Here is a 60,224-nt window from a genome sequence, read left to right as displayed (position 1 = left end):
CCACGGGCGGTGCCGCAGCCCGCCCCCGCCGGGCTCCAGCAAGCCTCGGGCTGTCTCCTGCACTCCTGGTCTCCCTCTCGGGCTTGGTGTTCTTCCCCTGCCTGCCCCCGCGCTGCTCTGTTGTGTGGCTTCGGTTCCGCGGGATGGACTCCTGTGGTCACTGTCTCCCTGTCTGACCCTTCCCACCTAGCCCGACCTCCACTAGCTCCATCTGGGCTGCTGCAAACGGCGAGATTTCTCGTTTCTGTTGTTGTTTTGAAGGCTGAGTAGTTTTCCTTTGTCTGTAGGGCATCACCTCTGTCCCCGTATCTGTGCCTGGCCGTCTGGGCTCTCTGTGTAGCTTCACTATCGTGGACGTTGCTGCTGTAAACCTTGGGCGCAGATGCCCCTTTGGATCACTCCATTTGTATCTTTTGGGTAAATAATAGTGCGACTGCTGGGTCATAGGGCAACTCTGTGCAGAACTCTTTGAGGAACCTCCATACGGTCCTTTAATTTCTGCAAAAAAATTTATTTACTCATTCACTTATTTCTTAAGATTTTGTTTATTTATCTGAGAGAGAGTGCACAGCACAGGAGGAGCAGGGGGAGAGGGAGAAGCAGGCTCCCCGCGGAGCAGGCAGTCCAGTGCGTGGGGCTCCATCCCAGGACCTCAGGAGCATGACCTGAGCTGACGGCTGCTGCTTCACTGACTGGGCCACCCAGGTCCCCTGATTGAGAGACAGACCAGAGCAGAGGGGGAAGGAATTCCAGCAGACTCTGCAAGCTCAGCCCAGAGCCCGCTGCAGGGCTTGATCTCAGGACCCTGAGATCCTGACCTGAGCCAGAACCCAGAGTCGGATGCTTCACCAACGGGGCCACCCAGGCGCCCCGGATTGTAGTTTTTGTAAAAAAGGGTCAGTGTGCCAGTGGGAGTTGTTCGTGGAATCCCCGACTTCAGTCCCTTCTTGGCATTTTCCTGCCTGGAGGGCGCTGGCAGTGGACACCTTCTTAGTCGTGCCCTCCGCCCGGGGCTGCCTGCTTCTGCCCACGCGTTTGCCGGGTGTGCAGAAGCACGTTGGTCCAGAGCAAGTTCAGAGCGAGGTCTGCCGCGTCCGACGGCTTGTCGTTTTCTCTGTGCTCGTGTGTGTTCGCCGTCCACGCTGGTGGCTCGCAGCTTCCTGGATGGGGGGAGTCCCTTTGTGCCATCTGGTCAAGTGTGTCCGGTGATGTTTGCAAGACCGCTCGGACGCGTTGAAAAGCTTGATCCAGAGAGCCTTTCTTTCTCTCCTTTTTATTGTGAGTTTCATTGGTTTTTGTGGCGAATATTGCACCATGTCCATCTACCACGTGTTTCTTGCATGTTCATCTGTCTGTGGAGCCTGGCTGCTTCTGTGTCGGGGCTGTTGGGAATGACCCACAGGGCTCCGTGGGTCTTCTCAGATGACCCAGAGGTTGAATTGCTGGGTCGTACGGTAGTTCTGTGTTTAGTCTGGTGAGGAACCTCCAGAGTGTTCCGCAGAGGAGCTGCCCTCATCCGAATGCCCACGACAGTGTGGGGGGGGGGGTCCCTCTTCTCCGCATCCTCCCCGACACCGCTGATGTCTCTGATCCAGCTGTTCTGACAGGTGTCAGGTGATACGTCACTGTGGCTTTGATTTGCATTTCCCTGACGATGACTGACGTCGAGCATCTTCTCACAGGTTTGACGACCATCCGTGTTCTTCGGGAAAGTGTCTGCTCGGGTCCTATGCCCGTGTTTTCACCGGCAGTTCGGTGTTTTGCTACGGCGCTGTGTGAGCTCTTTGTCTGTGCTTGTGTTAAGTCCTGGTTGGACGTACGGCTCGCAAGTGTCTGCTCCCTTCTAGTCGATGGCCGAGCCTTTGAGTCCGCGAGACGTCGTGCATCAGACTGTGTCGCTTGGCGCCTGTTCGGGTCGGTTCTTCCATCAGCCTCATGTCATACAGGCTGAAGCTTCCGGGCTGGGAGCACTAGCCCCCCGGTCTGCCTTAAAGGGTGCAGGGCAAATGCCTCCCTTCCCTTCTGTCACAGCCGCTGGGCTCAGGGTTCTCAGGACCCCCCTCCGGGGCCTTTTCAAAGCAGGCGGGATGGTTGGTGACCCCCATGGGGTCCCTCCCTGGAGGACCTTCCACTCCGTGGGGCCAGGGTTGCCGGGAGGGAAGTGCTCACTTGAGAGCGGGGGTGCGTTCTCGTTCCCTGACGGGTTTGGCTGCTTGCAGGCCCCTCAGGGCCTCCCCCCTCGAGTGCCGGGGGTCTGTGAGTGCTGGATGGCTATGGCTCCCAACAGCACAGCAATTCCTTAGGGATATCTTGGCCCACATGTGAGGGGGATGGAGGGGACTTGGCGCTTGGGGGGCTGCTGGCACGGGCCTGAGGAGAGGGCGGGGAACAGGGGGACCCGGGGCTGGGGTGAGCCCCATGGGCGTGGGGGCATTGCTGCTGGGAGGTGGGCCATGGTGGGACCACGGGGGACCCTTAGTCATCTGCAAGGGAGGTGCCTGCCGGAGGCGGTGAGCTGGGTGCTTGTGTCTGGTGGAAAATGATGGAGTCCCCACAAAACTCAGGTCGTGTGCTGAAGAAGAGTCCGATGTGGTCTTTTTGAGAAAAGAAAATCTGGGATGCGTGGGTGGCTCAGTGGGTTGAACTTCTGTCTTCGGCTCAGGTCATGATCTAAGGGTCCTGGGATCGAGCCCTGCATCGGGCTCTCTGCCCGGCAGGGAGCCTGCTCCCTCCTGCCGCCCCCCCCCCCCAGTCTACCTCTCTGTCTACTTGTGAGCTCTGTCAAACGGATAAATAAAATCTTTAAAATAATCCAAAAAAGGAAAATCCATGCGAAAGCAATCCACGCCAAAGTACAAACATTTCAGATAAAGAGAGAATGGGACTCTGTGCTTGGTCCCAGCCTGCCCACCCGCTTGCCGGGCTAGCGTCCCAGCTCTGGCTCCAGGAAAGCTGTATTCACAAAGGCTTGCAGCCGTCTGCTGATGCAATCTTTAGAAATACCGCGTCACGTAGCTTTACCTCGGTTGCTGAGTTTGGGGGTGGGCTTCCGTTTTTCCACATCCTTGTCGTGAGCCTGCGTGGTCAGGACACACAGGACATGCCCCCAGCATGCCACGGGGGTGCAGGTGAGACCGCCCATCCCCCCAGCCCGGCTCTCCTCCTGACTGGGGGTTGGGGCACCGTGTTCCAGCATCCCCAGAGCTGGACACTGGGCTGAACTGGACACTGGGCAGAGTTGGGGTGTCGGAGGGGTTGGGGTGTTGGAGGGGGCGGGGCGCGGTGGGGTGGGGCGGAGGCCGGTGGCCCTGAGCCAGGAGTGGGTAGGGGACAGGACACGACTTCTTTTACTGTTCTTTGCCACTTGGAGCGTCCCCTTGCTGACTGAGCTGGAGAGCCTCAGGCGGACAGAAGGAAATGGCCTCCATTATGTTCTTGACCAGGCTGAGTTCCAGAAAGGAAAGCCGCTTTCCTCTTGTCGTGAGAGTTTTTTTCCTTTTTTACTAGGGTTTTAATTTTTCAGGTTTCATTTTGAGATAGCGCTTGACTTTTGAAGTTACCAAAATAGTCCAGATGGTTGTGCAACCGCGTCGATGGGCCGGGTGCCACCGCACTGTACACTTCCAAGTGGTTCCTTGTGAGGGGCGGGCACATGAGCCCCCAACAAAGAAAAAGCGATCCTCCCCTGCCCCGCCAAAAACCAAGCCCAGGGAGCTAAAACAGCAGAGACTGGCGCTGGTAGATCCCAGGCAGAGCGCTCCAGCCGGCGCCGCGCGCTCAGAACCGGGGCGGACTTGGAAGCAGGGGCCTTCCTTGGGTCCCCGACGCCCTGCCAGTCACCTGCTGCCCCACCCCTGTCTCACTCGGGCCGCGTTGTTGTCAGTCTTTCTTCTCTTCCATGATCTCCACGTGCCTGTAGAGTACTGACCCGTGGTTTCATGGAATGTGGCTCCATTTGGGGCTCGTCGCTGGCTTTTTGTGAATAAGTTCGCATTTGGCATTTTCGCAAAAGTGCCGTGGAAGAGACTTTGTGTCCTTGCAGCTGCACCATCTCAAAAGACGCCCGGCATCGATTGGTTCCTTCAGTGACGACGATGGCCTTGGTGACAGTTCAGGGGGTGTCGGCCTCAGGAAAGTTTGTGTCTTCCCCGTCTGTGGTCAGCAGTGTCTTGAGGGCGTTGCCTTTGGAACTGCGCCAACACCGCGTGTTCTCAGGAGCTCCACGAGTGCCCTCCCCGCTCGATGCCGCCTGAAGCGTGCGTCGTCGTCGGGCCCGCGTGGGATTTCCTTCCTTAAGCCCATCCAGATACTCTCCTGTCATTTTTTGTTGTGTCTAAGTCAAGATGTAACGGAAACCAATAAAAACTAAAAACGGAATCTCGTCAGTTTTCCTGGGAGAAAAGGGAAGTGGAGATAAGGAATCAAGGAAGTAAAAGCCGGAAAAGAAAGAAAAAGGGACTGAACGAGAGAGTGGGACACTAAACACAGCGTCCCGCGGCAGGAGGAAAGCGGGCAGCGTCCGTCGTCCCGCACCTGCACACAGGTCGGACTCCTTCCCGGACGATCGGGCGGGCGAAGAAAGGAAAATGTGGCGAGGCGGGCTCAGCGGAGCCTGAAGGGAGGCGGCCGGCCCGGCGGGAGGGGCGGTGCAGGTGGGTGGCGGGCTCTTCCCGGCCGGACGCAGCCCGAGTGCCGTCGGCTCCAACGGGCAAGAGAGTCCTGCCGCTTAGCGGAGCCAGGAGCGGCCGCCACTAGCCGCCTCGGGTTAGAGGAGAATGTCGCCGAGCGGGCAGCCTGGCAAACTGGAATTCAGCAGGCGGCCCGGGTGCCCGGCGGCCCTGCAGCGCTCGTGAAGCCCCTCGCCCCCCCCCCCCGCCGTGGGGCCCAGCATGCAGACCACAGAGCCTGCCGTGTCGGTGACATCTACAGACGCACGCGCTTGGCGGGAGGCTGACTGCACCTCGCACGGCAGTAGCCCGAGCAGCGCGCGCAGTGAGGACGGCGGTCACGGGACCGCATCCGGGGGGCTTCGGTGTGTGCACGCGGGGGCAGGTACACGCTCTGCATGCCCTGTTCCAAGCGGAGGCCCATGTGCTCTCCTGACACGTACACACGTAGCTGCTGCACCCGTGAGCTCGAACAGAAGCGGAACCCTCGGGGCGCTGGGGCGGCTCCGTCCTTTGAGCGTCCGACTCCTGGGTTCTGCTCAGGTCACAGTCTCCGAGTCATGGGATCGAACCCCGTGTCGGGCTGTGCACTCCGCAGGCGGTCTGCTTGGGGTTCTCGCTCCCTTTCCTCCCCTCCCCTTCCCCCTGGTCCTGCACTGCCTCTGAAGTAAAGAAGTAAATCATTTAAAAAAAGAAAAAAAACCAAAAACAATACTTAGTCCCAAACGATTCAGTTCTGGCCAGACCAGGGGTTTAGACAGCAGCAGTAGGAGCAGTGGACCAGGCCACCTGTGTAGGGAAACGAAAGAGTGTTTTCCCCCAGAGTGACAGTGCTCCAGGTCCAAGTCCAAAAGTAGGGGCGTCCGTAGGAAGTTCCCACGAGGTGTCATCCCAGCAACGCTGACCCCCGCGAGAGGGCAGGGGCTGTCCCCTGTGTGCTTCCTCCTGTCCCACCGGAGGGTGTGTGTGGCTCCGTCTCCAGCAGCGGCTTCTCTGATGACCCCCATCTCCTTTTCTGCTCGAAGGTGCCCCTGCCGGGCGGTGAACCTGGCTGCGGCCTGGACGAGTACCAGCCGGACGGTCTCGAGCGCTGCTGCAAGAAGTGTCCTGCTGGTGAGTCCCAGGGCACCTTCTGGAGCCGTGTGCGGCGGCCTCCCAGGCTGGAGGAGGGAAGCTGTGGGCCCTCGGAGCAAAGCCGGAGGCTGGCACAGGAGATGGGTGGGGAGACCGGCAGTGGCTCAGGTGGGTGGGTCCCTCCTTGGCCATCGGCCACCCCATGTGAACAGGGTTGTGGGCTTGTTTTCTCGGGGACGTACCTTGAGGAGGAAGGAGGACAGCATGGGGGTGCGTGGCCAAGCCGGACGCTCTCCGCCGCCCTCCCATTGGGGTGACTGTGGACACCTGAGGGAGGGGGTCCTCTCAGGGCAGCAGGGAGTCCTGTTGTCAAGCATGGCTCGTCCACGGAGGCTCATCCACCTTCGTGAGGAGTCTCTGAATGAGTCCCATGGGTCAGGTGGGGGCCCCAGGCCCCCAGTGCCGCTGTGCCCAGCCCCCACGCCACGTCCTCCTCTCCACTCGCAGACAGATGTGCACACGTGATCCGTGAGAGTTCGTTCACGCATCCCCCTTCGGGGGGTGACCAGTTCCTCCACCCTTCACCACCTGTGTCCCCCACTCCCCCCGACACTCTCGGCCACTGCAGGGCTCCTGCTTCGGGTCCCGAAGATCCACACCTGGACCCTCACCCTACATGCTCCCAGCACACCTATGTATACACCATGCGTGTGTGTGTCCACACCTGTGCACACCTGCACCACTGCACACACGCACAGCCCGTGTGGGCACGAAGGAGACACAGGTGCTTCACCCGGAAACCTCGTGAACTCAGCCCGGGGGCCAAGCGCAGGTGTGACACACCTCTCCCAGCGAGGTGTGCTTGGCTCAACTACAGCCTTTGCCCGAGGCAGGCAGTAGAACAGGGCCTCCTCTGGGACCGGTCGGAGACCTCTGTCTCCAGACCTCGGGGTTCCCCGTATAGGAGTCGGACGCTGTGCAGCCCATCCTGGGGAGCCAGGGGTGGACCCTCACACGTGGGGCTCTCGGTCCTCTGGTGTGTGTGCTCAGAACCGTGTGCACCAGGTCCCCTGTTCCTGGGACACATGTGGCTAAGTATCAATAAAGAATGTTTCAAGGAGGGGGCGCCTGGGGGGCTTGGTGGGTTAAGCCTGTGCCTCGGCTCAGGTCATGATCCCGGGGTCCTGTGATCGAGCCCCGCATCGGGCTCTCTGCTGAGCGGGGAGCCCGCTTCCCTTCCTGTCTCTCTGCCTGCCTCTCTGCCTACTTGTGATGTCTCTCTCTCTATCTCTCTCTGTGTCAAATAAATAAATAAATAAAGTCTTTAAAAAAAAATTGTTTCAAGGAGATGGTTGGCAGGGGTTGGTCCTCGAGTAGAGGCCTCGGGGGTCGGGTCTGGCCCCCCCGGGGCTCCTGCCTCACCTCTCCTCCTCCCCCTTCCCAGGCTCTCACGTCAGCAGACACTGTGGTGTAAACCATGGTGTTCCGCTGTGTAGCCAGTGTGAACCCGGAACCTTCCTCGCCCACCGAAACGGGCAGCCCAGCTGCCAGCCGTGCACTGCATGTCGGGCAGGTAAGCGAGCCACCGTCCCGCCCAGAGGGATCTTTGGATGGGAAGACCTCACCGCCTCGCCTGGGCTCGTACGGCCCCAGACGGAATGAGGCTCGATGAGAGAGCTGCCGGGTACCCATCCCCGGTGTTCCTCCACACGGGATGGCGTGCGCTGCCGGGGTACCCGTCCCTGGTGTTCCTCCACACGGGATGGCGTGCGCGTGTGGTCAGAGAGGGAGCCCGCGAGTCAGGACTGTGGAGTCGCTCCGTGCAAGAAACCCACGCAGAAGTTTCTTTGCTGTGTGAGCAGCACGTTGTTGTAAAGGATGGGATTCCTTAAGACCCCGTCTGCGCTAGCCGAGGAAACCAGGCGCTCTGAGATAACTCAAGCAGAGGGTGTCTGAACCGCGTATGTGAACGTCGTACGGAAATCCATGAATCCAGGCGCGCTCCGGCCCATGTCGTGCCGTGGCCGGCGCGTCCAGTTTCGGGAAGCACGAAAGCGCGGGGGTGGGCTTTGGAGGGCTGATCCTGCCTGTGCGTGGGACGTGGGCCCCAGCGGGGTGTGGTTTGGTTCTGTCGTCATCTGGCTGCGGAATGCTGTTCTTGGGGTCAAGCACCGCGGAAGGGATCGAGGCGGGGGGTGGTCGTCAACACGTCCGCGGTGGGTATTGCCGGAGTTGGTGGGGGTCTCTCTGTGGACCGTTGTCCTCTGGGCTTTCTCTTCCACGGCGTCTCTGGCAGTGCGGTGCTCTTCTCTGTGGGGCAGACACGTGAACGGAACCACGGGGTGGTTTCAGAGCAGGCGGCCCCGGCCCCTCAGCCCGGATGGAGGGCTGAGGTCTGGCTGTCAGGTCCCTCCCTGCCACTGCTAGGAAGGGGGGCGGGAATCGGTTCCATGGCCTCCACCGTGGGACTGCGCGCAGCCCTGTGTGGGCCAGACGGTCCTGTCCCCCGGGCTGACCCTCAACCCTCCTCCTACAGACCAGGAGGTGGTGGCAGCCTGCACACAGACCAGCGACCGGCAGTGTCAGTGCAAGACGGGGAACTTCTACTGCGACTCACTGAACTGTGCGGAGAATTGCTTCCGGTGTAACAGGTGCTGGGGGCACGGGTGTGGGCCCCTCCTGTAGTTACGGTATGGTGGACCCTGACCCCCAGCAGGGGTGGGAACCTCCAAGAGGGGCAGAGGGAGGGGAGGGGAGAAGGGAGCCATCGAGGGTTCTGGGGGAAGAGCGGTCTGCGCGGATGGAATGGGCGCAGAGCAGCGTGACCACTCGTGCGCCATCAGTGGCCTGTGGCTGCCGTCTCTGGGCCACAGCCGGGCGCGTGGGAGAAAACCAGCAGAAGTGTGTTCACTCACAGTTTTGGAGACCAGAAGTCTGAACTCGGGTCAGCAGGGCCATGCTCCCGCCGCAGACTCTAGGGAAGGACCCTGCCTTGCCTCTTCCAGCCTCTGACGTTGCTGTCACTCCTCGGGGCTCCTTGGCTTACCTGCTGTGCCCACTTCCGTCTTTATGAGGTGGCTTTGCGTGTTTGTGTCTGTCTCTCTTCACATGGCCCTCTCTCTATCCCAGCACACGCTGATCTGCTGCAAGGACACCGGTCACGGATGAAGGCTCACCGTAGTCTGGTGTGACCTTATCCGTCATGTGAGCATCTCTGCAGACACCCTTCCGAGGTTCTGGGTGGGCACGCGTGTGGGAGGACCTTCTGGGGAACATTAATGGTGGCAGAGCCACTAAAAGAGGAGCTGGCATTGGTGAGGCACGTTATAAACTGACACGCCTCGGGCCGTGCTGAACGGTAGCTTCCTTGGACTGAGTGTCCAAGGTCAGTAGTGCTTTCAGGTGAGGTTCGATCAAGGCTCTGGCTGCTCTGTCTCCCCTCGCACATCCACCTTTCCAAGAGCTTCGGCTTTGGGCTAACTTCTTTCCTGAGGGAACTAGAGATACAGGTGAGGAGGCCAGGCTTCCCAGCACACACAGTGCTGTCCAGGAGCGGGTGTCCCCCATCCCACAGGTCCCAGAGCACAGGACAGAGCTTTACTCTTAGGTTTACCAGTCTGGGCCAGACATCGCGGAGATGCCGGGCAGTGACTGGGTGAAGGCTGGCAGCCATCCTGAGAGCTGGGGTTCCTCCTAACCCCTGACCCGTGGGTGGTGAGAAGGATGATTCGGGCCGTGTCCAGACAGGGAGGAACAATGCTGAGAGAGTCCTGCCTCTTTCAGATGTGCTGGTGCTGTCATTCGGCCCTGCAATGCCACACACGATACGGTCTGTGACTCGGACGCTGGTGCAGACACACCAGGTAAGAAACAGGTGCTCTGTTTTCCATCCAGGTCGGGAGACGCTCCCCATAAAAGTAGGACGTTTAGGGGCACCTGGGTGGCTCAGTGGGTTAAGCCGCTGCCTTCGGCTCAGGTCGTGATATCAGGGTCCTGGGATCGAGTCCCGCATCGGGCTCCCTGCTCAGCAGGGAGCCTGCTTCCCTCTCTCTCTCTCTCTGCCTGCCTCTCTGTCTACTGTGATCTCTCTCTGTCAAATAAATAAATAAAATCTTTAAAAAAAAAAAAAAAAGTAGGACGTTTAGGCTTTGCAGGCCTGGGTGCCATGAAAACGTGCAGGAATGGGCAGTGGCTTGGATTTGGCCCAAGGGACACGGTGCACAGCCCTGGGTCTTGAGTAAGCAGATTGCTTGGCTCCCGCACCCGGCGTGTGGCCGGGGAAGCTCCCAGCCGGCGCCCCGCACAGCAGAAGGGGCGGGGAGTGGTCGGCTTCCGTGAGCCCTGGGGTTTGCTCCCGCTCAGTTAATACCTCTTCTGACTGCCTTTGTGGGACTCCGAACCAGACCAGGTCCCTGCCTTCAGGGGCGCTCAGCTGGGCCCCAAGGCTTTGAGGTGTGCAGAAGCCGGGAGGCGAGCTGAGGACCCAAGCCTTTGGGCCTCTTGTGCTCAGTGTCTGAGTGAGACGCGTGCTGCTTTGAAGTTGAGTTGTAGGCAGGTTCCTTCTTGGTTGTGTTTTTTGTTTGTTTGTTTATGTATTACAGCTTTATAGCTTTTTTTTAAAAGATTTTATTTATTTGACAGAGATCACAAGTAGGCAGAGAGGCAGGCAGAGAGAGGGGGGGAAGCAGGCTCCCCACTGAGCACAGAGCCCAACATGGGGCTCGATCCCAGGACCCTGGGATCATGACCTGAGCCAAAGGGAGAGGCTTTAACCCACTGAGCCACCGAGACGCCCCTCCTTGGTTTTGATGGTTAGAGCGGACCCCTGAACAACGTGGGGTCGGGAGCACCGATTCCCCACATAGTGGAAAATCCACTGAGAACCCTTGATTCCCCACAAAAGCTTAACTACGAAGGGCCTCCTGGAGAATGCAGCCTCCACAAAGACCCGGACGGGTGGTCGTTTCCTGGGTCGTGGGTCACACGTACCCATTTGCTGTGCTGTTACCGTAGTGTACAGTGGAGAGACCGAGGTGCTGAGGAGGTGGTGAGGACCAGCACACATGCTGGCGGTTCGGGACCGCACTCGCTGAAACAGTCCGTGCGCACGTGGGCCCTCGCCCTTGAACGCTGGGTTGTGGGCAGGTGCCTTCTCATCCGACGCTCGAGGGTGTCTTGGTGGCGGGACCTCCACTTTCATGGCGTCCCGTTATCACCGTGTCCTGTGTGGTTGGGGCACGGGCGTGTGCGGGAGAAATCTCGGGTCGCTTGAAGGACTCTGTGTGGCTCCACTATGCAGACGTTGGGCTGCGGTGAACCCGGCCGGGTGTGGGGTAGGAGCTCAGGGTTCAGAGTGTTTTCCCACCTGCACATCCGCATGATGCAGGGTTGTGTTTTGCAAAGACCGTCCCTTCCAGCTGCTGCCAGTGTCCCTTGGCTGGACAGTGAGCATCCCTGTCCCGTCTTGGGCCACGGCCACCTTCCCAGCGGGCCCTTACGTCAGAGGCACAGGATCCCCTCACTCTTCCTCTGGGTCGTCCGGCTGCCCTGGGACGTTGGGGTGTCCGGGGTGTCCGTTTACGTGGCAGCATCAGCTTGTGGATCCCACAGAATGTTCTGACTTGTGGAGCTTGCACTTTTAAAGCATCTTTTAACACCAAAGATACAAGAGCAACTTAGGAACAGCCTAAGCAGGGCATAAAGAAAATCTTTGGCTCAAATGGTGGCATCACGTGAAAGACTTGCCCCATCGCCTCCCTCGCAGCCCTGGCTGCCGATGCCGATGCATCAGGTGGCCGACCATCCAGGCTCTAACACGCCTGCCCTGCCCCCATGTGTCCATGTGTCCTTGTGTCCTTTTGGTGCTGTGGTGTCACCAGCGAGAGACCAGGACACCTGAGTGGTTCTGCCAGCTCTTCCCCCAGGGTGGACCTGCCCTGCCCCTCGGGCCACCATGGGTGGGCCTTGCTGCTGTCAGGACTGACCATCCTGTGCCTCAAGCTGGTGCAGGTGCAGGTGCAGAGGCAGAGGCAGAGCCCAGTCCTGGGAAACCAGGACCTCTCGCCACTCATCTGGCCATGCAGAGCTCCTGCTGCCTCCAGCCGCCTGCGCAGGCTCCCACGTCCTGTGAGCCCCGGGTCCTCGTCTGTGACACAGGAAGCATGATCCTCTCCTGCCTCCCTGGAGGGACGTCACATTCAGGATCATGGTCAGCGGGAGACAGGGCTTGGGGCCCTGAAGGACCACAGGGCCTCCGTTCCTCCCGGAGCGGGGACTTCCTGTAGCTCGTCTGGTGAGTGAGGAGCACGTGCCTGACCCTGCTCCACCCGCCCTGTTCCAGGAAAAATAACACCCAAGGATGTGTCCGCCCATTGGTCCAAAATAGTCGCTGTCGTTTTCGGGATCTTTTCCTTCATCATCATCATCATCGGTGTCTTCTTTGGCGTCTTCTATTACTTCTGTAAAAGGAAAGGTGAGTCAGCGTCAGGCCAGACCTGGAGAAGGCAGAGCGGCGGGTGCACCGGGGGCTCCGAAGGGACCTGCGGTTGGGCGTCCCCGATGGGGCTTCTGCCGCTTCATTTTCGCATTCTCAGGTCTGAGCTCAGAGCTCTGCCGCCCGCTCCCGGCACACAGCGCTTGAGACGCGAGTCTCCGCTCAGCTGGCTGGAGACGCCGTGTCCGGGCGCTGTGGGACCCGGCGCAGGGAGGGGCGGGTGTGACGTCAGCCTGGGGGCTCCTGGACGGAGGCAGGGCAGCCGGGTGCGGGCCGTGCACCGGGGACACTCGCCTCCTGTGCCCACCTCCTGAGCTCCCCCCTGTGCCCCCCTGTGCCCCCCTGTGATCCGCCCTGTTCTCACCCTCTGTGCGCACGTCCTGTTCCCCCTCGCAGGTTTGTGGCCTCGGTGGCGTTTCACCAGCATCTGCAGAGGTAAGGACGCTATGTCATAAACTCCGAGCAGTATCGTCCGTGGCAGAAGCCGTTGTCCCTGTTGGTAGCGGTTCTGATTCTTTCTCCTCTTCTTGGTCCTCAGGAACGGCAGACGGGCCAGGCAGCACTGTAAGTATAGCCCTTCGGATTCCCTGACGGTGGCACCAGGCCTTGGTGGCAGCAAAGTCCCATAACACATCCCAGGGGGTGGGGGCAGTCAGTGGGCACACGGGAGCCCCTGCTTTCCAGCCGCGTGTGCTTCTACCTTGGTGGATCCCCAGAACATGCTAGTCGGAGACTTCCGTTCTGCCGGTCTAGGCCAGAGTGGAAATGAGGGACAGCGGGGCAGAGGGCTGTGCGTGAGCATGCGGGGGCTCCTGGAACGGGTCAGCGCCACTGGGGAGCACAAAGCAATAGAGCCTGTTGCCTCCAATCTGTGGGCCGGACTCGGGGGCGGGGCTCTTTCAGGGCTCCGGTGAGCATCCCCCCGCCTCTTCAGACAGGCTGGGAACCCAGGTTGTTGTGGGACTGATGTCTCAGCGCGTCTGCTTCTCTTCCCGCGTCCATGCGTCCCCGAGTCGGCCTCCTGGAGGTCACTCCCCACGGCGGTCGGTCAGTCCTTACGGCAGGGCTCCCGTCAGTCCAGCGAGACCTCCTGTAGTCGGGTCCTGCTTGCAGGCGTAGAGCTCAGGGTGCAGACCCACGGGCAGAGCGCGGGGGTGCCACGGGGTGGTCCTAGACCCCTGCCGGGGAGCACAGAGGGCCAGATGGATGACTTGTCCGGTTCCCTGGAGGGTTCCAGAGTTGTGCTCGCACCACGGTGGAGCCTCTGAGTGTGCGGGAGCATTCCATCCCCAAACCCAGTGTGCACACCCTCCTCGAAAGATGCTTTATTGCGGGGCGCCTGCGTGGCTCAGCTCAGCGTACGACTCTCGCACTCAGGTCGTGAGTTCAGGCCCCACGCTGAGGTGCGTGCTGGGCGCGGGGTCTACTTCAGTGGAAAGGATACGTTGTTGCTCTTAAGTGCTACCTGTCACCTGAGCGGCCAGCAAGTGGTACAGGTCACTGAGCAGGGTCCTCAGGGAACAGGCCCAGAGCCGGCAAGAATTACCGGAGTGTGAGCCGGAGACAGAGGTGAGCGAGGCTGTTGGGAAGACAGCGCACCCAGCCTCGCCCGGGCAGGGTCGCCGCAGAGCGCCCCTGTGAGGAGGCGGTAAGACCAGATATGCCTCTGTCTTTGGGGCCCCTTTCAGACCGATCAGGTTCGGGTGAGCTGTTCTCTAAAATTGCCTGTTTGCTGCCGGCCCCACGGGCCGCAGGAATTTCCCGCCGTGTCGGGGCTTGGGAAGTGCCTATGTGGGCAGGCTCTGGGGCCAAATAACGCGACTTTGTCCGACCTTGTCCTTGACCACAGACTCGCCCTTGGCACAGTGACTCTTTGGTGCCCTTGAATTCTGAGAACGAGCAGCCAGCCGCTGACGTGGAAGCGTCCTCGTCGGGAGCCAGGCTGGAGAGGGAGGGCTCAGCCTCGCCGCCCACGGCCGCGCCCCACCCAGCACCCTCCGAGGAGCCGGCGGAGGCCACCGAACCGTTGCAGGGGGCAGTTGGGGGGAGCCCTGTGATACCACAGCAGGCGCTCCAGAGTGTGGACCCGATGGCCCCTGGGCTCCCCACCCTCAGGAACCTGGAGCAGGTACGGAACCGTCCGGGAGGGACCGCGGGGCGGCCTGTGCGTCCTGAGCTCCTCCCGTGCGCGGGCTTCGCGTTCAGTGCCAACGTGCGTGCTGCTCGGTGCCTGTGGGATTTTCCTAGGGCAGCTTCCGTGGCCCCAGGGGTGTGTGTTGTGTCCCCGTCCTGGGGTGGAAGTCCAGGAATGACGTGGGGACTCGGGTGCTGCTGCCCAGGCTGTGAGAGACTGGGCCGGGCTTCTCCGCAGGTGGCAGCTGGCATGTGGCCGACTGCCGGGCTCGGTGGCTTGTGGGAGAGTCACCCCAAGATCTGGGTCCATCCTCGTGGGTGTCTTCCTGTGTGTGAGTCCATGTCCAGATTTCCCTTTTCCCTGAGGACGCCGGTCAGGCTGCAGTGAGGCTGACCCTTATGCCCTTGTGCCTCTGTCGTCCACCACGACCCTATTCCCAGCTACAGTCCTGGTTAGGGGTTTGGACATCCATGTCTGGGGGTACAGTTCAGTGCCTAGGAGCCCACCTGCACCTGCTTCCTGGAGGGGATGTGACACTGAGGTGGGCACGGGGGCTCCCAGAGCGTCTTTGTCCGGGTCCCGTGGCTGGGACGCAGTGGGACCGAGGAGGCCCGGCCGGCTGGTGTGGACGCCATTGCCTCCACAGCGCGTGTGGGTCTCAGGTCGGCCCAGCGCCCCTTGGCTGGCACTCCTGTGCACCAGGCCCAGCCTCTGCGTAGCAGGGACTTCAGAGGGAGGGGCGAGCAGACACAGCACCCCTGCACGGTGTAGGCCGGGCTCGCCGGGGAAGAGCAGTAGCCCCCATGCTCCGTAGCGGGGCTGCGGGAGTCTGTCCCCCTTGTGACCCCTGCGGAGGGTTTGACTGGAGGAGCCAACACCCGCTCTGCGGTGCTGGGGGGTCAGGCTCTTCGGGAAGAGGGGACAGCGCGTGCATCAAGGGACAGAGCTCGGGTCTGCAGACTGGCCAGGCCCGATGTCTGAATCCTGAGGTCAGGGCATAGGTGGGGAGTAGAGGGACAGGGTTCCAGGGAGGAGATCGCAGGCTCGTGTTCCGCAGGCCGTGGCCCGTGGGGTCCCCTGGCGTGGGCGGGGAGGTTGGGAACTCCAGCGCAGAGACTGGGTTCCTGGGCCGAGTGCCCACAGACATCACTGCAGGGAGGGAGCCCCTGACTCTTCAGGTTCTCAGCTGGCTCTGAGGCGAGTCAGGGTGGAAGTCGGGACCCATGCCCGTCTTGGCGGGAGCCCCAGGGGCCCCTCCCAGCCCTGCCTCGAGAGCACCTGCATTCTCACCCATCTTCTGGCCGAGCAGCCCCTGCCCGGAGCGGAGAGTTCGTGCAGGTCCAGCCGTGGGGGAGGCAGAGCCGGGGTCTGAAGGTGCGACCCTCGGGCCTGCAGCGGGCGGCCTGACAAGGACGGGGTCTAACTGTGCGGGAACCACGGGCGGTGGGGCCGCCGCTCACAGGCACTCTGCGCTGGCGTGGTCCTCCGCTGGCTCGTCCTTGCAGTCCCCCCGGCCCTTCACGGAGCCTTCCTGGGGACAGGCGTGCTGTGCTGTCCGCTCGTACTCCCTGGAGCAGAGCAGGTCACCCCGAAGTGATACAGTTCAGCGGTACCTGCCCGCCCACTGGAGCCGGGTCCACGGGGCCGCCTCTGGGGGGTGGGCGTGACCTGGGGGGGCTAGACCTGGAGCACACGCCAGGGCTGTGAGCTCGGGCCCCCATGGGGTTTCCCCAAATGCCTTCTCGTGTCCCCCGAGGCTCCCCTGTCTGCACCCACTGCTCCCGCAGTCCTGACTGCGCTTCTGCTTCAGTCCCTCGCGCCTTCCTCCTTTTCCTGGAACAACTTCTTTCTTCTCTCTGTAGGAATACGAAGCTAAGTATTTTGTGAGGGACCCGTCCCGCGAAGGTACGTATCTGAACCCCTCTGTTCTGGGGACTGGGAAGTCTCCCTCTCATCTGGCCTGAATGTCAAGGCCTGGCGTCCTTGTTTCCCAGAGCGGGCCGCCTGCCTGCGTGACGCCGTGGGGACCGTCTGACCACCTGAGATGCACGTGTTCCCTCTCCAGAGGGACATGAGGGGAACAGTGTTTGTCACACGAGGGTTGTGTGGGCTTCATGGACCTTGAATACCGTTTCGATGGGAGGAAGCGTTCGTGCTTTTTCAGGAGAAGTGAGCGGGAGAGGGAATCCTTGTTAGAGTCCTCGGTGAGCAGGCCCCAGCAGGTGCCACGTGGCCCCCCACCGGCCGTGTCCACAGTTCTCCCCTTCGTTTTCACTTTTTTCAGCCCAGATCTATTATAAGTTTGAAAGCAGCATCTCTGATAGAGACTGGAAACCATTCATGAGGTTCCTCGGACTCGGGGACAGTGACATCGACAACTGTGAGAGCCAGTACCCCGGCGACGTGATGGAACAGCACCACCAGATGCTGCGCGTGTGGAGGACCCGCACGGGGAGCGGCGCCTCCGTGTTCGGGCTGCTCGCGGCCCTCCATAAGATGCAGCTGCGGATGCCTCTGGAAAATATCATAAACTGGTTACTCGACGAAGGACTCTTGGGCAGGCGTGCGGAGACCTCTGAATAAACTTGGGGATCGGGCTATGCCTGTACCGGCGTCCTGAATGGGTGTGATCTGACCTCCGTTCCTAGTTTGTATTGTACGGAACCTTCTTGAGTTCGGGACAGAATGGTCCGCACTTCCTAATAGATTCGCAGATTGTTTGCGATGGGGAGGTCGGGTCTAGGTCCCAGCAAAACTGCTTCCTGCCCGGCAGGACTAGCTGTGGCACCGCCTGTGGCTGAGGTGCTGCGTTTGGGCAGGGTCTGGTGGTCTCCACGGGTCCTGAGCTGGGTGGCCGGGGAGCCGCGGACGGCCCCTCCCTCGGCAGCCCTTTCCCCAGGCACGGGGGCTAGAGTTTTCTGCCCTGATCAGCTCTTGGGTCTCAGATCTGGGACATCCCTGTGACCTAGAAGGGGGTGTGAGTGTGACTGAGGTTCTTCAGTATAAGCAACTCAGTGGCAGGCACCCTCTACCTAGTTGTTGTTTTATTTTTAAGTGTATATAGTTAAATTCAGTTATAAAAATCATGATTCGATCTTATGGTGTATACACCAGAAGTAGTGGTAATGTTTATAGCATTAAATTTAAAAATTAGATATTGTGTGTTTATAGTATTTTTTCTTTCAATCTTATTTTTTTAGTTTTTAATAAGTATAATAAGTTTTAATAAGTTTAATAAATTGTTTTGTGTATTTATAGTGTTTTTTCTTTCAATCTTATTTTTTGTTTTTAATAAGTTTAATAAGTTTTTTTTTAATGGGATTAACTTTTTTTTTTTAAATTTTTATTTTTGTTTATTTGACAGAGAGAGATCATAAGTAGGCAGAGAAGCAGGCAGAGAGAGAGGAGGAAGCAGGCTCCCTGCTGAGCAGAGAGCCTGATGCGGGGGCTCGATCCCAGGACCCTGAGATCATGACCTGAGCCGAAGGCAGAGGCTTTAGCCCACTGCGCCACCCAAGCGCCCAAAATTTAATAAGTTTTAATAAGTTTAATAAATTTTTTTGCGTTTAGTATTTTTTCTTTCAATCTTTTTTTGTTTTTAATAAGTTTAATAAGTTTTTTTTTAAGATTTTATTTATTTATTTGAGAGAGATCACAAGCAGGCAGAGAGGCGCAGGCAGAGAGAGAGGAGGAAGCAGGCTCCCTGCTGAGCAGAGAGCCCGATGCGGGGGCTCGATCCCGGGACCCTGAGATCATGACCTGAGCTGAAGGCAGCGGCCTAACCCACTGAGCCACCCAGGCGCCCCAAGTTTAATAAGTTTTAATAAATTTAATTTTTTAAAGTTTATTAACATATATTGTATTATTTGCTTCAGGGGTGTAGGTCTGTGAATCGTCAGGCTCACACACTTCACAGCACTCACCTTAGCACACACCCTCCCCAGTGTCGGTCCCCAGCCACGCCATCCCTCCCCACCTCCTCTCCAGCAGCCCTCAGTTTGTTTCCTGAGATTAAGGGTCTTAAGGTGTGTCTTCCTCCCCAGTCCCCAATTTTTTTTTTTAAGGTACTTTTATTTAGCTTGGCGAGCGCTTGTGTGTGAGCAGGGGGAGGGCCGGGGGGAGGCGATGCAATCCCAGGCAGACTCCCTGTCCAGCGCAGAGCCAGGTGCTTTCCAACTGAGCCACTGCCAGACTCCTGAAGTTAAAAATTAACCTTTACCTAGTAAGATTTATATTTTAAATCACACTTGCTTCCTTTCTGGTGGGCACACAACACACAACCCGGCTGTGATGCCCTTGGCGGGGGCTTCCTGCCCAGCGGATCACACGGCTGTCATTTGCTAGAGGGAGGGCTCTGCACGGAGGAGCCTCTCCGCGTGCGTGGTATCCCCCAGGGTGTCTGTGTCCGGAAGTGACTGTGCCGTCCTCCCATGGCCTCAGAATGTGAGCTCCACCCTGCCCCTCACCCCGAACGTTACCGGTCCCTGGGGTCACGCTCAGATGTGTCTGTCTTTCCTTCCCGCTCCCAGCCTCCTCCACACCCTGTGGAAGTCGGTGCCACGCCCGCTCAGCCATCTCCGAGGTGGGTCACCACCCACTCTCTTGTCCCCTGTGCCCCTGCCACATCCCTGGTCTTGATGCTTCCTGGGGCGCTCCCCGGACTCTGGGCTCGCCCCACTAAGGGGGCCATTTTTTCTCCTCTAGATTGAAAGTCTTAGATCCTGCTTTCCTCTGGGTCTCCTCAGTCCATTCTGCCGACAGCCGGCACTGGGATCATTCTAAAGCACAAATCCAGCCCCACGCCATCCTGTCCGAACCCCTCTTGACTCTGCTTACAAGATGCCTCTAAAAGGTCCAGCCCTGGCTCCCCTTGGGCTCCATGACACCAGGCCTGCTCCAGCGTGGCCTGCACCCACGTGAAGCTCTCAGGGGCTTGCTTTCTGCTGGGACGCACGCTCCCTGGAGTGCACTCCAGGCATCCCCGGTCCCGTCCTCTAAGCGTACTCCCAACTGGGCCTTCTCCAGGCCAGCCCATTCCTGTCTCTGGCAGGAGTCTGGCAGCGGCCCCGTCGGAAGGTCGGGCTGGGGCGGGGCCGGGGAGGGGGGCTGCTCTCCCCATGCCCCTTGGTGCAATGCTAACTTAAGCAGGCATGCATGGGCCGTGTTTGCTTTTTTTGTAAAGATTTTATGTATTTGACAGAGAGATCGAAAGGAGGCAGAACGGCAGGCAGAGAGAGGGAAGCAGGCTCCCCGCGGAGCAGAGAGACCGGTGCGGGGCTCGATCCCAGGACCCTGAGATCATGACCCGAGCGGAAGGCAGAGGCTTTAACCCGCTGAGCCACGCAGGCGCCCCATGAGCGGTGTTCTTAATGCCTGTCTAGCGAGGCAGAAGTGCAACATCCCCCCACACACCCACACCCACGCCCGCACCGAGGCCCGCGCCCGCGCTGCTCCGGCGTCTCAGGTCAGGACCCGGAATGGGTGCCCCAGGGACGCTCCAGGAGGCCGCGCGCGGGGCAGCGACGACTACAACTCCCAGCATTCCTCGAGGCGGCGGCGTCTACAGTCCGAGGTGGTTGCCTGGCGACCGGGCGGGCCCCGGAAGTCGGGCCGGGCGCGGGGCGGGACTTCCGGGGCGGTGGTTGCATCAGATTCTGGGAAGCTGGTGCCGCGGCTGCTGTTTTGGGATTTCTAAGATGTCAGGTTCCTCAGGGGAGCAGGGTGAGTGCGCGCGGCGGGCCAGGCGGGACAGCCCCGGGCCCGGGGATTCGGCGTGTGCCCGGGGCGGGCGAAGGATGACCCCCGGCCCAGGGGTCGGCGGGTCTCGGCCGGGCGGGCAGTGACCGAGGTCCTGGGGGGCCGGCGGGTCCCCGGGGTCAGCTTGCAGTGACCCCGGGTCTGGGGGTGGCGGGTCCCCGCGGCGGGCAGGGGACCACCCCGGGCTTGTGGGTCGGCGGGTCTCCGGGGCGGCCTGGCGGGCGCTGAGCCACCCCGCGACCCCCGGCCTGGACCTGCGCTGTCCGCGCTTCGCCGGGACCCCACTTGGCTCCGGGCTGTGCCGAGGCCACCCCCTCCCCATCTTCTTGGGGCTGTGCCGGGGTCCCCTGGCGGCCCGCCCCCACCCGTTTCCCTTAGCTGGTGCCTGGGCGGGACGCGCCCCCTCCTGCCCCAGCTGTGCTCCGGGGACCCGCAGGGCCGGGGTTGTCAGTCCGCCTGGCAGCAAGCCGGGGTGGGCGGAAGACGCCGGGGTTTGCAGACACACATGAAAGGCCTCGGGTTTTACGAGGCTTTCATCTGGGGCTCCACAGACCCTGGCCATGGCCTCTGCGTGGTCAGAGCGTTATTACCCCACTTGACTGCCTGCCGCCTGCGGGTTCAGGGAGCAGCTCTGCCCACCAGGGGCTCTGATGTCACCAGCGCCTGGTCCCGCGGTCGGCAGGCCGGGTTGGCGCTGGGTCTTTTCCCACCGTCCAGCAAGCAGGGCGGGAGCTGCCGGCAACACCAGAGATGGTCACCGGGATCCCTAGGTATGAAGCAGACCTTCCGCCGGAAACATTGCGCTAGAGTTTTTCTACTCTTGGCTGGGGACAGTAACACGCGAGTGTGCCCGCCCGCCCGCCCGCTCTTGAGGCCTGTGTGTCCCTTTTGCTCCTTAGTGCTTTGGGCTGCCAAGTGGGGAGCTCTGACTCCCTGGGTAACCCCGTGGTGTGGGAGGCACCCGCGTGATGGGCTCGCTGGACCTCACCCGACGGGTGTGCCAGGATTCCAGCACCGTCCCCACCTGCCCTAGAGCCTGGCAGCCCCCAGACGTCAGGGGAAGAGCTGCCTGTTCACAGCCCTGACTCCGGAGCCGCTGTGGCTGGCCTGGGCTCCGGGCACAGCCCCTTTCTCGAAAGCACACAGGGGCCAGCGGCCCACCTCAGATGACATGGACCCTTAAGGGGGCATCCCTCTGAAAGGGTTTCGAGCAGCAGCACCTGGCACAGGCCGGGCTCTGTGTCTGGGTTGAAACCTGGAGCTTGTTTCTCTGTTCTTTTTCGTGTTTTAATGAAAGTGTGGTTTTGCTTCATTTGTGAACATAAATGACATGTTGGTATTTTCTTTTAATTGCTTTAGAAAGTCAGGTTTTTGGAGCCTTGGTAAGTATTGGCCTGTTTTGGAGATTGATCTACAGATTAGAATGAAGCCCCCAGGATGTCCGGACAGGTGATGGACTTTTCTAGTCCTAGAGGGGCCCAGAGCACAGCCCGCCTGCTCTCCCTTCACTGCTGCCCCTCCCCTCACCTGTCCCTGGGCTTCCTCTAGGGTGGAGAATCTGTGTTCATACCCTGAGGAAACAAGAAATAAAATCAAATAGGAAAGGATGTGTGTGGGGGTACTAGACTCGTAGTTAGCCTCGGTTTCCAGTTTTTGAAAGTTTTTTATTCCAATGGTTGGATTCATTGAAAGTGACCATCTTCCCAGGTTGGGTTTTTGTTTTTGGTTTTTTTTTTTAATTTAAAGATTTTATTTATTTATTTGACAGAGATCACAAGTAGGCGGAGAGGCAGGCAGAGCGGGAGGGGGAAGCAGGCTCCCCACTGAGCAGAGAGCCCGATGCGGGACTCCATCCCAGGACCCTGAGATCATGACCTGAGCTGATGGCAGAGGCTTTAACCCACTGAGCCACCAGGTTATTTTATTTTATTTTTTTTTAAGATTTTATTTATCTATTTGAGAGAGAGTGAGCAGGAGAGAGAGAGTGCACGAGCCAGGCGAGGGGCAGAAAAGCAGACTCCCTGCTCAGCCAGGAGCCAGACATGGGCTCGATCCCAGAACTTCAGGATCATGACCTGAGCCAAAGCAGACGGCTCAGCCCAGCCGACCGAGCCACCCAGGCACCTTCCCCAGGCCTCACAAGGAGGCCCCGTTTCGTCTTCCCGTTTCAGCGCTACCTCACGTGGACTCAGAACGTCTTTGGTTCACTGTGACGACACCGGGTTTGCAGCTTCTCCTTGGCGCCTCGGAGGGGCCGCCCCATTCCAGGCACGTTGGAAAGACCGGGTCCTCTCTGAGGGCGCCTGGGCGGACGGAGCTCCGCTCAGAGGCCTTGCCCTGCAGGCTGCCGGCAGTCTGGGGGACTCTGTCAAATTTGCGGTCTCATTCTTCACGCCGTGTGATCCGAAGGGCCTTTGTAATGTCGTGTAGCTGGCGTTTCTGTGAGCGGCGTCTCTTCCGGGCACTGGTCTAAGCTCCTCTGTTGTGGCCTTTCATCCTGAGAGCAGCCCCTGTGGCCGGTACTGCCCTTACCTGGCTGTCCGGCCGACGGTCCTGACGTTCTGAGAAGTTGCCTGATCGGTCCGGGGCCACGCAGCTCGGCGGAGGCCAAGCCAGGCTTCCGGCCCTGGCGGTTTGACCTCGGCGGAGACCTCAGCCGCCGTCCTGCGCCGGCTTGGATGAGAATCGGACTGATTCCATCAGAGTCACAACGAGAGCCCCCGGGCCGGAGTGTGTGCCAGGGCGCGCGAGACCAAGCCCACGTGCTTTGCTGTGTCTCCCGAAGGGAGATGGAGTGTGCGTATGCAGAGACGACAAATATTTGCTCGGCTGTGAACTCGTGTTTCCATGTCTCCGAGTGTTTACCTTTATTTAAGAGTCGTAAGAGAGGGAGCCCTCGGGGTAGAGATGAAGCCGTCTCGGTGTCGTGGTGGCAGCTACCTGGGCAGCGGCCCGTGATTCTGATGAAAGCTCCGAAAGGCACGGGAAGGTGAAACCGCCAGGTGAGAGCATTATGGCTTCCCGTCCAGGAGGAGAGCGTCCCCGCGCGGCTCCCAGGATGTACTCGGGTGTTGCCCATTTGCTCGCGAGGGACTCGTGGAGCACCTGCTGTGCCAGGCCGTGCCGGGTGCCAGAGATCCGGCCACGAGGGTGGCTGCACTGGGCCAGGTCTGCAAGCAGCAGCAGGGGGCAGTGGTCTGCTGGCCAGGCCCCGAGCCCGGAGATGGAGGACGCGGGCCTGGGAGCCAGAGGAGTGTTTGTGGAAGGGAAGTGGTTTGTAGGGCTGGGTGTGCAGAGCGACTGCAGGATGCAGCCCGGAGTGGTCCTTACGCCGGGGAGGCGGGAGGGGTGCTGACCCCGGAGCCCAGGCTGCTCTTTGAAACACAGACAGCCCTGGCCTGGGGGCTCCTGCGGAAGGCAGGCCTGCTGCTGCGAAGGGTCTGGCCTTGAGCAAGGGAGCTGCTGGCACACGGAGGTCTGCAGGCTGTGGCCAGCACCGGGGCCCCCGGGGAGCTGCTGTGGGAACCCACTGCGGGCCCCCCTCACCTCCCTGGTGCTGATTCTGAAGGGCTTCAGTGGGTCTGGCCCGAGCACTGGGCGTGGAGCAGAGGAGGAAGAAGAGGCAGGTTGGAAGGCTCGGAGGCTTGGAAGACAAGGGACGGAGGAGAGGGAGAGGGGATGCTCCGAGTCCCGTCCAGGCCGCGGTGCATTTCGCGTGGTTGTGGTTGCCACCGGTGTGGAGGGAGCGCCTGGTGTTCGGTCTGCGTGAGCTCGGGAGGTGTTTTATGACGGCTTCAGCGGTTAACTTGGAGAAACTGGGGAACAGATGGGTCTAAGCTGGCCATGCACAGAACGGCGTTCCTGGGGTCAGAGGGGCCGCTCCCTCGTGTGTGGGTGCGCGGGTGGCCCAGGCGGGCCGACATCCCCCCCGACCCCGACGCAGGGCAGGCGTCTGCAGGGCGCACAGCGAGGGCCTCCACCACCGCCGCTGCGGATCCTGCTCGCCCTCCGGCCCATCTGGTCTCGCTTCGGGGCTCACCAGATCGCGGTCTGGCCGGAACCCGTAACCACGTCAGAGCCGACCTGGTTCCTGTCAGTTTCCTCAAGACACGCTCGAGCGCAGCCCCCACAGTTAGTGCGGCGACTGTCCGCTCCGCGCAGCCTGGGAGCCTGTCCTCTGGCCGCCCTCCCAGGGCCCCGCGCCTGCACGCCCCGAGAGGGCCCTCTCCTTGGGACGGCTGTGGCCGACGCTGCATTTTTAGTGTGCGTGTAGTCTCCGGGTGAACTCGCTCAGGGCCGTTCTGATAATGACAGAGGGACAAGTGTACTCGTCAGTGGCAGACTGACGGGGCTGGCTGTGCACCAGGCGGTACTTTAAAGGTTTGCAAGGGTAATTTTACCGAGACGCAGCAGCTTTTACGAGGCGTGTGTGGTTCTGAGCCTGTTTTATGGAGGCGGGGAGGAGCTCCAGCCCCCGGCCCCAGCACTGAGGCCCCCAGCACTGAAACCCCGCAGTGCCGACCCCAGCACTGAGCCCCAGCACGAGCCCCCCAGCGCCGAGCCCTGCAGTACCGAGTCCCCCGGCACTGCCCTGGCATGGTGCCTCACCCAGCCACCGCCCTGCAGCACAGGTGTCCCCTGAGTCCCTCACCGGGGCTCCAAAGCCAGCACGGTAGGTAGGTCATTTGACCTGTTGTTCTCATTTTAAAAATGGTGCACGCTCTTCGGAGGACACGTGGGAAAAAAAGAGGGAGCTATCAGTCAGCCCTAATCGCGCTCCTCGGGGATGGCCATTCGACGTACAGCGTGGCCCTGGGGGTCTGCTCTGGTCAGCGGAACTCGTTCCGAGCGAGAGGAGTGTGTCCCTGTCTGCTTGCTCTGGGGGGGAGGGGCGGCCTGAACCAGGGCGGTGCTGTCCTCGCTCTGCTGCCCTCCCTCCCTCCCGGGGCTGGCGGGATGCGGAGGGCCAGCGTGGGGAGGATGACGGGCTGCAGGAGACTGGCCCCCAGCCCCGGCTCTGCCCGCACCTCTGCCCGGTCCTCTCGTCGGGCTCACTGGACGCCGTTTTCTTCATCACGAGAGCGTGCCGGCAGCGCCCTGGCAGGCCGCTGAGCTGTCAGAGGCGCGTTGCCCGGAGAAGTACAAGTTCCCTGGGAGGAAGGCGCTGAGCAGAAAGTGCTCCGGAAGCCGGATGCTTACGTAGGGTTAGGCTTTCCCGGAGCTCTCGGCCAGGCATGGCCTCCCTTCTCCCCGGATTTCGCCTCTAGCCCGATGCCCCGCTGGAGCTGTGAGGTGGGCTTACAAGGGCAGGCCCCTCTACAGGAGAGAGGGAGGCACAGACCCACTGGAACGTTCCTCCTGGTCTCCGGCAGAATCTGAGCCACAGGGATGTGGGGCCCGTGGCATGGGGGCCGCTCCCCAGGAGCCCTCGGGCTGGATCCTCAGAGCCACCTGCTGGGGGTGGGGGGCGTGGGGGAGTGCCTCAAGGTCTGTCTGCTTCCTCGGACAATCCCAACGGTGGACATGGAAGGTGGCTTGTTCTTGCAGGTCTAGAGTGAACGAGAGTGGTGTCCCCTGTAGGCGTACCCCCCGGGCAGCAGGGCTCTGGCTGGGCAGGGCCTTTGGGGTTCAAAGCAGCTTTGGACTCAGCCGATGGGAAACCTGGCTGTCCCTCAGTTGAGGTGGGATGCATGTAAGGTCACGTTCACTGTCGCAGTGCTACGGAGAGTGCACCGTGTGGTGGCCCTCACGCCTCCCGCGCCGTGCAGCCACCACCGCAGACACGTTCCCCAGCCGACCCGTCTCCGCGGCTCGAAACCCCACTCGGCACTCCCTGCGGCCCTCCCCAGCCCCCGCGGCCACCGTTCTGCTTCCGAGGTTCCACACCCGGGGCAGCCCTGTGCGTGTCCGCGCTCGGCCCGGGGCCCCCCGGCCCTGACTCACGCTGTGTGCCTCTGTCTTTCCAGCTCCTGCCTACAGGTGCATCCTGAGCATTAGTGACGAGGCAGCCAGGGTGCGGGCCCTGAACGAGCACCTCAGCACGCGTAGCTATGTCCAGGGGTACTCACTGTCCCAGGCAGACGTGGACCTGTTCAGGCAGCTCTCGGCCCCCCCCGCTGACCCGCGTCTCTTCCACGTGGCCCGCTGGTTCAGGCACATAGAAGCCGTCCTGGGTGGCCCCTGCGGCAGAGGCGAGCCCTGTGGGCACCAAGCAAGTGAGTAGCAGAGGGGGTTCCGCAGCTGGTAGCGCCTCCCGTCGGCGGCCACCTCCAAGGTCAGGGCCGAGACGAGTGCGGTGCGGGCTGGGGGCCCTGGCAGTCCGGTGGAGCCCGCGGGGCTGCTCCTGTGGCCACACGCATGCAGGTGCCCCGGCCGCCGACCAGCGCACCCCGAGTGCGGGTCAGGACGGACTCTGCCGAGGTGTCAGCCCTCGTGGATCCGAACTGCCCGTGGCCGCTGTAGCAGAGCCCAGGGAGAGCCACAGCAGGAGCCACAGCAAGAGCGTGCCGCCCCCGGCGGGGAGGGGGTCTGGCGGGGGCCTGGGCACAGGCTGCGGGCTGGCGTTCTCCGCTGACTGCTGGCCTGGCTGCGGTGGGACCCGCTGCTTCTCCTTCGTTCTCTCCGCGCTCCGGGGCGTGTTCCCGCCGGGCGTCAGACCGTTTAGGCCTAAAGCACTGTTAGCGGTCGTTGAAGTCCTTGAAAATCCAAACAAGGTCATTTCTCGGCTTTGAGCTCGAGCTCAGGTCTGGGGTGCTGGCCTGTTGGCGGCGCCGTGACGCCGATGATTTCAGGAGTCCTTCTGGAAGGTCTGAGGCCCCGTACGGTTTCTCTCCTGCCGTGAACCCTGGCGCTGCGTCCCGCAGGCGCCTGTTGCCCTCGAGCAGCTCCGCTTGGGCTCTCAGGTGGCTTCATGCGAGGCGTGGGCCGTGCGCTGTCTCTGCCGGTCCTTGCCGAGCGGGGCAGCCTCCTGGGGGCTTTCCCAGGCTCCTTCCGTATTGCCCAGCACCTGCACCGCTGGGCTGGGCTGGGCCCTCTGCCCTAGCAGGCCAAGGCCGGGACATCGTTTCTCCCACGTGGGGTGTGGTTTGGTTTTCTGGATAATCCTTCCCCAGCACGGGGTGGAAACTCTCTGCGTACATGGTCTTCTCCGCGGGCATCTAGCCCGGTGACCCCAGTGATATCCATGGTGTCGGGTGCCACATCCCCGTGGGTCCCAGCTCCCGAGACACAGCCTGCAGGGGCGGAGGTCGGGGCTTCCGGGGCTCCCAGTCTTGGCAGCGGCCCGGCTCGTGGTCCGTCCAGGACTTTGTCGGGAGAACGAGCAGAAGCCCTTCAGCCGTGCAGAGGCAGGGCACTCGAGGTGGAGTGCCCCACTGCGTGTCAACACGTCCTGGCTCACTTGGAGGTGGGGGAGAGACACACCCTGGGTGGCCCGCACAGCGTTTGCTGACTCCGTCTGCCTCCAAGTCCCCTCGTGTGCCCGGGCCGACCAGGCTGGCCCCCGGACCATCTCTCGCATCCCCGGGAGAGCAGGGGCTGAACACCTGCCGCCCCCCTTTGCTGCCAGAATTGAGTACTGCTCTGTCTCAGGGCTCTGATGTCCTGTCCTGGGCACGAGCGCCACCTCTCCCAGTCCCCCACTTGCCGGCACCCTGTCCCCACTCCCTCCAAGCCCATCCCACCAAGGCCTGTGACAGCTTGTCCCTGCTCCGGTGGCTGGTGCCTGGTCTGTCCCTCTGTGTCCCTCCCTGGGGCTGTGGGCCTCAAAGCCCGAGGCACCTGCAGGTGCAAAAAGTCGGGTGTGGGTGGCCCTTCGACCTCCTCCCATCCCCTCAGCCTCCCCCCATGCCCCGCCAGGGCCTGGCCCGCTGTGTCTCTGTCTGGAATGCTGCCGCCGCCCGCGGGGGCTCTCCCGTCTGCCCCGGCTCCCGGCCCCCTGGCGGGAAGCTCAGGGCCTGTGGCTGGAGGAGCCTCGCGGTGCAGCTCCGCCCTCTGCCCCGTGGCCCCCACCCCATGTCCCGGGGGAGCGCTTCTCCTCCCTGGGTGCTGAGATGGGCACAGCGCCCCTCAGCGGCGTGTGCAGTTCTGTCGAGTCGGGCTTGTGTCCACCGTGCGCCCAGGACAGGGCCTGGAGGGGGCTGGGTGTGTGTTGGATGAACGGGTGTGTGGTCTGTGCTCAGTGGTTGGAGCAGAAACCGAAACAGAATCTGTGCACGGGTGACGGCTGCCACGGCGGAGGTGCAGGGGTCGTGGAGAGACTAGCGGGAGCCCGGACGGGGGGGGGGAGTGTCGCAGGAGGCCGTGGTCCCGAGTGAGCCGGGCTCCAACTCCCAGCAGGGATGGCGCAAGGGACCACTCGAGGACCGTTTCCTCACTGAGTCCGGGGTCCTTGTGTGCCCCACGCCCTCAAGCCCAGTTGTGGCCCTGTGGGACATGGCCTGGCCGCCTGGGCTGTGCCCTGGCTTTGTCCTGCCACGTTCCCGTGGTGTCTCGGGTCAGCCTTCCCGCCTGGCGGGCCAGGCGCTGCCGGTCCCCAAGCTCCTGTCCTCCGGCCGGCGGCCCTGCCCAGCCCAGGGGGCAGCGCTGGCTCTGTTTAGGGCACGGGGTCTGATCAGGAGAGGAGGCAGAGGGCTGGGTGATCGTCCCCGAGTGCCAGCCGCGGAGCTTCCTCCCAGGGCATCTGCGGCGGTGCAGGGGGCGCGTGAGACGCCACCCAAGCTCGGGAGTGCGCACCGCTGATCACCGACGGTGCTGCCCAGCCCTGCCGCCCCTGTTTGCCGGCGGTCACCGCAGGACCCAGCTCCTGTCGGGTGCGGGGCTCTCTCCTCATCTGCCTGCTCCCCGGCCCCGTGCATGCGCTCCCCCACGCACATGCACTTGCTCTTGTGCACACGCTCGCGTTCACACCCACGTGGCCATGGCCTTCCTCCTGCGCTTCTGCTGTGGGTCGCTGAAGTCAGCGTCTGCGTGGCTGGTGCGACTCCTGGGGCACGTGGCCACGCCCGGGTCGGCCTTCCCCGTGACTCCCATCAGAAGCAGCGAGCCGGGCTCTGTGGAGTCGCCGGCGGCAGGCCAGCGGGCACAAGAGAGAACCTTCGTGGGGGGCCGAGGCAGGGGCGGGGAGTGGAGAGGAAGAGGGTGGCTCAGTGCGTTGCTGACCCCTCCCTGTTTGGGGACGGGACGGGGACTGTGGCGGCCTCCGTGTGCCCATGCTGCGCAGTGTGAGCGAGGGCTGGGGGCAGCTGGGCTCCAGACACAGGGTGCACCCCCTTGGGCTCTCGGGGCGCGGGCCGCAACCACGCCACCCAGCGTGGGCCTGGGACACCGAGAGCAGCAGGGGTAGCCCCGAGGCAGTGCCAGCGAGGGGGCGGGGTCTCTCCTGGAAGACCGCGAGGGCAGAGCCACCCCACAGTTTCCAAGTTGGCTGAGCCCCCGTGTGGAGCTGGAAGCCACAAGCGTCTCGTCCCAGCGGAGTCAGGGAGTGACGGCACGCTATGGGGGGCGGGAGCAGACCTGTGGGGGCTGGCCGCTGCTTACCGCCGTCTGATGGAGCTGGGCTGGCTTGGAGCCTGTTCTTACCACGTGTCTGGGGCTGTGGCTAGTCGTGGCCCGGCTGGCCCTGTGCTGCTCCGGACAGTGGCCCGTGTCCCTACCTGGCACCCCCACTTGTACGCCGCGCTTGTGTCTGGCACTGCAGGGCCAATGCCCTCTCGTGGCCACGAGCTGTGTCCACCAAGGTGTCCGTCCGTTGGCGGAGGGAGGGCCTGGGTTTGGGGAGCCGGGGAGGAAAGGATGTGACCCCTTCTCCCAGGTGCCCCGGGCCGTGCTGCAGTTGCTGCCGCACAGACTGTGAGTGGAGCAAACTACAGACACTGGTGCGTCGGGCACGGGCGGTGCTGACGGAGCCCCGGCGAGCCCCGTGTCACGACGTGCTGAGGACAGCCCAGCGCCCGGGTGCAGCGTAACTGGTGTTCTCTCCGCCTTGGCAGGTAGAGGCCGGCGGGGCCAGCCTCAGTGGTGCCCTCCAGCCGGGTCCCCTCCGTGCAAGCTTCGCCTGTACAACAGCCTCACCCGGAGGAAGGTAAGGGGGCGCGGCGGGGCGCAGGGGAGGCTGTGGACGAGCTCCGCGGCCAGCGGTCCAGGTGGGAGTGGAGATGGCTCAGCGCTCGCTCCCCTTTCCACGTGGGGCCCTGGGTGGGGCAGAGCCGGCTCCCACAGCGGGCACGCCCGGGGACAGCACGCCTTGACGGGACCGCCTGTCTGTGGGGCTCGCGGGCCTGGAGCGCCCCGGCCGCGCGTCGCTCGGAGCCAGGCCACGTGCCCGCTGGCTTTCAGGGAGGCCCCGTGGTGGCGGCAGTTGTCTCCGGGCAGGCTGAACACAGCGGGGGGACGCAGTGGGGGGTGCTGGTTGGCGAGCTTGGGAGGAGACCACGTTTTGAGAAGGCGGCAGGATCGGATCCTGGTTGAATGGGGTTTGCTTGGTGTGTTCCGCTCAGCGTGGCCGTGGCAGCAGCGCGGCTGGTTGGGATCTCAGCCGTTGGATCTCCCACGGTGGCTGACGGGGACGCAGGGGTCTCGGCGATTCCAGCCGACTTCACCGAGCGTCTGTGATTCCTGTCCGTGGAACGGGACTGTTCCTGTTGAGCTTCTGTAGACCAGCCGCGCCCTCCGTCGCCGGCTGGGCACCCGCACGGCGTCTCTGCTGCGGCTGACGGTCGTCGTTCTCCATTTTGAACACAGGACGTGTTCGTGCCTCAGCACGGGAAGAGGGTGACGTGGTACTGCTGCGGGCCCACCGTCTACGACGCGTCTCACATGGGGCACGCCAGGTAGGAGCCGCTGCCGGGCACCCAGCACGGGCCGGGGGTCCCCGGGGGTCTGGAGGCGTGGGTCCCAGAGCATCTCGGCCCTTCTGAGATCTCCTGCTCTTGAGATAAACGTCCCCATTCAGTAAGTAGTTCACGTAGACGATGGAATAGTTGGAGAGTACGCACGGGCCATGAGCTCGCTGCCCTGTCGCGCCGTGACCAGCGTCCTGGGCTGCACGCCGATGTTTTGACCCGCAGGCCTTGGTTCCCCACCAGGCAGCTGTGGCGGAAACCCAGGTGTGGAGCAGGCCGGGCCCCATGGCACTCCCAGCCCCTGCACGGGGCAGCAGCTGACTGGTGGCAGGACCGTGGAGGCCTTCCCCTGGCCCTCGTGGCCACGCGCAGTGGGCTGGGGAATGTGGCGGGCGGCAGGCGGTGGGACAGGTGTGTCCCCACACTCCAGGTCCTACATCTCCTTCGACATCCTGCGGAGGGTGCTGCGTGACTACTTCGGGTACGACGTCCTCTACTGCATGAACATCACAGATGTGGACGACAAGGTAGGGCTCTGACCAGCACGTCCGCCCACGCGGGGCCGGGGGAGGAAGCGACGTTTGTGGATGAAATGCGGGGGCCTCAGCCGGATGCACGGGGTGTGAGTCCTCTCCGTGTCGCGGCGTCACAGTTTATACCGATGACGTGTGGGGGCCGAGAGAACCGCGCGTGTCCAGGCCCACTTGATAAAACGGCAGCCCGTGGGGCTTCGTGGCAGCAGGAGCTGTGGTCGCGCGTGCTCCTCTGCGCAGCACAGTGTGGGGAGGCCGGGAGGGGGCGGCCCGTTTCCTCGAGACCAGCATGGCTGCAGGAGTAGCGGCGGCGCGGGGCTTGGAGCCCGCCTGCTACACGGGGCACGACCCCAGGGGCCCTCTTCTCCTTCCAGATCATCAAGAGGGCCCGGCAGAACTACCTGTTTGAGCGGTATCGGGAGAAGCAGCCGCAGGCAGCCCAGGTCCTGCAGGACGTTCACGCCGCCCTGAAGGTAGGCCCCTCGCTGTCTGCTCCCCGACTCCTGGCTGTCCCTAGGGCGTTGGCCATCCCCGCTGGGCCTCCCACAGTGGACGCAAGTAAAACCAGCTCCGTCAGGGCCCCGGGTTCTGACTGAGGGGGTCGCCTGGCTGCTAGGAAGCGGCTCCGGAAAGGCGCTCGGACGGGGACGCGCCGTCGGTGCCTGGGCCCCACTTCTGGGGGAGTGTCCGAGGGTGTCCCGGGGCACTGATGGACGTGCGCTCGTGCGACGCTACAGATGTGCCCACGGGCTCTTCCAGGGCGCGGCTACGCACTGCTGCCCGGGGCGACCCAGGCGCTGGGCCGAGCCGCCGAGACGGGGGGTGCTAGAAGTTCGCAGAAATTGAAGAGACGCGTCCTCCCGGTGGGCTCGCTTTGAAGGACAGCGTTGCGAGTTACCGTGGTAACGGAGGGAGGTCAGAGTGCCTCGTTCTGCTCCCGGCAGCAGCGACTGTTGGAGGAGCCGCGGCAGGCGTTCCTGGTGTGCCGCCGCGCTTTACGCCCACAAGGAACGCTGGGAGTGAAATCCGAGCTTAGCCGTCTTCGGCCGACCAGGGGCTAGCCCGCCAGGTCACGGGGGCTTTCGTGACGTTCACAGAGTCCCCAGGTGACGCCCCCGTGACCCGAGCACAGCCTGTGACATCAGACCACCAGCCCCGGGGCAGGCGTGAGGAGCGGGCCTTCAGGGTCCGTCTGCCCCGTCTGTCTGACCGTCCGGCTGGGCCCACGCCCTTAGGGACGCAGGCTTCTCTCTCACCTCCAGTGAGGAGCCCCCCGGGCGCGTGGGGCTGTGCTGAGCCGCATCCCATGGGCCTGCCCTGTCCTGTGCTTGCAGCCCTTTTCAGCCAAGTTACGGGAGACCACGGACCCCGACCGAAGGCAGATGCTGGAGCGCACCCAGCGAGCGGTGGAGCTGGCGGCTGAGCCGCTGCAGAGGGCTGTGCAGAGCGGCCTCCCGGCGGAGGCAGCCAACGGCTGCGCGGAGGTGAGGTCCCCCCGCGCCCGCCCCACCCCGGCGGCCTGCCGCCACACAGTGTCCTCACGGCGCTGGGGGTCCCGGAGTGTGTGCGGCAGGACTCCGGAGTCTTCCCGCTGGCTCTCCGGTGCTGCTTCGGGTCCCCCTGCGCAGGGAGCAGAGGGAGGCTGAGGATGCGCTGGGCTCTCCTGCCCCGGGGAAAGGTTCTCCCTCAGACCCGCGGAGGGCAGGAGTGCAAGCGGGCCCCGGCTCCCTGCCAGCCTTTCCCCGGAGAGGCGGTCAGTGCCGGCCCCCACAGGTCCCTTCTCCTGCACGCCGGCGCCCCCTGCCGGCCCTTCTCAACACTCAGGGACGCAGGAGCTCCAGAAAAGATGCGGCCACAGGCGTCTGCCCGCCTGGAGGCCCAGGAAGAGATGCCCCCAGAGCCCACCCGGCTTGGGCTTCCCTCTGGCTTTCCTCTTCGCTTACTTCAGGCTGCCGGCGGCGCTCGTTCTGAGCTTGGCGAGAAAGAGCGCGGTGGACGCGGCCTTCCCTTGGCTCCTGCGTGGGGCCCCCGCGTGGTCACGGCCGGCCTGCGTGCTCCTGCGTGGGGCCCCGCGTGGTCACGGCCGGCCTGCGTGCGCGGCGCCGCCCCGCTCTCTCTCCGTCCTCGGCGGCAGTCGCGTGCCCGTGTGACTAGCCGCGTCACAGCGAATTTTTTTCTTACTTGGTCCACTGATTCTTTCTCCTTTAGAAAGTATGGTAAAATGTACACTTGTCAAATTTACCATCTTAACCATTTTTAGGGGCATTAAACACATTCACACTGTTGTGCGGCCGTCCCCACTATCCATCTCCAGAACTTCCCATCTTCTCAGACGGAGACTGTCCCTGTGAGACACTGGCCCCCATCCTCCCCCGCCCCTGGCGCCCACCGTCCACTCTCTGTGCCCCTGAGACACCGACCCCCGTCCCTTCCCCAGCCCCAGCACCCACCGTCTCCTCGTCTCTGTGAATCTGGGGACGCCAGGGCCCTCAAAGAAGCAGAATGCTGTGCTGCCTCCTCTCGCAGCCGGTGTCTTTCCCTTGCTGTGATGTCCTCCTGGCTGTGGCAGGTGTCCTAGTGTCCTTTCTCAGACCAGGTGGGGCTGGCGGATATGGTATTCAGTTCAGGGTCTGACACACATTTGTGTCGTTCCCGCCTTCGGGCCATCACGAGTGACGCAGCTGTGAGCAGGGACGTGCTTGGATTCGCTCAGATCCCTGTGTCGGGTCCTTCTGGGCAGAGACTCCGAGGGGAGCTGCTGGGCAGTACGGCTGGTGGGTTTGCGGGATGCGGAGGAAGTGCCGCGCTGCCCCCCACGGCAGCACGCCAGTGGTTTGTGCACGTGGCCGCCGGCCCGGGTCACCCTGTTTCCCACATCAGCTTCCCGATGAGCGTGACTCAGTGTCCTGTCGTGCTGTCGGTTTGCATCTGCTCTGTTCACGGTTGGGGACAATTTTCTGTCCGTCTCTGGGCGCACGTTTGCAAGCATCTCGAGACCGTAACCCTGGGAAGGCTCTGCCGGACCGTGGGGCGTGTGACCCGGGAATCTGGGTAACTCTCGGGTCCCCAGCAGCAGCCACGCGTCCGGCAACCCCCCAGGAGGGTGGACGTGTCCTCGCATCTGCGGTGTCACGGGGACGGAGCCAGGGGCGGCTCCATGCACAGCGGACACGGCACGCTCCCCCACTGGCCGCAGACATTCTAGTTTTGATGGCATCCAGCAGCCACCCCGTCCTCTCACAGACGGTGCCGTCAGAGTTGTGGCACAGACGTCACTGCCACACACACTCATGGAGCCTTGCTCCTCTGTGACCCTCTAGTTGTCTGGTTTTCCTCTCACTCTCAGGCCGGTGACCCAGTCTGAGCCACGTTTCGGACGGTGAGAGACTGGGTCTGGACTCGTTCTGAGCATGGACGTCCGGTCGTTCTGCACCTTCTACCGAAGGAGCCTGTATTTGTCTCTACTGAACGGCCTCTGCTCTCCCGTCACGGATCGGGCAGCTCCGTCGGGGTGGGCTGGGTCTGGGCTCTCTCTTCTGCTTTGTTCTCCTTCAGTACTGAGTTGGCTCTTTGGGGTTTTTGCCTCCGTGGAAGCGGAGAATCCGCATGCGACGTCACTGCAGTGCTGCGCTGGGATGTTGACCCAGATGGCGTCGGATCCGTGGATCGTGTTGGCAAGACCTGACGTTTCGACAGGGTCGGGTCTCCCGCTTGTGAGCAGGAAGTAGCCTGCTAGTTAGTCCTCCGACTTCTCCCATCAGACTTCTGTCGTCCCCGTGTAGATCTTGCACGCGGTTCGTTGGGTTTACACCTGAGGATTTCCTCCTGGGGCGTGTTTGTGGTGGATTCCCCGTGTCGCATGCTGGCGTGCGGTCCACGTCCTGCTCCCCGTGAGTATGCCTTCCGTTCCCTCCACTTGTCGCTGCGTGGGCCGGCGCGTCCAGGGTGAGGTGGAGGAGGGGTGGCGAGAGGGAATGTCCTCACCTCGCCCTGGACCTAAACGGAAAACCTCATGTCTCACCACGAAGCACGATGTTAGCTGCGTGACTTTCGTTGCTGTCCTGATCAAGGTGAGGAAGTTCGGCGCTATTCCCGGCTTACTGAGACTTTCTCATGAGCGGGTGAGGGTTGTGTCCGTTTGCTTTTCACACATCTGTGGGATTACGGTGTTTTGCTTTCTTAACCGTGCTGCTGGAATGATTTACATTAATTGGTTTTGTGCTGTGGAACCAGCCTTACATACCTGTGATAGCCGCCACTTGGCTACGGTATATAATTCTTTTAGGACTTATCTGGCTGTAATTTGCTAATACATTGTTAAGGATTTTTGCATCTATGTTAATGAGGAATATTGATCTGTAGTTTTCTGTTCTTAGGGTATCTTTGTTTTCAGTATTAGGGTAATGCCTTCCTCCTAGAATGACATAGGAACTAGTCCCTCTGCTTCCTCTGGGAAACTATAGAAAATCCATGTAATCTGTCCCTTACATGTTTGGTAAAATTCACCAGTGAACCCCTCTGGGCCAGGTGATTTCTCTTTTGGAAAATCATAAATTATTAATTAAATCTCGTCACTGGCTCATAAGCTTTTTCAGATTCTTTGTATCATTATAAGTTTTGGCACTTTGTGTCTTTCAAAGAATCAGACCATTAACAGTTATCAAACTTGGGGGCACAGAGTTCTGTATAGTGTTTCTTTGTTATGCTTCTCATTTCCGTGAGGTCTGTAGTGATGTCCCTCCTTCGTTTTGGGTGTTAGCATCTGTGGCCTCTCTCCTTTGTCTTAGGTAGTAGCCTGGCTAGAGGCATAACAATTTCATTCATTTCCTCAAGGAATTTCTGGATTTGTTGATTTTCCTCTGTTGATTTCTTGTTTTCGGCTTTAATTTTTATTGTTTCTTTTCTGTCATTTTGGAGTTGACTTGTTCTTGCTTTCCTACTTTCCTGGGGCGGAAGCTTGGATGCCAGACTTTGGACCTGTCTGTGTGTCTATCCCGTCCGCCGGTGTTGCGGGCTTCTAACTGCTGCTTTCGCTGCATCTCGCCAATTTGGATAAACTGTGTTTTCACTTTCATTTATTCCAAAAATTTTAATTTTTTCTCAAGGTACCTTCTTTGACCCTTGTGTGCTTTGGAAGCGTGTTGTTGTGGGGACGTTCCGGCTCTCTCTCTGACTGATTTCCAGTTCGGTTCCATGGTGGTCCGAGAGCAGACACCACGAATGACGTCTGTTCTTTCGAATTTGTTCAGGCATGTTGTGGGGCCCGGCCTGCGGATGCTGCTGGGGAACATTCCAGGAGAGCGTGAGGGGAATGTGTGTCCTGCTGCTGTGGGACCCGGTGGTCTGTAGAGGTCCTTCAGGTCCGGCTGACCGAGGGTGTGGTTGAGGTCAGCTGTGTCCTCACTGACCCCTGCTGGGCTGGTGTGTGCCCGAGGGAGGGTCCTGAAGTCCCCAGCCACCTTCGTGGGTTCATCTGTTTCTCCTTGGAGTTCTGTTTGCTTTCGCCTCTTGTGCTTGCTGTCCTGCCATTGGGCCCGTGTCCCAGGAGTACTGCTGTCTCGCAGAATGGACCCCTCTGTCCACCGAGCTCTTCTCTACCGCTGGTGGCCGTCTTGCCCCCAGCGACGTGGCGCCGTCGGAAAGCAGCCACTTCTGCTCTGTCTCGGTTCTTGTTAGCGTGGCTCGCTTGTCTCCGTCGACTGCGAGTCCGTATGTGTCTTACAGTCAAAGCAGATTCCTGGGACAACGTACGCTCGGGGCTTGTATTTTGATCTCCCAAACTGTGCTGTGAGGCGCGTTTAGGCTGCTGGCGTCCCCAGTGGCACGGAGACAGCTGGGTCCCTTGCTGCTGGATTTCTCTGTTCGCCGCCCTTGTTCTCGCTCCCACTCCTGTCCTCCGGTCCTTTCCTGCCGTCTGTGGTTCTGACTGAGCATTTCCCATGATTCCACTTTCTCTCCTCTTAGAGCAAATCAGTTAACCTTTTTTTAGCGGTCACCCTGGAGTTTGCAATATACACTCCCCATGAATTTCAGTCCACTCTCAAAGGCCCAACCCTACCCTGGGTGCTTTACAGTGACAGTGACCTAGTTCTGCCTCCCGTCCTCATGCTGCCGCTGTCACTCACTCTACCTGTCTGTAGACCCAGCACGCAGGGCTCCGTGTGCGTCGCGTACGCACATAAGCAGGCAGACTGATGCGTTCTTGTTGTTACTGTTTTGATCTAATAGGTGTTAAGTCAATGAATAAAAGCGACTTGTGGGGCGCCCAGGGGGTCTCAGCCAGTGGAGCTCAGGGCATGGTCTTGGGGTCCTGAGCTGGAGCCAGGTGTTGGGCTCTGTGCTCAGCAGGGGTGGCCTTGAGATTCTCTCTCCCTCCACCCCACCCCCGCACTCGCTTCCACACACACACTCTCCCTCTCAGCACATAAACAATTTTTATTTAAAAAGGAAAAACCGAAGTTTTTGCTTTACCTTTGCATTTTCTCTCCGATGCTCTCCCTCACAGACCCAAGCTTCTGACTTCTTTTGTGTGTTCTCTCTAAAGAGCTTTTCCCATTTCTTGCAAACCAGGTCTCCTGGCAATAAGTTCCCTTGATTTTTGCTTGCCTGAGAGCCTCCGTTTCCTTTTGCTTTTGAAGGATGAGCTCACAGGGCCCAAGGTTCTAGGGTAGCAAGTGTCTTCTCTGGACACTGATGTGTCCCCTGCATCCCTTGCTTTGTGAGGAGGAGGGGGCTGTGGTTCTTCCCGTGTTCGCTCATGGGCAAAGTGTTTGTCCTCAGACTCCTTTCGGGACTTTCTGCAGCTTGCCCATGGATGGCCCGGCTGTGGTGTCCTGCCCGAAGTTCCCGGGGCTCCCTGTACCTGCAGTTCAGGCTCTGCCGTGAGCGGGGCGCCCTCCGCCGGTGGACTCCTGCTGTTCCTCTGCTCCATCCCCTCCTGTCCCTCTGGCGTCTCCCCGAGCACCCAGCACAGTTTGTGCTTGTCCCGCAGTCCCTGGCCATTCTGCTGGGTTCCGCTCTGTCTCTGCGAAGGCAGCCTGTCTGCTGTGCCATTGGGGGGTTACTCTTCGGGGGTCCCCCAGCTCTGAGACTCCTCCGTCGGCCGCGTCTGATCTGCGGATGATCCCACCGAAGATGGTCTTCGTTTCTGTCCCGGTGGGGCCGCTCTCTGGTGTCTCCTTCCCGTTTTCTCAGGACTGCCTTCTGGCCGCTCGCCGTGCCCTCGTTCTTGCACACGGGCGGCCTGGTGCCCTGGAACCCGAGCGTGTTCGTCCTGGTGGTTTCCGGCCCCGGGGCTGAGAGCCCGGGATCCCTGCCATGTCTGGCTCTGCAGCTGTCCCGTGTCCTCAGTGTGGTAGCCAGGCTCAGGGGGGCCCACATGCCAGGCGTGGGGCTCAGTCCCCAGTGTGCTGCGCCTATGGACCGAGCGTCCTGGCGGGTCCCCCTCACCGCTGCCCTCCCAGCAACAGTTAGCAGGGCTGTCCCACCTGGGGGCTCTTGGCGGGACACCTAGCCGCCCCTTCCCTATCAGCCTCGTGGATCCACACGCACCCACCCTGCATGCCCTCACCGCATCTCCCACATGCACTTTCCCTGCACTTTCTCCCTCTGCCCTTTGTTCTTTGCCCTCTCACCCTCACAGGGGACCCCAGACCACCTGCCTGTCCCCACGTCCCTGTCGCTCCAGTTCACGTGCTGGAGACCCCAGGTTCCTCCAGAGGTGGACCTTGGTCCCCCCCGCATACGAGACTCAGGCTGCAGCCGTGACACCCACATCCCAGCCCAGATGGACGTTTCTCTGGAGTGACGTGCGTGCAATGGTCTCCTGCCATTGCCGCACTTGCGCGACATGGGGCTGGCATCTTCGGTTGACGGCCGCTGACTGTCGGGGCGCCGTGGCCTTGGTGCTTCTATCCGGGATGGGGTTCTGCCCACCCGTCCTGGCCGCGGACGTCCTGAGATCACTTCAGCGAGCGTCCGAGCCTCCCGTTCGCAGTCTGGTGCCTCTCGGCGCTGAGCCGATCACAGGACTATCGTCGCCTCGCGGGGACGGCAGCCCTCCATGGAGCAGGGCCGTGCGCGGCCGTGATCGAGGCCGTGATCCCCGCGGCCCGACTGCGCGGGGTGCGGTCCGGCACGTGTGTGTGTGGACGTTGCGCTCTTTCTGCTCAGGTGCTGCTGGAGGAAGCAAAGGACTTGCTCTCGGACTGGCTGGACGGCAGCCTTGGCAGTGAGGTCACCGACAACTCCATCTTCTCCAAACTGCCCAAGTTCTGGGAGGAGGAGTTCCACAGAGACATGGAGGCGCTGAACGTGAGTGCGGCCGGCGGGCCTGTGCCTTCGGCGCCTCGGTGCCCCCGCGGCCTCACGCCCCCAGGCAGCTTCCTGCGCACGCACCGAGGGCACAGGCTGCTTCTCGGCCGCATTTGGTTCCGTCGGTTTCCGGGGGGCGCTCGTCTGAAGCCGACATTTCGGAAGAAGAACATAAACCTTCTCTGGCGTCCACAGGTCCTCCCTCCAGACGTCTTAACCCGCGTTAGCGAGTACGTGCCAGAGATCGTGAACTTCGTCCAGAAGATCGTGGACAATGGTTACGGGTGAGCTGAAGGGTGGCCCCTTCTCGGGGCCGTGTGCCATCCAGGGGGGTGGTTGCCGAGGAGGGCAGCTCTCGGTCTCTGGGAGGGACACGGAGCAGGGAGGCCGCCAGGGCGGTGGCCACCCTGGGCGTGTGGTTGCCTGGCGATGCTCTCTCCGAGCCCGCAGACCAGGCGGCTGAAGCAGCAGAAATGGGTTTGCTCCCAGCTCCAGATGGCAGATTTCTGAGGCCGCCAGCATGCCCCCGGGGCGGGCTCCTCAGGGCCCCGCATAGGGGGTCAGTGCTGGCTCCGTCCTCGGCTTGCGGGCAGTGGCCTTCTTGCAGACTTCTCTCCTGTTTGTCGCTCTGCCCTTGGGCTGCTCGGGCTCCTCTTGTGTCCCGATGACCTCTTACGCAGGCAGCTGCGTGGGGGTCCCGCGGGGTTAGGGCTCACCCTGGGGACCCCACTTTGCTTCTGGGAAGACCCAGTCTCCAAACCCACCCCCACTTGGAGGTGCTGGCGGTGAGGACCGTACACGGGGATTTGGGGGCCTCTGCACGCTGACCTCCCGGCAGGCCTCTTGCCTCCGCACTGCTGGGTCCCCAGCTTCCGGGCTGCTCTATAAGAGACCTGTCCGGGCTCGCCTTGGTATTGGCCACCATCCAACAGGTACTCAGCCCTGTGGTCGCCAGATCTTTGTTCAAGGCAGGCAGGAACAGCAGGAGGCTGGTGCTGGCTGCCCCCGGAGCCCCCGCAGACAGGCAGGTGCAGCCTGGGGTCAAGCCAGCAGGGGGCCCCGAGCTCAGACCGTGAGCACCGAGCCCAGCCTGGTGAGTGTGGACCTGCCAGGCGTCTGGAGGCGTCAGCCTCACCGTGTGGGCAGGGAGTCACCTCCCAGGGCAAGGGTGTTCCCCCGGGGCCCTTCGCGTGGCTGATTCCACACGCTCCGCTGCGGCCCTGGTCTCCGACCCTAGCACTGCCTGATGGCAGGAAACATGGCCAGCTGTCTGTGCTGGGCACGCTCCAAATCACCGCCAAGTGGAGGCATAAACGGGCGCACGGTGTCTGCGGCACACGATGCTCGTTTGTGGCCCCCCAAGGAGATTGTTCCCACCTCACGGGGCAGATGAGGCAGCCACTGAGCCCAGTGAGGGGTGTGGGGCTCCTGGCGTGGGCCCAGTGCCGCGCCCGTTCTCTGGAAGGGACGGCGCCTCCGCACTCTGCCCCACTTGACACAGCCGCTCAGGGCAGCACCGTGCCACCGAGTGCCGCGGGCAAGCCCAAGGTGGGAGAAGACGGAGCGTTCTGGGCCGCCACAGCCTGGCGGGCTTCTGGGAGTCAGAGAGCCGAGGCTGGGCACATTCCCATGTAGCAGAGCGGGAGCCTGGCGGGACCACGCTGTTGCCGAGCTGAGGGGCCAGGTGGGAGCTGCAGGGTCACCGTATGCGAGCAGAGGGTCTGTAGAGGGACCCACTGCCCGGCGAGTGAGGAGTTGGCCTCCATGGCGTGAAGTGTCCTTGTCGGGCCCGGTCAGCCTGCACCGTGGCCATGGTGGGGTGTTGCTGTGTCACACGACTAAATGGCCGAGCCTGCCCCGGACACACAGGGCAGAGCAGGTGGAAGCAGCCCGTGACCCTGGGCTCTTTGGGGCATCATCTGGTCAGGTGTCCTGGACTGTCTCCGGATCCATCCCGCTTTCCCACAACCTTGTTCTTATCTTCCAGCTACGCCTCCAATGGGTCCGTCTACTTTGATACGGTGAAGTTTGCGTCCAGCGACAGACACTCCTACGGGAAGCTGGTGCCCGAGGCTGTGGGGGACCAGAAAGCCCTGCAGGAAGGAGAAGGTGAACAGGCGGGAGATGGGTTGCTGGGGGGCTTCTAGCCCGAGCAGGACAGCCTCGCCCCCAGCCCCAGCCCCAGCCGTGCTCCCTGGGCTGCTGGGAGGCACCTGTTCCCTCGGGATTCTAGGAGTTTTCCACAAGAAGGACAAAGGCCCAGATGTGCAGCAGCCTCTTGAGCACAGCACACCTCAGGCCCGGGCCCCCAGGGCTGGCGTCTGTGGAGCCGAGGGCACCTGAGGGTCTGGGAGGGACACGCCGTGCGCCCAGTGTGTTAGCAGTATGCGGGTTGTGCCCTGCTGAAAGAGGGCACGAAAGCCGCCCACGCGGGGTCGGCCGGCGGCCCCCCCAGCAGCCGAGCTCCCGCTTTGGGGAGATGAAACCCCAGGGCTGTTCTGGTTGAAGGCACGGTTTCAGTACCCCACGCGGTCCCAAGGAGCGTAGCGTGCCGCTTCCAGAACGGGCGCTGTGAGCGGGGGGGCGGGGGGCAGCACCTGTCCTTGTAGAGGCAGGGACGTGGGACAGGAGCCATGTGACCGCCCTGGTTCTGGGTGTGAGCAGGGACGTCACACTGTCAGCGCCAGGCGGCACCTCTCGGACCCGTTCTCTCGCCCCAGCGAGGGACGCGCGTCTCCCGCAGCCCCGGTGCTCATCATTTGAGCCCGCTGCGGCTGACCCTTGCGTGACACCGGTTTAAACCGCGTGCAGGGGACTCCCCGTGAGTGCAGCCCGGTACTGCCCACAGGTTTCTTCCAGTTTTCTCCATGACCTCTTCTCTAGCTCACGTTCTGGTCCCAACAGCGTGTGACGTGTCGTGCACAGTGCGTGTCTCTGTGCTGTTCTGCTGTCGCGGGGGGCTCTGGCCGGTGGGGGAGCACCTGGCTCCGGTCGTGGGGTCAGCCTCCCCAGCCCCCTGCCTGGTGCTGTTCAAGAAGGGTCACCTGTATTGAATGTAGACACGAGGCTTTTTCGGGACCAGGCCAAATAAGTTTGTCTTTACAGTGTCCCTCCTCCCTTATGCCCTCAGAAACTCTGGGCCAGACCACAGAAGCTGTAGTCCAGGGGCACAGGGAAGGCTCGCACACCCCTGGGGCACATGCTGTTTACCCCCTGTGTTTCTGGAAGGCAGTTTGCCCATAAAAACGTTCGTACTTTTTGAGGAAGTACTTTCCTCTCTGGGACTCTGTGTGGGGAGACATCAGGACCTCACACAGCACGGCGTGGAGATGCGGAGAAGCAATAGGCTAAGAGGGTTGGGTGGCGCTGGTACCAGACCCTGGGGCATCCGAGGCTAAAGGCTTGTCAGAGTGCAGGAGGCGTTCGGTGGCCCCCGTGTGGCCGTCCCTGGAAGGGAGAAACACCGTGTCGGTGAGGGGAGGCAGTGCGCATGGCCCGCAGGCTGGTGGCTCAGACAGGCTAAGGGTCTCGACCCGCAGGATTGGGGTACACAGGGAGCAGGGCTTTGCGTAGCAGATCAGGACTCGACAGCATGCATAAGGGCAGGGCCCGTCCTTTACGCTCACGCAGGACACGCGCCGGGCACAGAGTAGGTCTCTGCGGTTCCCCAGCGGTTGCTGTCAGGTCGCCCGCGACATCCGCCCGTGACACACTGACCTGAGCCGGGTCCCAGCACCTACGCGGCATGCACGGGGGACCGACCCGTCGACCATCACAGTCCTAGTGACACCACGGGGACGCCACTCAGCAGCAGGGGCACAACCCGTCGCCTAGGGCAGCCGGGGGTTTGGGACTCGCAGTGAAAGAGCAAAGACGGAAGGCGCGTGGGGTGCGCGGCCAGGAAGGTCCGGGAGGAGCGGCCGAGAGAGCAGGAGATCGAAGAGGAACAGAACGGAAATAGTGCCAGACGCCCGCTGCCGGCTCTGGGCAGAGACGAGTCCAGTGGGCGAACATGTGACAGGCCTGACGCGTGAACCCCGACGATTCATGGAGACGCCCGGACGGAGCCGCACGGGACGAGTGGCCGCCGCACGGAGCAGGGAGCTCGGGCCGCAGGCGGCGGGCACCGGGGCCACGGCAGGAGGGAGGGCGCCGGAGACCCGAGCGCGCGCACAGCTGGCCAGCAGTCCTCACCATCTGGCCGCTGCCTGGTTCTTGCTCTTCTGTTTTAAGTGACCTCTGCGTCCCGTGTGGGGCTCGGGCTCCCGGCCCGAGACTGAGTCCTACTCTTCCGGCGATGCCAGCCGGGCCCTGGGAGTTCTTAAATATTGCTTGCGCTTGCACCTTTTTTCTTCCAGACTGACTTCAGAATCGCTTCGTGGTCCACGGACGAGTAGCAGAATCCAACAGCAAACACACAGGAGAGGGACATGCCTTCCTTTGGGGACAGTCCTGCTTCTGGGGCATTGTGACCCCCAGCACGAGCCCCTCACTGCAGGGACGCAGGGGTGTGCGGACTCTGGCAGAGACAAGGCCTGGACCTGTCTCAGGGCTCCTGATGCGTGTGGGGTCACGGGGGTCGCCTCTGGGGAGGGAGACGAGAAGTGACACTGGGGGAGCAGAAGCGATCGTGTGACGCGTCTTAAAGAACTGAGAGCAAATGACGAGTACTCTGCCACGGTGACTTTGTCGAAGAGTGGGACATGGGCCACCTGTGGAAGAGGCTCCTCTTTCAGTCCCAGAATTTCTCGAAACAAAATTTCAAAAGTCACGTGCGTCGTGAGTAACTGCGTACGCAGTAATGGAAGTCAGAAGCTTAAACGTGCGTCATCGGCCACACAGCGGCTAAAGGCATGTCATCGCACCACATGAGACTGTGTCCCGGGTGCAACGCGGTGACCCGCTCCGAGAGAGGCAGAGGCAGCGAGGGCGGAGTCTGTCTGCCGCTGGCGTGGTCTGGGGAGGACACCGGAAGGCCAGCGGCGGGAATCTCTTTCTTTGTGATCGTGCCTTTTTTTTTTTTAAGATTTTATCTATTTATGTGACAAACAGAAATCACAAGTAGGCAGAGAGGCAGGCAGAGAGGAGGAGGCAGGCTCTCTGCTGAGCAGAGAGCCCGATGCGGGGCTTGATCCCAAGACCCTGAGATCATGACGTGAGCCGGAGGCAGAGGCTTAACCCGCTGAGCTGCCCAGGCGCCCCCGATTGTGCCATTTTTACTGGCTCTTCTCATGTTTCCCGCGTGTCCCACTCGGAGCGCCCGTGTTGCAGCCATCAGGTCTGTGGTGCAGACACCCTGGGTGCTCTCCCTCCGACTGCTGCCAGGGCGCCTTTTCCGTGGCCCGACTCCGCGCTCGGAAAGGTGGCTGTCACTGAATTCGGGCCTTTGCGGCCCTGGACACTGGGCCGAGGGGCGTCTGAGGGACCGGCGGGTGTGGTTCAGCCCTGGGGAATGGGAGCTTCCTGGGCTGGGGCAGCACTGACATCTGGTCGTGGTGAAGCTGTGTGCTGACCAAGCAAATGAGAGGAAATTCAAAGCACCAGCTAATCACCCCCAGACGTGGCCTTGCAGTGATATGGCTCTGTCCAGCAGAGTCCTGCAGGCAGGTCCGGGTGACCCGCTGGGTCCGGACAGGCAGCACTGGGTGACCCGCTTCTTCGTGTCGGCAGGTGACCTGAGCATCTCGGCAGACCGTCTGAGTGAGAAGCGGTCCCCTAATGACTTCGCCCTGTGGAAAGCCTCCAAGCCAGGCGAGCCATCCTGGCCGTGCCCCTGGGGAAAGGTATGCTCCCGGGAAGGTGCGGCCGGCAGGGGTGGGTGCCCTCGCTGCTATGGTGCCTGTCTGCCCTGTCCTGGTGGCCCACACGCCAAAGAGCCTTGTGAGCCTTTGGGCACATGACTTCCCTTCTGGGACTCTGCCCGGTGCCCCTGGGGAGCAGGTGGACAGACTGCCTCCGATGCCCCTGTGTCTTTGTGGCCTCAGACTGGAGGCCAGTCCATGCTCTGGTGTCCCCGTGACAGTAGTCCTGGTGGCCCAGAGCCAGAGGATGGGGTGCGGGCACCTGCATCTGGCTCAGACCTGGGCAGTTCTGGGAGTAACGTGGCTGGGACCCGGACAGCAGGGTTCCCCCGAGTGTTCATGTGCAGAACATAACATCTGTTCCGGTAGGGCTCAGGGGTTTTGAGGGTGAGGAGTGCAGGAAACTTGAAGGCCTGGACTGAGAGTGGCCGGTCATGGGGTCGTCTGGCTCTGCAGGGGCGTCCGGGATGGCACATCGAATGTTCTGCCATGGCAAGCGCTCTCCTGGGGGCCTCGATGGACATTCACGGAGGGGGCTTCGACCTCCGGTTCCCCCACCACGACAACGAGCTGGCCCAGTCGGAGGTAGGCAGGGGCTGAGGCCACTGTGCCCACTGGTGGCGTGGGGGGGTGGGTCTTGACATCCCCACGGTGGTGGAAGCAGCCGGGGCGCTGGGATCTGAACCCTTGTTCGGTCTGATTTCCTGCACAAACGGCCTGAGCGCTGGCAACAGACAGGTCAGGATCGGAACCCGTCGTTGCCACTGGGCTCGCTGGTCCAGGGCCACCCCCGAGCCCCAGCTCGAAGAGGCAGCCCCCTCTCGTGCGTCCACCGTGTGAACCGAGTGCCCGCAGAGCGCCCCGACCTCTCCCCCTCTGCCCCTTCCCGAGCAGGCCTACTTCGAGAATGACTGCTGGGTCCGCTACTTCCTGCACACGGGTCACCTGACCATCGCCGGCTGCAAGATGTCCAAGTCACTCAAGAACTTCATCACCATTAAAGACGCCTTGAAGAAGCACTCCGGTAGGTCAGAGCCCCGGCCCCCAGGTCTGAGACCCGCCCTGGAGGCCTGAGTCCGCCCCCAAGGCCTGAGCACCCTGTTGGGAGGCGCCGTGGCAGAGGCTGAGCTGGGGTGCTGTCCCCCGACCCAGCGCGGCAGCTGCGGCTGGCCTTTCTCATGCACTCCTGGAAGGACACGCTGGACTACTCGAGCAACACCATGGAGTCGGCACTGCAGTACGAGAAGTTTCTGAACGTAAGCCCCCCTCCTCTCCGCTCGGCTCGGCGGGGTCCTTCCCGCTCCTGCGCCCACCGACGGGGCACGCGGGAGGGCGGCCCCGGAGGGCAACCGGCCTGGCTCCCCAATCCCAAAGCCCCGCTGACCTGCTAGACTCAGGCGCCCACATCCTCTTGTGCCCGTGGGGCGCGTTTCCTGCACACCTGCGGGCAGAACCGCTGTCCCGGGCAGAACCGGCCGCTGGTGCGGTGTCGGCACTGCGGTTTCTCTGGTGACCCGTGACGGAGACGCGCTTCACCACGGAGGTTCTCTCAGATGCCTCTGGGGCGGAAAACTCTTCTGCAGCCGTTAATCCAAATCTTCGGACTTTAGGAGTTTTTCCTAAACGTGAAGGACGTCCTCCGCGCTCCCGTGGATATCACCGGCCGGTTTGAGAAGTGGGCGGACGAAGAGTCGGAGCTGAACAGGAGGTGCCAGACGCCGCTCGGGGCGTGGGCGTGGCAGACCCACCGGCGGGGAGGCTGCCCGGCCCGGTGGCTCCCCAAGTGCAGACCCACGCCCAGGGCCTGCTGCGCCCGCGGGGACCACGGCCCGGCGCCGGACACGCGCGTGCGTGCGCACTGTGTCACCAGCTGACGCTCCCGGTCCTCTCGCTCAGCTTTCAGGACAAGAAGGCGGCGGTTCACGAAGCCCTGTGTGACAACGTCGACACGCGCACGGTCTTGGAGGAGATGAGGGCTCTGGTCAGCCAGTGCAACCTGTACATGGCGGCCCGGAAGGCTGCCAGGAGGAGGCCCAACCGGGCGTTGCTGGAAAGCATCGCCCTCTACCTCACCCACATGCTGAAGGTAGGCAGCCCTCGAGCTGAAGACCCCTGCAGCTCTGGCCAGGCTGCATGTGTGCAGGCAGCGGGCCTTGGCCAGGACCGCGGAGGCCTCCGGCAGCGTGGGCCCTGGTGTCTGGTCCCCGTGGACTCCCTCTAAGGACCTCCCGACGCACTCTGGCATGTCTGTTTCTCTTTGTAGATCTTCGGGGCTATCGAAGACGAAAGCACCCTGGGATTCCCAGTGAGAGGACCTGGAACCAGCCTAGATGTGAGTAGAATACCCCTGGGCATAGAGAAGCTTCCCCCCTGGGGGCCATCCCACCCCTGGGAAACGGTGCCCACGTCGAGGAGCACCCTCCTGCCTTCCACGCCTGCTCCCTTCCCACCCGCGTCCCCCTCCTGCGCCAACCCTGGGGACATTGGGAGGCTCCCGTTAGGTCCCACCTGCACCTTCCGAACTGAGCCCGGGGCTCGCCTGGACGTGTCTGCGGAATCAAACTGAACGCAGTCAGCTGTTCTCCCGGGTGTGCGCTCAGCCTTGCCCCCTGCCCGATGGTGGGGGCTGCCGTGTGCTGTCTGTGAGCTCGGTCCCGGAGCAGCAGGCGCGGTGGGACCGACTCGGACGGCGCTGCAGCCAGGTGGTGCCCGTGGGCTCACGTCCTCGCACGTGTGGATTCGGCCAGCGTGCCGACCTGTGCGTCCAGGGGGGAGAAAGGCCCTCGGTAGAGGGCAGCGTCGCCTGGGACTTGCGGTTTCCGCTGACCGTCCTTCGTGGCACGTGCTCACTCAGACTCGCCTCAGACACTCCTCAGGCCTGGTCCTCAGTGATTTGATGAGAAGGTCTGCGTAGCTGTTTAGACGTAATTTATTTAAAAGACAACAGGAAGCAAGGACAAAGTAAAAAGACAAACCTTATTTAGAGTTCGGTTTCTGGACGGTGGCCGGTGTGAGGGTCTCCTGCAGAGGGAGCGTACAGGTGGTTCCCCAGGAACTGGCTTCCGACGAGGGACCAGCTCCTGTTAGGGAGAAGCCCTCCCTGAGCTCTGGGCCACATCCCCGGGGCCCCAGGAGCCATCGAGCTCGTTGCTCTAAAGGCATTAAGCTTCCTCCGCGCTTTTCGGAAAGGAAACCCGCGGAGCTGCTGCGCTGTCTTGTACAAGTGACGCCAGGTGTTCCGCTTCTTAGAAATAAAGAAAGAGAGGAAACACTTCCTACGTTAATGACAGTCTGCTCTCAAGCTTAAAAACAACGCTTTTAATGCGGTGGTTGTGTGGAGGCCTTTCCACGTGGTCTCAGTGGACCCTTTGAAAGCCGCGTGTGGGAATAAGCAGCCGGGAGGCTGGCCCGCTGGGGCACTCCTCCTCCAGGCAGACCTCACGGCATGCTGGCTGAGGCCTCCGTCCCCTCGTGCTGAGGCTCACCATGGCGGTCTTGGTGCCTGGTGGAGATAAAGAGCAAAACCCCATGCCCGGTCCCCCTGCACGCCCGCGGCACCCCAGCCCCAGGTGCGGGATTAGGCCGCAAGAGGCCGGGGCACTCGCCAGCCTAGCTGGGTCCTGTGTGCGCTGGTTATTACTCTGATGACTGAGCCACCGGAGGACTGAAGTCGAAGGCAGGGAGAGACTTTGCTTAAAAGCCTGCCGCAAAAATTAGGGAAGATGGAAAGGGAAGATTTTATAAAATCATCGTGTTCTCCAGTTTGGATTCTGCCGTCCTTGGCTTTCCCTTCATTGGGCTCGCAGTCCTGGGCTGTCTCCGTGTCAGTGCAGGTGGTTCACTGTGGCCGGGTGTGGACATGGCCGGGTGCGAGCCTGTGCGTGGATGGCGACGGTTCTGGGGACCCTTCTTCCTCTTGGCACAAGCGTGTGCGTGGCCACAGGTCAGACACAGGCTTGGCCCGGCTCCTGGTGCCAGCCTCCGCTCCTGGCCCAGGAGGGACAGACCCCTGCGTTGAACAGTTTAACCGTAGAGATGGGCTTTTTGTAATAGTGGGTCTGGCCAGAGGCAAAACCGCGCCTGTGGGCAGGTGCACAGAGTACCGTGCAGAACTCCTCCGGCTGGGCCGGGGGTGGGGAACTGCCTCCTATCTCTGGCCCACGTCGTCCACACGGGGACTGAGTGTTGAGGAGGGAGCGTGTCCCAGCTCTGGGGCAGCGCCACCCGCAGCCCCCTGCCGCGCCCACGGAGCCCTGTCCAAGCTTCTCTCTGAGCGCACCTGTTCTTCCCGCAGCTGGAGGCCACGGTCCTGCCCTACCTGCAGGTGTTGTCCGAGTTCAGGGAAGGCGTGCGCAGGATCGCCCGGGAGCAGAAAGGTGAGGCGCTTCCTCCCTGGGGCTTTTCACCCTCGGACCCTCGGTGCGTGGGCTGCCCCGGGTCCGGCGGGTGCTAGTGGCACCTGACCTGGGGCACGACCCCTGCAGCCCCTGCCCCCCGCATCACGACAGCCACCACGTCTGTCAACACTGGTGTCCCCCGCGGGGCAGGGCAGTGTGAGAGGTGCGGTTTCTTGGCCTGTGCTATTTGGAAAGGCAGAGCGAGGCCCCTCGGGGACCCCTGCCCTCTGTCCCCGCGGGGCTCATTTCCACTCTCGGTGCCCCCACGGGCCCATTCTTGCTTCCAGAAGCGAGCACAGGGAGCTGGGGGAGCCAGTGCCGCCCCCACTGTTGTTCTGCCCGGCGTCGCCAGCTTTCCTGAGGTGGGTCACTGTCGCATGTCCCTGGGGACTTGGAGAGTGCCGCGTCGTCGCAGGCTGGTTTGGATGGGCCGTGAGCCAGATGGCCGAGCGCCGGCAGGCGGGAGCACACGTCTCCGTCTGCGCCCTGTGCCCGGCCCCGGGGTGTGCTGAGCCCAGAACGGGCCGGGTCCGCTCCGCTCCACTCCTTATGCGCACGCTGCCCGGCCTCCCACGGGGGCAGCACCGCGCCAGAGCTCAAGCCTCGCCAGGGAGGGACACGCGGGAGTCACTTGCTACAGATGCCACCTGTCCCTGCTGTGCCATGCTCCCTGCCCGGCCTCCCGGGCAGGCTGTCCTGACGGTGGTGCAGGCAGAGCCCCTGGGGCGCTCGGGGAGCCTCGGGGGGGGCTGCAGCTTAGAGACGAAAGAGCAGGCCGGGGTCTGTCCCAGGGAGTGCAGAGCAAGAGGACAGGAGGGCCCCGAGGCCTTGGGCCCCAGGGGGAGCCTGGGTCTGATGGGGGCTTCAGGCCTGGGCGTGGGGACTCGTTGAGCAAGCACGGCCGTCTCTCGCCCGCCCCAGGCCCCCTCACTCTCATAAAGCGCTTGCGGAAGCCTGACAGACTCGGCCGGCCCCGTGCCGCCTCGGCCAGCCATGCTGATGGCCGTCTCAGTCTTGGGGACGCCCGGGCACCTCTTTCCAAATGTCCCCCTGCGGCACAGCGTCCTTCCTGGCAGGTGCTGGCGAGCGAGGGCCATCGGAGGCTGTGCACGGCCAGGCAGACCACGCCGGGGGCTTGCACAGGCCCTCAGAGCAGTGCCTGTCGACGGGCTTGGGGAGTACTTTGGTTCTGCGTCTCCTCGGCTTGCTTTTTCTTTCTGCTTTGCTCTGTTTGTTGCTCGGGCAAACAGAGAGCCCAGATTCCCGAGTCGGGATGGTGGAAGTTGTGTCTGTGCCGTGTGTGCCTTGGCCTCCTACAGTGCTCTCCTGCCCTGAGGACCGGGTGGATTGAGGTCATCCTGCCTGAGCCTGTGGCCCGGGAGCCACAGACCTGGGGCCCTGCCAATCGGGTGCCTTCTGGGAGCCAGAGACCTGCGGCCCGTGCCCCTTGGGCTGCACAGACGAGGACAGCATTCTGGGCTGGCGACGGCTCCCGCCCCACAGTGGTACAGGCCGTGTGAGTCTTTGTTGGGCACCCGGCTGTCCCGGACCCTGGGCTGGCCGTGGAGACACTGAGACACGCAGAGTAGGCCCCGGGGACCTGGGGCTCACCTGGCAGGCGGGTACGAGGCCGTTTCCCCGATGCCCACCGTTGCGTCACCTCAAGCTCAGCCCGGGAAGGATGTGTGCCGGGGGTGTTTGGCCAGGCAGGGCTTGGGAATTTGGGAAGATGTGAGAAGTGCAGGGATGCGGGTGCGGCCAGATGCCCCTCTCCCCGGATTTGTTTCATTTTTGGTAAAAGGTACGTTAACGTATAAAACGTATCGTCTAATCGTGAGCAAGTGTGCAGCTCGGGGCACTAAGCTCGCTCACACTGTTGTGAGGCCACGCCCACCATCCGTCTCCAGAACTTTCCACTGACCCAGACGAAGATTCCCATGGAAGTGACCCCCCCATCACTCCCCCGGCACCCCCCGTCCACTCTCTGTCCCCCAGAGACACCAACCGCTATTCCTCCCCCAGCCCCGGGGCCCACCGTCCACTCTCTGGATGAATACTGACCCCCGCCCAAGGACCTGCCAATGTGGAATTCTGCAGGACTTGTCCTTTCGTGAGTGGCTTCTGTCACTCAGTGTGACTGATACCCTCCAGGCCTGTCCACGCTGTGGCTGGTTCAGAGTTTCCTCCCTCTTCACAGCTAGCTGGTGCTCCCGTGTGCCTAGATCCCATTTTGCTCGTTCGCTTGTCCACGGGCAGAGTCTGTGGCCTTTTGCGTCCTCTCCTGGGCCTCCCTGCAGTAACCTGACGGGTCTCCCTGTTCAGTGCCCAGTCTGTTCTGTGGCCCTGCCTGCGGCCCCGCCAACAGCAGCCAGCCCCGGGAGACTCGCTCCCTGCCCGTGGCCTCATGCCTCCAGGTGCCGAGCTCTGCGGACGCCCTGAGCCCTGCACCGTGCTGGCCCGCGAGGGCGGTGCCGACAGGGACTGTGCTCGCCGTGTTCACCCCAAGTGCTTCCGAGCTGCTGCTCACTGGCCGGCAACCACAGGGGCAGCCCTCGTTCTCTAGAACCTGCTCCAGCCAGAGCCTCTTGGAGGCAGCAGGACTGTGAGGTGCTGGTGTGGCACACGTGGCCAGCGGCGCACCCTTAGCTGCTGTGGGACTGCTTCTCTCCTTGGACGAGCATGCCCAGGCTGGTGCCTGTGCCTCTGTGGTCTCCCCCTCGGGAGCACTTGTCCTGTGTGTGCCCTGCTGCACGGGGTGGCCCCCGCTGTCCCGGGTCACAGCCCCACCTCCCCCAGGGCCTCTTCCCGTGTGATGGCCCTGCCCCGTCCCGGCTTCTCCCCCGGGTGCTGGGGCCAGAGCCGCAGACGGGATCTTCCCAGGGAGGACACACCGCACAGCCTAGCATAGCTGCCGGCAGCAGGTGGCAGTGGGTGGAGTGGGACCCGGCCCTGTCCCCGGCCCCCGCCCCCCGCCCTGTGGTCGCGTCAACACACTGGTCCTCCTGCTTCTCCCCGCCATCCTGGAGGCAGCCCCCGTTTCTGCTCCTGCTTTCACCTTTACTGTTGAGATCCATGTTCTTCTTTAGGCTTGAGAACGTTGACTGAATTCGTTAAAAACGTCCGACCAGAGATTTCCCTTTGAAAAACAAAGAGTTTATTGAGATGAAACGCAGAGAACCCAGAACCAGCCGGCACGAGAGCGGACATGTCAGCCAGCACTTAGTACGTTCAGGGTGTCGTGCAAACACGCAAGCCCTTTCCAGAGGAACAGCCGTGGCCCCTGGGCCCCCAGCCCGGCGCCCACCAGCCTGCCTTCTGTGCCCACGGATCGGCCTGGTTGGGACGCCCCGTGTCTGTGCGGCCATGCAGCCCGGGACCTTCCGCGTGTGGCTTCCTGCACATCCCAGATGCTATCACCGTACATAGCCAGCTCCTTGCCGGGGCGGCTAGCGTTCCCCTGGCTGCGAGCACACGTCTCGCGTGTCCGGGCCACTGCCGGCGGACACTTGGGCAGCTCCCACCTAGCGGCCGTTGCGGGGAGTGGGGCTCTGGACGTGTATGCCCAGTGCCTGCTGAGTCCTGTGTTCAGGGTTCAGGGCCGTCCCTAGGAGGGGAGCCGTGGGGGTCGTGGGACAGTCACGTGTGTGATTTTCTAAAGAAGCCCCGAACTGTGTTGCACGGCGGCTGCCCCGTGTCCCCCACGCCCTCGCAAATGCTTGTTATTTCTGGCTGTAGGAAAATGACTGCTGTCAGTCCCGCCGCCCCGGGGGACCTCCCTGCGGGGCTTTGCTGCGTCCTTCCCTGGCCACACATGGTGTACAGTCCCTGCACCTCGTGGCCACGAATGCCTCTTGTCTGGAGAGCTGTCCCTTCGGACCCTGTGCGCGTGTCTCGTGGGGTCATTCGTCCTGTCCCTGTGGGCTGTGGGAGTCACTGTGTGCACAGGGCTGGTCAGTTTGTGACCGGGAAGACGGAGGAGGAGGAAGTGAGCCCCAGAGAAATCAAAAGGTTTGGAAAGACAGGCAGTGGGGGCCAGGTCTGAGCTGTGTGGACAGGGCAGGTCTCAGGTGGTGGCGATGGCCACTGTCCTTAGCTCTGCACAGCCTCGCCCGCAGGACAGATGGGCCTCTGGGGGTCCTGCCGCCCAGCACCAGCTGACAGTCGGCGGGTGGGGACGGCGGGATCGCTTTCCTTATGGTTCTGGTTAGCTTAGCCTGGCTCCTGCCCCGCGGGGCGGTCTGGACGGGGCGAGGGCAGGGAGCAGGGGTGGAGGGCATCATCCCATCGGCTGGGAAGGCTGGGGAGGCACGGACGGCTTTTCCTTGAGCAGCGTTGGGAAGCGTGAAGCTTCCCAGCCATGGCCATGCTTCGGGGGTGCGGGAGGGCGCAGAGGTCTTCCAGGACGCGAGAGTCGCTGTCCATTCCTCATTTGTCTCTTCCACAGCGAGTGGCCCCGTGGGCCCCGGCCAGTGCTGCCGAGGGACAAGGCGCAGCGGCGGGCGGGGTGTTTCTCATTGCGCGAGGCCGGGGCGCACAGAACCATTTGGGTTGGGCCCGTGGTGCAGGTGGATGCCCGAGGGAGGGCTGAGGATGTGGCCGACACTGCTCGCGGTGTGTCCACGGTGAGACGAGGCCGGGTGTCAGCCCTCCTGTCACCTGACAGCCTGGTTTTGGGTGCCATCAGAGCTTCCTGCGATGGCCTGCCACCCTGTGCCCTGTGATGGCCCGGCTCCCACACGGGTGTCCCCCCGGAGGACTCGGCGGGGCAAGTGGCCTTCTGGGAGCTGGGAGGTGAGCCAGTCTGAGACCTGGCTTTGGGAGACCACCATGCACAGCCTGCTCCCACACGTGGCCCCCCACGGCCCCTTGTAGCTGCTCTCAGGGACTGCCCCACATCGCCGCTGCACAGACGTCACCTGCCACTTGCCCGGTTCTTATTGCCACCGGGTCCCCTTCCCCAAGGGCAGGTTCTCACCCTCGGGTTTCCGAGTGAGGCCTCCGAGTGCTCTTGGCTCTCCGCGGCAAACAGACAGCCTTTCTCTGCCGTGTGGCTCCCAGCCTCACGTCTGACCCGAGGGACTGTCCCGTTCAGGCCTGAAGGCTGCATCATCCCGGCCTGCTCTGTGCCGGCATGTGCCATCTTCCGTGGAAAAGTCACTTACGGGCCCGTGAGACGGCCAGGCTGGGCGCCTCCTCCTGGGCTTCTCAGGCCCTCTGCTCCCTCCAGCCACAGCTGGGGTGGCCGAGGCGTGGCCGAGAGCTGTGTGCCCGCAGTGGAGCCTGTGCTCGCGGCAGCGTCCCCCCTGGCCCTGCCCCACCCCGCGGCCGGACCTTGCACGTCGGTGACAGATGCTGGCCGCTGCGGGCATCACCCCAGTCTCCAGACCCAGTTCCGGCTCTCGCTGGAGCCATGTGGGTCCTGGGCCTAGCTGTCTTGTCGCGAGGACGTTTGGAGGAAGCAGGGGTGCGGTTCCCGAGGGGGGGCTGAGGGAGTGTGGGGCGCTACAGCAGGTTCTGGCCGGTCGGCACTGAGGTTTCGGCACGCTCGTCCACGCCGGGTGTTTTTCTGCACCGGGCAGGCCTGTCAGGGCGTGAAGAGCACAGGGAGCCTTTGTAGGTTTTCTGGGTGACCTCAGAGTGCGTGTGACCTCGGGTCCCTGCGTCTGGAGCGTGTGACACGGCTACCTTTCTGGATCGCCGGGCCAGGGCTATGGGGGATGGACACCTGCCGGTTGACCGGGGGCTTGGGGGGGTTCTGAGCTCCTTTTCTGGGGGAGAAACCTCATTTCCCTAGACCCGCTGCCCGCCTGGCTTCCTGCTCTGAATCCCCCGCCGCTGTGTGGGCACAGCTGCAGACGGATCTGCCTCGGAGCCGGGTCCCGAGGTGGTGCACAGTCAGCGGTGTCCGCGGAGCCTGGGCCTCGGCTCCTCCAGAGCCTGCGGGAAGGCGCATGGTAGGCGCGTCCTGGTGCTGCCTGTGTGTCCGGGTGGACTGAGCCGCTGTCTTCGTCCACAGTCCCTGAGGTCCTGCAGCTCAGCGACGCCCTGCGGGACGACATCCTGCCCGAGCTCGGCGTGCGGTTAGAAGATCACGAAGGTGCGTCCCGCTGGCCGCGTCTGGGGGCCCGTCGTGGGGAGCTGCGGGCACGGGGGGTGAGGGAGGTAAAGGATGCTGGGGTCAGGGGCTGGTTTTGAAAGAATGGCAGGATGGGGTCGAAGGTCCCTTGGTTTTTGCCCTGAGGAGTCCCAGAGCAGTATCCCCGTGCCCCTGGGGGCGGCTTTGTGGTTTTCTCTCCAGCTGTCCTGGATACCTCCCAAGTCCGAGGGGCGTTTGGGGGTCCCCTCCCCTGGCCCAGCTGCGTGTTCTCGCCAGGACACCGGCCACCCTGCCTCGTCTGTTCCTCGGCAGACAGCTCGCAGGACTGCCGGCGGGTTTCTCCCTGTGTCTGTTGACATCGTGGGGGTTACGGCTGGGCAGGAAATTCTCAGATTTTAATACTCAGGTGACGTGTCGCATTTTATGACCTCTGGGCCTTGTGTCATGAGCGGCGAGGCCGCCCCACGTTCCAGTTAACATGGAAGCCCCATGAGCAGCGAGGGGCCGCGGGGGCCGCGTGGACGGGGTGGGGGCTGGGCCCCACCTCACGGACTTGGCTCTTCAGGGCTGCCGACTGTGGTCAAGCTGGGGGACAGAGAGGCCTTGCTGCGGGAGAGAGAGGAGAAGAGGCGGGTGAGTGGCTGGGGCGGCCGCACGGTGATGGGAACGGGAGCGGTGGGCGCGCTACCCTGCGAGGGCTCCCGCGTGGGGCCCAGCGTCTGCGGGCGTCAGAAGGAGGCCTAGCGGGACACGGACTGGGGGGCAGGGTGGTCACGGAACAAGGTCTGTTTGCCAGGGGAGGCCCTGGTTTTACGAAGCCAGCCCCCGAGGCCAGGGGACAGCTCTCAGGAACCGTGTAGCTGACGTGTTGGCCGCAGCTTCGTCTGTGGAAGCGGGGTGTCCCTTGTCCCTGCAGGAGGACCTGCCAGTCACACCTCCGTCTGCGCAGGAAGCGTGGGGCAGGGGCCGGGCGCGTGGGCAGCGCGGGCGGGAGGCGCGTGTGGGTGCGGGAGCTCGTTCACGAGACGGCGCCGGGCAGGTGGCCGACCACTGGCGCTGAGCCGCGGGCAGACCCACCCCCGTGGAGCGTCCCCGAGAGCCAGGGCCCTGTCAGCTCCCGTTTCTGTCCCATTCGCTCCCCCAGCCTAGTGGCCCGTCCCCAGGGCCAGGCTCTCACCTCGCCTTGGACAGCGTACCAGGTGGCCTGGCCACAGAGGTGACAAGGGGCTGGTGTGCTTCCCAGCACCCCGGGCTGGCTGAGGACACAAACGCCGCTGCTCGCCACACTCCCCGGCCAGGCCCCTCTGCCCACGCAGCCGCACGCAGGGAGAAAGGCAGACGGGTCTCTGAGGAAGGCGGCAGGGGACGGCCCTGCCTGGCGGGTTCCCACACAGGCCGCGGGCCACGGCATATCTTCCCGCAGCTCCTGTCTGTCTGCCAGCGGGGCCGTCCCAGCCAGCAGTAGCCGCCTCTGTCCCCACCCCTGAGTGTTCCCGCCGGGGGGCAAACACTGTCCTCTCGCAGGAAGCAGCCGCTGAGCCCGTGCCAGGCCGCCTCTCTGCCCACCGCAGGCCTCCCCTGCGCCAGCGGTGGCTTCCCCTGAGCCTGTGGCTCCTGCTTGCAGAACTTCGCTCCCCTTTCCAGTGTGTGGGCCCTGCCCTGACCTCACCCGGCCCCACGATTCTCTGCTCAGGCCCCAGAGTAGCCTGTACCCAGCCGCCCACCTGACAGCTCTGCTGACCAGGAAGTCCCGAAACCCAGGATGTCCACGAGGGTATCGGGACTGCGCTCCCCAAACCTGTACCTCCTTCGTGGTGGCGCAGCTGGAGGCCTGGGCCTCCCCCCTCGGCTGCCACCCGGCCCCACGTCCCTGCTCCCAGGCCGCCCCCCGCTGCCCTGCCCTGACTGCAGGTGGGGTGGGCTTCGGGCCTTCGTGACGCTGTCCCTGCTCACGCACCTGACCGAGCCCCCCCCCCCCGCCCCAGCGGACCTCGCTGTTCCTTTTTTCGTGTCCACCGGGTCCCAGACCCCACCCCGTGCTGTCCGCTGCTGCCACGCGTCCAGAGCGGGCCCAGCGCCCACAGGGGCCGCTGAGGGTCTCCCGGGGAGTGAGCGAGAGGCCCTAATGACCAGAGCTCCCCAACCCCCGTGGGGTGGCCGGTCAGAGTCCAGGTGAAGGCGATGGGGGGCCGACAGGCCTTGCTTTGTTCTACCTCCTGGCCCCAGAGGCCCCGGGCAGATTCGCCTCACGGGGCTCCCGCTGCTCCCCTAGGCTGAGGAAGAGAAGAGGAGGAAGAAGGAAGAGGCCGCCAGGAAGAAACAGGAACAAGAGGTAACACCCCGTCTGTTTGGGGCCCCGGCTTTCCTGGGCGGAAGTGGACACTCGGACCCCGGGTCTTGCTCTCTGTGCCTCTCTCAGGCCTGGCGAGGTCCCCGCTCCTCCTGTGCCCACTGTCAGTGCCTCCCCACCACGGCACCCACCAGTGCAGGAAGGCCAGGAGGCCCCAGGGAGGGAGAGGCCTGGCAGGGGAGCTGCCCCCGCGGCCGCGGGCTCGGTGTCCCTGGGGAGGTGTCGGCTGACCCTCTCGCTGTTGGTGGGGATTAGGCAGGACCCACCGTGTCCCTCTGACCCGCTCTGCCCTGGCCTCACCCTCCCCGTCTCAGTCCCAGGGCTGGGCTGGGGGAGGGCGTGTGATGCCTTCCCCGCGCAGCTGGGCTGCAGTGACCAGGGCTCTGTGTGCAGGCAGCGAAGCTGGCCAAGATGAAGATCCCACCCAGTGAGATGTTCTTGTCGGAGAGCGACAAGTACTCCAAGTTCGATGAAAACGTAAGAGTCTCTTTTCTTTTCAGAACCCTGTTAGACCACTGAATCGGGGTTACGGGGACTTCCAGCCGTGGGCGAGCAGCTTTTCTGTTTGGGGAGCCATTTGTGGGGGTGCCCCAAGTGCCCGAGGCGGCCTCCCTCCCTCATGGCGGCCGAGCAGAGTCGTGGCCTGGCTGAACTGAGCCCAGGTCGGCCTTGCAGCCCGGCCAGAGGTGCTGTGGCGGGGGGTGGGGGGCATGGGTACTGTCCCCAGACCCGTCTGTACTGGCCCCCACCCGCACTGGTTCAGATGTGTGTTTCCCTCTTTCCTTTGCGACAGTCCTATCAGAACTGAGCCACATTGACCCAAAGGGGATCAGTGGCCTCGGCCCCAGGCAGGAGGGTGCCGCCCACCCCCAGCCCAGTCGCTGGCTTCTCAGTGGCCAGGACGGGGGTTGCCACGTGGCCACGCAAAAGTGTGCCGAGTCTGTGTCCCAGGGCTGAGCCCAGGGGCTCCGAGAGGGGGGCCAGGCATGCCCTGCTGACCCGGTGCTCCCCACGTTCTCAGGGTCTGCCCACACACGACACAGAAGGCAAGGAGTTGAGCAAAGGGCAAGCCAAGAAGCTGAAGAAGCTCTTTGAGGCCCAGGAGAAGCTCCACAAGGAGTACTTGCAAATGGTGCAAAACGGAAGCTTCCAGTGAAACCTCGGGGACTGGGCTCTAAGCCACCGGTGGCCGGACTTCCCATCTGCATTCCTCAGTGACCGCATCCCGGGTTCCAGCCCTGTTTACAGCGGTGCCCGGGGCCTGAGCCCGGAACTCCGTGCAGAGAGGCCCACGCCGGCACCGGCGCTGAGACCGGGTTAATAAAGATTTCCGAACAGTGAGGCCGGCCGTCCGTGAGCTGTCACCCTGCCCCGTCAGCGCCCGCGCAGCCTGCCTGGGGCCGCTGGCTCAGCGGGTCACAGCTCGGATGCTCGGGTCAGCGGAGCTGTTCCAGCCAGCCGGGAAATTTCTCCCCCGTGCAGATTGCTATCGGCTAATCTCTGGTGTGTGGGTGCATTTGGAGGTATTGAAGTAGGAGAAAGACGGGCTCCAGCCGGCGAGCCCGCTGACCCCCCACACAAAGGCCGTGCAGCCAGCCCCTCTGGTTCTGATGAGTAAACACAGCGTCTGGTCTCCCGCGGCAGCGCCACTGCCCAGGGGCCCTGCCCTGCCCGCCTGCGCACAGCTGCCCGCCGAGATAAGGGGGGAGGTCATGCATGCATGGCAGGTGGCCGTTGGTCTCCAGCTCCCGGCGCGGGCACCGCCCT

General features: G+C 62.7%; 2 protein-coding genes across 4 annotated transcripts in view; both read left to right on the top strand.

Annotated features, from left to right (window-relative positions):
* LOC122913256 (tumor necrosis factor receptor superfamily member 1A-like) overlaps positions 1-17,523 on the top strand; it is an 18,387-nt gene extending 864 nt beyond the window's left edge. Inside the window, exons 2-11 of the mRNA XM_044259981.1 lie at positions 5,693-5,780; positions 7,186-7,314; positions 8,278-8,392; positions 9,525-9,604; positions 12,082-12,213; positions 12,631-12,669; positions 12,773-12,798; positions 14,084-14,362; positions 16,231-16,273; positions 16,653-17,523. Coding sequence (XP_044115916.1) covers positions 5,693-5,780; positions 7,186-7,314; positions 8,278-8,392; positions 9,525-9,604; positions 12,082-12,213; positions 12,631-12,669; positions 12,773-12,798; positions 14,084-14,362; positions 16,231-16,273; positions 16,653-16,951 — 1,230 coding nt within the window. The 3' untranslated portion in view covers positions 16,952-17,523. The remainder of the gene's footprint in view (positions 1-5,692; positions 5,781-7,185; positions 7,315-8,277; positions 8,393-9,524; positions 9,605-12,081; positions 12,214-12,630; positions 12,670-12,772; positions 12,799-14,083; positions 14,363-16,230; positions 16,274-16,652) is intronic.
* Positions 17,524-20,015: 2,492 nt separating this feature from the next.
* On the top strand, positions 20,016-59,798 carry CARS1 (cysteinyl-tRNA synthetase 1). 3 transcript variants are annotated; one of them, XM_044259978.1, is made up of 24 exons: positions 20,016-20,089; positions 20,677-20,895; positions 26,092-26,340; positions 30,115-30,206; positions 30,866-30,954; positions 31,397-31,493; positions 31,874-31,972; positions 32,834-32,983; positions 39,672-39,812; positions 40,008-40,096; positions 41,800-41,921; positions 45,483-45,595; positions 46,070-46,198; positions 46,508-46,637; positions 46,766-46,869; positions 47,224-47,321; positions 47,510-47,699; positions 47,877-47,945; positions 49,908-49,989; positions 56,027-56,107; positions 56,673-56,740; positions 58,380-58,439; positions 58,851-58,934; positions 59,479-59,798. In XM_044259978.1, exons 1-24 carry the CDS (start codon positions 20,065-20,067, stop codon positions 59,611-59,613), a joined length of 2,715 nt encoding a protein of 904 aa, XP_044115913.1. In that variant the 5' UTR covers positions 20,016-20,064; the 3' UTR covers positions 59,614-59,798. The 3 variants fall into 3 exon arrangements, with proteins under 3 accessions (XP_044115913.1, XP_044115914.1, XP_044115915.1); XM_044259979.1 differs by lacking the exon at positions 20,677-20,895; XM_044259980.1 differs by lacking the exons at positions 20,677-20,895; positions 26,092-26,340.
* The last annotated feature ends 426 nt before the right edge of the window (positions 59,799-60,224 follow it).

Source organism: Neovison vison, chromosome 7 (assembly GCF_020171115.1).
Source record: "Neovison vison isolate M4711 chromosome 7, ASM_NN_V1, whole genome shotgun sequence".
In the NCBI taxonomy this organism is placed as follows: Eukaryota; Metazoa; Chordata; class Mammalia; order Carnivora; family Mustelidae; genus Neogale; species Neogale vison.
The sequence above is the reverse complement of the archived record's forward strand: the minus strand, read 5'-3'. Positions and strand labels throughout refer to the sequence as shown.

Excerpts from the sequence above, each read along its gene's own strand:
- CARS1 (XM_044259978.1), top strand. The coding sequence starts at position 20,065 with ATGTCAGGTTCCTCAGGGGAGCAGG. Across the intron at positions 20,896-26,091 it reads ATGGTCACCGGGATCCCTAG|CTCCTGCCTACAGGTGCATC; the intron begins GTATGAAGCAGA and ends CTGTCTTTCCAG. Across the intron at positions 39,813-40,007 it reads GAGACATGGAGGCGCTGAAC|GTCCTCCCTCCAGACGTCTT; the intron begins GTGAGTGCGGCC and ends TGGCGTCCACAG.